Raw genomic sequence first — 69,227 nt, 5'->3', positions numbered from 1 at the left:
CCAGCAGGTGGGATGGAGGCCTACTCGACACCCAAGTGTTCCAGGGGACCCCGTCTACCCGCACTCGCCTGCGTCTTCACCCGACGCACAGTCCCCGGAGGGCAGCGAGTCGAGGCCGGCGTCCTCCTCCTCCTCGTCGTCCTCGTCGTCGTCGTCGTCGTCCTCGGCGCTGGTGAAGCTGAGGGTGCCGCTGAGGCGGGAGGACAGGCCCTCGGCGTCGTCGTCCTCCAGCTCCGAACTCTCCGGGAACTGCTCGGCCTCGGGGTCGGCCGCTGCCTCCCCGCGGCCGTCGCCGGCCAGGGCGTGCCGCAGCCGGTGCAGGAACCGGGAGGCCATGGCACCCTGGGGGGAGCGCCGGGCGCAGGGTCCTTGGCCTGGGCGGCGAGCAGGACCCATCCCCCCCACCCCGCTCCCGGCGAGCGGCAGAGGAGCGGAGCCCAGCCCGGAGGAGGGAGGGGCGCAATAGAGGCCCCGCCCCGCCCGCTGGGGGTCTTGAGTACCTCGGGACTCCTACCGGCCTCGTCCTCCCCGGACCCAAGCAGCCTGGGGCGCTGCGCCCTTCCTCAGGGGCCGGGACTCTCCCCGCTTCTGTCTCCCCGCCTAGCGCCTCTACCTCCGGGGCCCTGCAGTGCACTCAAGGGCGCGCCGCTCCCCGGGAGTCCCGGCACCCCTCCACCGCGGCTCACCGAGGCCGGCCGGGCTCCTCCGGGCTCCGCCGGGCCCAGGCCGCTCCGAGCGCCGCTTCCTGCCGCCGCCCCGCCTCCAGCCCCGCCCGCTCCCCAGAGCCGCCCGGGAATCCCGGGCCCTGAGCTCCAGGAGAGATTTGGGAATCCTGGGTCGGCGTGGGCGGTCCTTAAACCGCGGACGGATTATCCCGAATCTGGACGGGAGCGCACCCTCCTTGTTCCTCCCACCCCTCCCGGCGGCTCAGTCCATCCAGATCTATCCACTTGGTTTCCACCCAGAGCTCTTTAACTTTCCGAAGTCATTATGCCACACGAGGAAGCCCATTTCTCCAGTGAGGAAACCGGCCTGGAGAGGATGCGTGATCTGGGTTAGCATCTGACCTGGCTGAACTTCGGTTTCTTCAAATGTAAAAACAGGAACAATAATAGTAATTTTGCAGCGATTACTGTCGGCTCAAGCAAGGACCCCAGGACCTGGCACACAGCAGGGGCTGACGAAATGATCAGTTACATAATGATTATTGTTTCCACAGGCTTTCACAATCTCATCTGAGCCTCACCCATAGGAAGGAGGCAAACGGGGAAACTGAGACCCAGAAAGGCTACGTCATTTGCCCAAAGTTCCACAGCTTGCTAGAGGTTTCTGGGGTTGGGGGCTTGGAGCCCAGGTCTCCTGAGTTCCGCATCCTGTTCTTTTCCTGCGCAAGCAGGTCTGGTAATCTCAGCAGCAACTCTGGGGTGACGGTTTCATCTTTTATGTGGAGGGCAACAGTGGGTGGAGAATTGTATGAGGCTTCCTGTTAGAAGGCCTAGATAGCAGACCTTAGCACGGCAGATATTGCTAGTTATACAATTAAACAAAATATCTCTGACAGTAGCTCCAGCCCTGTGGGAGGGGCACAGGGGGAGGGGTGGGAAGGATACCTTTGAATGAAGAGGGCACTCCCGGCCCTCCATAATGAGCAGAAGGGCCAAGCTCTCACTTCTTGAGGATCTGCTGTGTCCGAAGTCCTGTTCTAGGCACTTTACATGTTGTCACAGTTCACCCTCACAACATCCTGGAGTCTATTACTGGACAATAATGATCCATTTTCAAGATGAAGAAATCAAGGCAACTTGACTCTCCCAAGATCCAGAGCTAGGAAATAGGGGAGCTAGGATTGAAGCCCAAGTCCATCTAATTTCAAAGCTCTTACTGCTCTTCATTCTGTGTATAGGCAGGGTGTTGGGGCAAGAAAGACACAGCTCATTCATTCATTCTACACTCACTTGTTCACCATACATTGGCTGAATATTACCTTGTACTTTGGTATATGTCTCACAAGATTAGGTACATAAAACCATGGCTTTCAGAGCAAGAGGATCCCTCAAAAAATCTGGTCTACTGCTTCCATTTTATAAATTATCCTGGGTCATATGAAACAGGTGTCCTGATGTCCTGTCTGTATTCTCCACGACTCTTAGACTCTGTATGCCATCTCCGTACAACCTCCCTGAGAGATGGTCATCTAAGTGCTGCTTGCATACATCCAGTGACAGGGAACTCATTTTCTCCTGAGGCTGCTAGTTCCCATTATTGTTCGACTGTGACTGTTAGTTCCTCCTTATATTGAACTGGATGCCATTCAGTTCAGTTATTCTTACATAGAACACAGTATGTATTGAACCCAGCTAAGTGGCAAGTGCTGGGTCCTGAGGGATACTGTGGTGAACAGGAAACAGTATCTGGTCAGGGTGCTGCAAAATAGGTCATGATCATACAGCATGCTCAGTGTTATGATTGAGGAATCTACTGGAGTCCTCTCTGGACTCCACTGGCCTGAGAATAGGGGAGGAGGGATCCTGGAGCAGGTGATATTAAAGCAGAGAAAGATGGCAAGGAAGTAACAGGCAGGCAAAGAGAGGGAATATGGGGGTTCCTGGCAGAAAAACCAGCATGTACAAAAGCCTGGAGGCTCTAAAGGGTGATGTTTGGGGGGGGAGTATTTAAGTCTTATCACAGCAGAGCAGCATGCAAGGTGGGGAGAGGAGGAAGGAGTGAGATCAGAGTGTTGGGTGAGACTTTGCTTCCCACAGTGAGGAGTTTGATTTTATTTCCCTGAATAAATGAAAGAACAAATGAATGAATAAATGATCTCTGCAGGTTCCACAACCTCTGTTCCAAAGCATTTGTGTCCAAATTGGAATCCCCTGGGTGTTGCTCCTTGGCCATTTGCCTGGCGAGGAGAGGCCTTTTTTAGCCTGAACTGGCTCTGCTGAGCTTTCCTTGGGAATGTTTATATATAGGGGAAGGAGGCAGCCCAGTTGCCACTGTCCATCTGCCTTCCCTGCTGTCCAGCCCCGCTTCCCTGGCCCCAGAACCTATGCTCTGTCAGCTCAGTGCTCTTTCTATTGACTTAGCCACTGTCCATGAGCCTTGCCTACCCCTCCCCCTCAATGCCCAGCCTGGACCCTGAGGATTCTTGGGTGGTCTCTGTACTAGAGCTGTCCACCACTTCACTGTCCAGATGGCCAGCTGAGCTCTTCCAGATATCTTCATGGAGCTCCAGGAGGGGGCCAGCTGCCCCTCCACCTATAGAGAACCTTTCCCTGGGAACCATGCCCCCCCCCCCCCCCAAAAAAAAAGTGTATCTCAAAACCCTTTTCCTGGAGGAGGTAGGCTTTAGAGAAGAATCTCTGCTCTCCATGCATATCTTTTGTGCAGCCCCCTTAGTGACCCTTCCAAATGCACCCCTCCCTGTTTCCTCCCCCCCCCCCCAGGCCAGGACCATCTGTCCCAGCTTCTCCCAATCAGGGTTAATAGAAAGAATCACCAATATCAGTATGGACCCTTATGGTTTCCGAAGCACTTCAGTAAAATGGGGATAATAATAGTTGCCAGCTCATAGGATGAGTACTAGCTGAAATCATGTCGTTTAAATGCTTAGCAAAAGGTGTGGCAAGTCATAGAGGTTCAGCAAACACTGGCCATAGCTACCCCCATCCCTTACCGTGGTTTAAAGACAGGAAATTCCACTTGGCCTGGTATGTACCCGGCACAAGCTAGGTGACATACCTGGCACCTATTTACAGCGGTCTATCTGTTAGGGAGGTTATAACTATCCCCAACTCACAGATGAGGAGACTGAGGCTCAGAGAGGCATCACCACCTGCACAACATCACACAGCTCACAGAGACACGACTTGGATCTTGGGTTTTGGACTGCAAGGCTGTGCTCTGCCCACTATCTACCATGCTGCCCCACTTTCCTCTGTTCTGATTGTCATTACCCATCTTGGCGCAAGTGTGCTTCCTGAGCAGGGGCTCTCTGAGGCGGGGAGCAGGGCAAGTCCTTCTCACAAGAATCTAGGACGTCAAGGCCTGCCACCTGCTCCGAGGCTTAAATTTCTCTGCAAGGGCCCTTGGCTAAATTAGGCAATGGGCTAGGTTTCTGGGAGGGGTGGGGCTCGCTGACCCCAGAATCTGATTGGCCAGACTATCCAGTCCTGGGGAGCAGGAAGGTGGGAGGAGAGGGTGCCCCTACAAATCCCGGGGGCTGGAGTGGGCCAGGGCATCTTTGGGTGGTGGTGTGCAGAGGAAGTGACCTGCAGGCGACGAGTCCCAGTCACCAGCAGCCATGGTAAGGATAAGGAGGGACTTGTTTTTCCCTCCCTCACTGGAGCACTTCTGGGCCCCTCTCAGGCCAGACTGGGGTGCCCAGGGTGCGGATCAGTAAGACGGATATTTGCAGATGAAGTGTGGAGTTTGCTGGAACCCAGGTGTCTTGGAGGAAGCCTGGGAAGAAGACCTTGAACTTCTCTGGGAAGGGGAGGGCTGGGATGTTCCAGGATTGATGCTCAAAGCTTGCCGATTCCCTCCAGGCCTTGGGATGTCCGGCAGTGTCAGTCATAGAGCTGTCAGGGGGTCTTCGCTTGTCTCCCCCATGGCACAGATGGAGACTCTGTGATCCAGAGCGAGTTGACCAATGTCCCAGTGAGAGAGTGGCAGGGATGGGCTTGAAGCCCAGCCAAACCCTCCCACTGTCAGTGGCAGGAGAAAGTCTTCTCCAGAAGATGGATAGTTGGCAGCACCTGCAGCCAGCTCAGGTGCAGGGCCCCAGAGCTCCGAGGGTGACAGGAAAAGGGAGAAGACATCAGGCGAGAATTGGGGAGACCTCAGCCTTGCAAAGAGAGGCTCTGATTTGGGGCTACCATTCCCTCTGAGAACCCCACCCCCACCCCATTTCACTTCAAGGAGTAACTAGATCCCAAAGACCAGCTGCTATTGCCCTTGCCTAACTAAAAATAGCCTGTCCTCCTGGCATGGGGAAAGAAGAAGGGAGGGGGACAAGGTGAGGGCCAGTGGCTGAAGAACTCCTTGGACGTGTCGGCTCCTCCTCACTGCCAAGGATCAGGTCAATGGCCCCTCCTTCCATGAAGCCTCCCCAGATGGCCTGGCTTGGATATGACCTGAAACCCCCACAGCAGTCTTATTCTCACCCTCTCAAGGCCACCATCACATTCTGCCCAGTATGACTGAATCCTAAGAACCTTAAAAATTGGAGCCTGGTCAACCACTTCTGCAAGTTCTCTGAGGGAGGGCTGATGAGTCCAGCTCTTCTTGGTCCTGGTGTGTGGCCTATGGCCTGACAGTAGATGCCCAATAGCTTTGTGTTGCATTATCATCTATTGAGCACCTGCTAAAGTACGACGCATCACTAGGAGCTAGGAAGAATCGTGTTGGAATGGTGCCAGTGCTTTATGAAGCCCTTTCACACGCGTGATTTCATCTCGTCCTTGAGAAAAAATGAGGGTACAATAAGTGACTTTGCCCAAGGCACCCGGGAAGTGGGGGGTGGGAGGGTGAGGTGGGGTTCCTGACTTGCCTTCGGATGGAGGAGTGAGGAGATCTTGGACATAACCTGTGTCTGCCCTCGAGCTCTTCCACACTGGGGTCAGGTGCCGTGGGGCCAGGCAGAAGGTCTGGTAAGTTTGGACCTGGTCTTTGGGAGGACCCAGGGCATTCAAGAAATGGGGGGTGGGGAGAAGAGGGAAAAGGCAAGAATCCGCTCTAGGGCTGCCCCCTCTGCACTCTGACTCCCTGTGTCTTCTGCAGACGGACCAGCAGGCTGAGGCCCGGTCCTACCTCAGCGAGGAGATGATTGCTGGTGAGTGAGAGTGGGAGCACTGGGTGTCAGGTGGAGGTGGGCAGGGTGGGTGCAGGGCTGGCAGTTCAGCCAGCTCACCTCAGCCCTGGACACCCATTATCCTTGCAGAGTTCAAGGCCGCCTTTGACATGTTCGATGCTGATGGTGGTGGGGACATCAGCGTCAAGGAGTTGGGCACGGTGATGAGGATGCTGGGCCAGACACCCACCAAGGAGGAGCTGGATGCCATCATTGAGGAGGTGGATGAGGACGGTGAGCCCGAGGCCCCCAGCGGCTGGGGTTCGGTCCTGGAGGGGAGGGGCGGGCTTCCAGGGTTCAGGCTCACTCGGCCACCCCCGCCCCTCAGGCAGCGGCACCATCGACTTCGAGGAGTTCTTGGTCATGATGGTGCGCCAGATGAAAGAGGATGCGAAGGGGAAGAGCGAGGAGGAGCTGGCTGAGTGTTTCCGCATCTTCGACAGGTGCGTTGGGGGCCTGGGAGCCAGGGTAGGTGCTGAGGGGATCCCCCGGGTGCGGACAGGGGAGGGGGCTGTGGTGCGTGGCCAGAACAACCGCCTCTGCCCCTCTGCCCCGAAGGAACGCGGACGGCTACATCGACCCCGAGGAGCTGGCTGAGATTTTCAGGGCCTCCGGAGAGCATGTGACAGACGAGGAGATCGAATCCCTGATGAAAGACGGGGACAAGAACAACGACGGCCGCATCGATTTCGACGGTGAGGGCCGTGGGAGCGCGGGGCGTGGGGAGGGGGCGCCGGGCAAGCGTCGGGGCGCGGCGCGCATGCGGATGGCCTTGTGCGCGGGGCTGGGCGGAGCCTGGCCAAGTCCCCTCCACCGGTTGCGGGCGGGTAGGGGGCTCTGGGACCCTTTGTGCCATTTATCAGTTAGTGCCAGGATGCCCCCTCCGCGTGGCCAGAGCCCTGGCCAGACCTCACTCGCCCCTGACACTGCAGCCCCTGGTGCAGGCCTCCGCGTCCCGAGTGGGACCCCTGACCCTCTCTCCCTCTCCTTCCCGGCAGAGTTCCTGAAGATGATGGAGGGCGTGCAGTAAGGAGTCGTCCCTTGCCGCCGCGGAGACCGCGCGTCCCTGGGGCGTGGGCGGCTCGGCCCCGGCCTCGCCCATTTCCCGACCCTGGGAGCGAGGCGCGGTTCCTTCTGGTTCTGCGTATAGAAGGAATAAAAGCAAACATTGCAAAGCGCGTGGCCTGAGTGAGGGGGGACCGGGGCATCGGGTCTCAGGGGAGAGGCGGCGGGATGCGGAAGAGCGAGGGGCCGCTCGACCTGCTCTGCAGGTTCGCGGCCGGCTACCAGCCCCTGGAGCTGGGCGCGGGCAGCTCGGTGGGAGGGCGGCGGTTGCGCCTGTCGCTGGAGGAGGGAGGCGCAGGGGCCTCTGGCTGATTCAGGGCGAGCCGGCAGCCCGCGGAGGGTGACCGCGGCGGGGGGTGGGGAGTAGCGTGAGGTCGCGACCAGTGCCTGGAACCCGGGGTGGGGGTGGTCGCCTGAAGCGCCCTCACTTTTCCACCGTCCTTCCTTTCTGGGGTCTTGGGGTATTGAGTGCCACACTTGTCACACACCTGCAGGCTATGGGACACGGGGGCGGAGAGGGGAGAAGGAGGAAGGGAGGGGCATGGGGGTCCGTCCAGCCCACACATTATTCCTGCTTGACCCTCTGCTTCTTCTGAGCGATCACTAGGTGCTAAGTACTGGCCACGAAAGGGGTCAGGGTGGAAGCACACAGCCATGAAGGGGGTCCTGTCCTCATTATCTGGCCCACGGGTCCCTGCCCCCTTGGCCTCCCCTCAGCCCCCTCCACTGCGCTCAACAGAACGTTACCAGAATGACCTTGCCAAAATGAAGTCTGACCTGGTCACTCCCCTGTTGGCAGTCCTTCAAAGCTTCTAGAATCAAATCCAAATTCCTCTCATGCCCTTTGCATGCCCACCCTTGCAGGCCTCCAGCCACACTGGGCAATTTATCATTTTTGATGTGGACATGAGGTGCACTTTCAAGCCCTTGGGCCTTTGCACATGCTGTTCTCCCTCCCTGGAATTCTCTTCTTTCTCCTGTGAGCTTGGCCAGTTCTTCAGCCTAAAAGACCCAGCTCAGGTACCATCTTTTCCCTTGATCCTTGTCTCCACTGGCTGCAGGCTCCAGCTCCCATGACTCCCTGTACACAACTCAGTTACAGCAAGCATCAAGTCATTGCTAATTAAGTGTAGTGGTTTAGCTTTAGGGGCAGGCTGCCTGAGTTTAAATTCTAATTGACTGTGACAACATAAACCACTCTATGCTTCAGTTTCCACCTCTGTAATGGGGATATTGTGACTACCTACTTCACAGGATTGTGAAAATGAATTAAGTGTACAAAGTGCCTGGAACACAGTAAGCATTTATTAAATGCTAATTTAATAGATTAGTATTAATGAATAAATTTAATAAATGCTAACCCTAATGATAATATGGTTATCATCATCATTCTGAAAACCCTGAATTTTCTTAGTCCTCCCTCCCCATCTCTCTCATGCTTTCTTTTTCCTTTCTGTCCCATTCATGTCTCCAGTTTGTAACTCCAGCTGGGATCAGTGCTGGGGTTTAATAATCATCACTATTTATCGAGTGCCTACTGTGTGCCTTACATGCATTGTCTCATTTACCACAGAGCAACCCTGGAGGCAGATGCTGTTATTATCCCCATTTTGCAGATGAGGAAACTAAGGCACAGAGAGGTGAGGTACACAGGCACATTGATAATAAAATAATCAGGATAACATCATCCCTGTCAAGGCTCTTCAGTGTGATCCCAACTCTCTGCTGACAACTCTACCTGGCTATTCTGGGCACCTCAAAGTGGCCCTGACCCAAACTGATGAAATCCACCCCCATCCCGTTCTCTTTCTGGGTTCCCCATCTCAGGGATGGTACCACCCGTCCATCCCCAGGAACCCAAGTCAAGAATCCTGGCACTCATCCTCCACCTCTCATCAGTCACTATATCTGCTACTTTCTGTCTCCTTACCAGTTCACTCCTCTCCATGCCCACTCAGTGTCAGAACCCAGGCCACCACCATTGCTTGCCTGGCTGCTGATAATGGTAGTTAATCTCCCAGCCATCCACTCCCCAGAGTGTAGCCAGAAGGATCTTTCTAAAACCAAAACTGATCATGTGCCTGCCCTGCTCAAGGCTTCCTTTAGCTTCTGATTGCTCTCCAGGTGAAGCCCAAGCATTTTAATATGGCTTTGCAAAGCTGATTTCATCACTGCGGCCCCACCAGCCTGTTTTCCTCACTTTCTCCCCACACCGCAGAAGAAAACACTATCTAAGAATGTGTTTTCCTATAGCTCCTTCATGGATCAATCCCCTTCTCTGGAGAGGTTTCCCTGACTCTATTCTGCATTAGGTGCCCCACCTTTGTGCTCTCATAGCAGCATGTGAGCCTGGTAGCCAATATTTATTGAGTGCTTGCTGGGTGCTGGGCAGGTTCTAAGGCCCTTATGACAATCCTACGAGGTTAGGTACTAATATTAATTATATTAATATAAATGGCTACACATGCAACATGGGTTGGAGCCGGGATACTAAGTCATTCTGCCTACATGGTCAGGCTCACCACCAGTCTGTAAATCACTTTCTTGGTAGACCTGCCTCTTGAACTTTTCCCCTGCTTTATCCGTAGTCCCAAGCACAGGCCTTTTTACCTTGTAGGCACTCAATAATTGTGTTGAGTGAATGGGAGTAACAATCATACCTTCTAATACTTACTGTACTAGGCTTCTTTCTGTTGCAAGGGACAGAACCCTAAATCAAATTGGCTTAAACCAAAATGGCTCATGAAACACATGTCAAAGCGCTGGAGGCCACAGTCTCAAATGTCATCTCTCAGTTCTTTGTCCGTTTGGCTTTCTTTTGCCTGTGGTTCTCTCTACCAGCAGCCCAGACTCCCTCTGCTTTTAGCAACTCCATTAGCAAAAGAATTGCCATCCAGTGATTCATTCCAACCAGGGCTCTGAACTGCACTTTAGAGTTGAAATCCTGTGATTGAACAGGAGATGGGTCATGCGGTCACCTGGGGGTGACACCCCAATCAAGGACCACATGGAGAGGTTTCCCCAAGGCAAGACAGAATACGTCCCCTGGGCCACCACTGTACAACCAGTTTATTGCCAGGCACTGAGCTCTGCTCTTTTCACAGTCCCCAACTCTTCCCAAAGTGAGCATCAGGAACACCTGGAGTGCTTGTACACAGATTGGGATTCTGCATTTCTAACGAGTTCCCAAGGACATCACCTAAGAACTGATTAGAAATGCGGGTCTCAGGTCTCCTCCAGAGCAACTCAATCAAAAGTTGCGTTTTAACAAATCCCTAGGTGGAGTTACAAACTCATTAGATTGCCAAGTGCTGCTCCAAGCCTCAAGAGAGCTGAGAGCACAGTTTTTGAGATGAGGCAGCTGAGCAGAGGCCACCCAGTTTCATTCCCAGACCTGATACTCTAGTTCTCTTCGCATGTGGCTGCCCAGTGGATGGGTGGGTGGGGGTGGGGACAGGGCAGAGGAGAGGGCCTGGGTCAGCAGGAGTTAAGAGGAAGGGGTGGGGGAGAACCTTCCTTGCAGGCTCAGTCCCCCCACCTCCACCAAGTCCTGCTCAACTGGTTTCTGGCAGAGCTGAGCTGTAGATGAGCCTGAGACCCAGGCGATGTTGCTGCATACCTGCTGCTGCTTGTCCACCTTGGAGCTCTTCCCCCTGCTTTCCCCTGGCCCTGTGGGGACCCAGCTGGGCAGGGTCCTAAAAGGTCAGTGTGCGGTAGGCCAATGGGAAGGTGGTATAAGGGGCTGGGGCCTGGACCGTGAGTGAAGCGGCTGGAGATGCTGGCAGAGATGAAGCAGGAGGTGAATGTGCACCCCTTGGAGTATAGAGGCATCCACTGGGGGACTTGGGGCTAGGGGCGAGCCAGATCCGCATCCTGAGGGTTCCCATGGGGAAGGGGCTTCCTCTCAACCCAGACCCTGGGCCTGCTGTAGGGTGGCCTGAGCCTTCTCTCCTTTTTCAACGTCTGCACATCATCTGTTGTCCCTGCCTCCCTTCCTCTTTTTACATCTGCTGTTTTTGGCCCATCTGCTGCCCATGTGAGGCAGCTCCACTGTTCACTGAAATTCCTGGTGTGTGCCATGACACCACAGTCAAAGGCATTACTGTGACACCATTTCACAGATGGGAAAACAGACGCAGAGCTGTAAAGTAACTAAGGTCACAGGGAAACAAACCTAGTCACCTCACTGCTTGGCCACCAGCCTAGCAGCTGCTTCTACTCCCTGGAGAGGGGCAGGGCCCGATCCGAGACCCTAAGCCTGACTGTCACTGTCTCTTGAGTGTGCACTTCCAAACCTAGGGGAACTGCAAGGCAACAGCTTGTAAAAAAAAAAAAAAAAAAACAAAATCCATTTATTTAATTAATATATCCATTACAAGGGCACAGAGACTTAATTTAAAATACAAACAAAACATAAATGACACCACCTATACAGAAGATAAAGACAGACCATCTAAGGAAAATAGAAAATAAAAAGACAACACAGAGAGGCTGGACAGTCTGGGTCAGGGCTCTTGGCTGGAGACTTGCTTTGAGTAGGTCTCTTGCAGATACTTCTTAAAAGCTGGAAGAGAGCAGGCCTCAGTGAGTGGTGGGTACAGGTGGGCAAGAGGGCAGTTTGACCAGATAAGCAATGGGTGGAAGAGGTTGGGGAAGGGCTCGATTCCCAACAGTAGTCTTTCCCCCTGCTGCCTACCCAGTCAGGGATCCAGGATGGGTTTTCCTTCCAGTGGGCCTGGGGGCTACGGGGCTATTAGTGAGCAAGTCATCTGCACAAGACTTTGCCTTTTATGAGAAAACCCCTCAGGCCTACATTCATGGATGCTTTTTACAACCCAGTCCTCAGGACACAGTCCTGGGTCACTGAGATCTTCCTATGTGAAGGGGCTGTGTGAAGATTGGGGAGGAATCACCCTGTGCCTGAGGAAGGATGGAGGACCCACCTGTGGGGTTTTTCCAGAGCTCAGCAGCATGTGTGTTCAAAGGGCTATCGATGTTGGGTTCTGCGGGTGGAAAGATAAAGGATGGTTAAGGGAAGAGGCTCAGTCAGGGGAGCCCCAGGCAGGTTCCCGGGTTGCAGGGAAGGGGCTGGTCTCAGAAGTCACCTCCCAGCAGGCTCTGGATGGACAGGAGGATGGTCCTGACGTCATACAAGGCAGACCACTTGTCCTTCAGGATGTCCAGGCAGATGTTACCCTGGGTGTCCACGTTGGGGTGGTAGCAGGGCGTAAGGAACTTCACCGTGGGTGCATTGTAGGGGTAGCCACTGGGGAACTCCAGGGAGAGCTTATACCTCAGGTCTTCATATACCTGGAGTTTAAAGAAATGGGTGAGTGGTGAGCTTGCCCACTCTGAGCCTCATATCCCAATCCATGCCCCACATAAGTGGTTGCTGGGACCTTCGAGTTTCTTAATGGACCACTAGACTCTAGATCTGATTCCGGTGCTTTCTCTCCTCTCTGGTGGCTGTGGTTACCCAACTGTGAGGTGCCCTGTCTACTGCACAGGGCTAGCACATGCTGTCAGCAGGGAATCAAGAACTGGAGGGGACTTTAGGGATCCTTTATCCAGGGACTGTAAATTGGTAAACTGTGGGCCACCGCAGCAGTGCTTTGGTCCAACTAGAACTAGTTGCTATTATATTAGAACTAGGAGATTTTGACACGAATCTGGATTTCTGACTATCTCAAATCAGATCTGCAGGAATGGGAAGTTGCCCTTTTGAGACTTGTCCTTCATACATTTACCTTGCTGTCTGGCCCGCTTTTAGCAATCTGAGATGGAGAGTCTTGCTTTAAACCCACCATCCATCTTATTACTTTACCCATTGGAGAGAACAAGGCCTCAAGTCTCAGAGCACCTGAGAAGACATGGGGGAGTATTTTGCCCAGTAATGGCTTGAAGCAGATCCGGCATTTGGATCTCTTTTCTCCCCAACACCCCCCAGACCTAACAAAGTCCCACTCATCCACCCCAACCCTACACTTACTGTGCCAGCTGCTCCATGAATGGTCCCTATCCACTTGAAAAGGTTGTCTGATTCAGGGAAGGCGGAAATTCCTTTGTCACCAGACATCTGGAGAAGAAACCAATCCTTGCTAGATGGCTGGGTGTATGTTTTGGGCATAGGAAAGAGGGTCAGTGGGTGAGCCCCTTATCCTTAATCTCATCACACTTTGATCCAAAATAAAGCAACGAAACCAGGTTGAGAGGGCCTTTCTGGGGAAGTGATTAGAGTCTTGGGGCTGAACACGTCCCTCTGGGGAGGGAGGATTGGGATCACATAAATCCATCACCAGGCTAAGGAGGGAGGGGTTATGTAGGAAGCAGCCCTGTGCTCACAAGTTATGTTGGTTGTTGGGAGTTCAGTTCAACAAGCTATTGCGTGCCTGATGCATATAAAGCCCAGAGACTAGTACAGAAAAAGCTTCCGAGACTAGGGAGATAAACGATGTAGGCACTGAAGGATTTGAGTTGAGTATTCAGGAGTAATGTAGGAAAAGCCATCTAGAAAGAGCAGAAAGTTGGGTGTGGGTAAATCTTCGGGCAGAGACGTAGAAACAGGCCATGCAGGCGAAGGTTTGCCTGTGAGGAACTGGAAATTAGTAACCGGGTGGGAGGTGGGGTGGACCAACTAGCTGGGAATATGGGCAGCTTAATAACTCACCATGAGGGTCATCAACTCCTGCTGTAGCCTGCAAAAAGAGCATATGGGGTCACCTGGGGGCCTGGATGAGTCAGGGCTCCGGGTGGTGCGTCTCCTCTCACCCCAGTCCCTCTGGAGGGGCAGTCATGAAAGCTTCCGCCGCCCCTAAGGTCAGACTCAGCTTTGGGCGCACTCACCCCCATCTCCACAGGAGGGTCCTAGTGAGTCCTCTCCCTCCCTCTTCCCAGGCTCTGGTGTGTTCTTATCCCACTGCTCTTCTGGCTTCTCTCCCCGTCTCAATTACTCCCTTCCTCCGCCCCCGCCGCCTTCGGAACGGTTTCGAAAAGCAGCCTGAGGTCCCGGCGAACCTCCCCGATCCCCCCTCCCGGTCCATTTCTCACCCGCTCCAGATGCTAGGGGACCCGGAAGTCTACGCTCTTGGGCCTAATGCCCAGGGCATGCCAGGCCCAGACGAGGGTTTAAACTTCGCACCACTTACCTCTTGCCCACGGAGCCCCGGGCGGCGCTCCCGCTGGGCTCGGCCCCCTTGCGAGCGGCGGCGACGCTGGCAGCGGCTGGGTCGCGGTTCTGGGAGGCCATCCGGTAGCGCTGGCAGAGAAACAGGAACTAGGAGGGCACGACTGCAACTGCAGGGCTGCGGGCGCGTCCGCCCGCGTTTGAATTGTAACCCTCCGGCCGCATCAGCCAATCAGCGGCTCGTTTGGGTTTGATCCAGCCAATGGAGCGCGCCGGAGCGTTCCGTCACTGCGCAACTGCTAGACCCACCCACTGGCACAACACTATGGGCGACGGGAATCTTGCTTCTGAGGGCCGATTGGTAGGAGAGGCTGCCATTAACTAACGCGTTTGTAGCGGATTGGCCGCCTTTGGAAAACGCTGACCATTAAAGGGCCGAGAAAAAGCCCATATGGGATGAACCTCCTCAGTGAGGTTTCCCCTTCAGTGGAAACGCCTTGCGGTGCTTATCATATACGCCTGGCACGCCCGGCCTTGATCCCTTCTCCCAGGGGAAGGGGGTGCCTTCTATCTTGTGACACTGGCATCCTTCTCCCAAAACAGAACCCCCTGCTCCTCCCCCCAGTGTATAACCTGGGTACCTTTGTTGGGTCCCCAGTGTATGAAAATCCCTGCAAGGGAGTGAATTAGAGACTGATGGCCAAAGCAGAAGACTCCCTATCAGAATCATGGGTTCATGGGTTCTACTTCTCCAATTGGTTTGCCCGTGTGGCCTTGGGCAAGGTAGTTAATGTTCTAAACTGTAAAATGGGGGTAGTAAATGCCTCTGCATTTTTCATTCATATGGTCTCATCAACCCCTATGGGACTAGCTATCACATTCTGCTATGTGCATACTATAGTTCGGTGAAAAAATAAGAAAGAGAGGGACAGGGAATGTTGGCAAGGCACATGGTTTTCCCAGCCTGGTCTCATAAAGAAGATAGGCATGGAGCAGTGGGACCTTCCTGGGTCTAACCTGGGATAGGAGAAGGGGTATCTGGTCTTTTCTTCCTATACCACTTCCATCTAGAGCTCTTATATGTTTTCTCAGCCCCCACATAGCAGACTGCACAGCAGGCTCACCATCTGTGTTTATTAAAAACTGTTTAATTGCTTCTTATCCCAACAACTTTACAAATATAGAACCACTGGCCAGTCTGGGGGGCTTGCAGTGAGTCACTACAAACCAGCCCAGGCACAGCTTAACACCACTGAGATCCATCCAGGAGCAGTCCCAGTGGTGGCCTCAGCCATGTGAGAACAAAGGCTTTGGAGGAGGGCTGTCAAGTAGCCAGGGGACCCAGCCTCAGGTCTGTGGAGGTGCTTCAACAGCACGATGCTCATTCTCTGTCCGTAGTGTCTCCATGTATTTTCGCATCTTCTCAACCATCCAGGACGGTAGTGCAAAGGATTTCAGCTCCTCCAACTTCAGGTCGAGGCATCCCCTGTAAGAGACATTGAGGAGGGAAGTTACAGCAGGGAAGCCTGGAGATAGGGTAGGGGACAGAAGACCCACTGATTTTACCTGTAGTCATCGCTGGCAGCGAGGTCCCGGATGTCCTCCTCGATGAGGAGGTAGGCCTGGCAGCAAAGAGAGTAGTTAATGCTTCTGATTATTTTCACTCCTACTCAGTAACCCTTTATTAAACACCTGCTTAATGTAAGGCCTGCTACTAGAGGGTGTGTATGTGTGTAGTTTACAATTTAGTGGGAGACAGTAAGTAGGGAGAGACTGTCTGAGGAATGTTCCTTAGGACAATCTTTCATTCAAACATAAACTTTGCTGGGGGAGTGGAACTGGTGTCTGGTTATTTATTTATAGCCTTGTCCTCTTTTAAAAAAGGACCTGAGTGGCTTACAACAACATGGCAAGAGAGCTAGAAAAGATACATGGAAACAGGAAATCAGAGGGAGGAAGACATGCTAACTCTGGGGACTAAGATAATTGAGCTTTGTGGCAAAGGGAACCCATGTCAGGGGAGGGGAGCTTGGTCTGCGGCATGGGTGGGGTTCAGGCATGCCAGGGTCGGGGGGGAGGGGTGGGGCTGTGAAGGTCCAGGCTCAGTTGCTGGGGATAGGGGTAGGGGTTTGGCGGGTGGGTTGGACCTATGCAGTGTGGTCCAGGCCTGCAGAACTGCTCTGGCACCATGTCATCGCCTGCACAGGGAGCAAGCCCTCCTGGGAGTCTATCACATGTAGGAGATGTTGTTCATCACATTGGAAATTCTTCTGTGGGAGACTTTCTTTCTAGTCTTAGGATCAAGAATAACTGTATCCCCTGAGTAATTTGATTGTCTTCATCTTATGGGTACTGTGAACTATGTGACAGATCAGGTGTCTTGGAGCCTAGAACCTAATTTGCTAACACCCACAGAAGTGCACAGGTATCTGAGTACAACAATCTAAATAAAAAAACATTTTTAAACTAGTCTTGCTCTTGGCATAATTTTAGGTCCTGCCTTTCCTTTTTATTCCATCTATTTCTTATTTATGTTCTATTTTATGTATCCCTGCTAAGTACCCTGAAATCTTTTTTTGGATTAGGTGTAGGCATATATAGAGTAGTAAAATAAAAGACAGCTTTCATTACCAGAAAGGAGATAGCATGCTGGTTTGCGAGGAAGCCACTACATTCTAATAAGAAAGTCCTAAGTGAGTCCTCAGGTGGGGGACATTGCGTGTGATGGACAAAGCCCTCCACCATAGTTTTAGAACACATACAACGATTCCCCCAGGGCTGTTGCTCTATTTGAGCTGTGTTTAAGAAAAGTTGCTTCTGAAAGGGGCTGCCAGGTGTGGCAAGAAAATTTCATTTCACATGCTAACTCCTACTGGCAAGTGGTACTGCCTGGAGTACTGTTCTGAGAAAGGATTCCATAGCTGTGTCTGGTGGAAGTGTGTTGTGACTGATGTGTGAAATCTGTCAATGGGCATGTGTTGAAAAAGTAGTAGTGTGGCTTGCATCTGCTGTTTCTATGCTCAGCTAATATGATCCAAATATGTGGACTTGGGAGGATGGGCTGGGAGGGTGAGGGACAGGTGTAGGAGACCTAGGGACAGGGAAGGGAATCCAGGAATTCGAGTTCTGTCCACAAGCCTCCCTTCCCACATTCACCAGGCTTTGGTGTCTCCCATATTTGGAGGGAAGCTGCCACCGCCAGAACCCTGGTCCCTGGCCTGGGTCGGTCTTTGACAGTGTCACATGAATAATGCTTACCATCTTCCCCCCTGTTGCCCGCATGTGATGCTGCTCCGCCAGCCAGTGCTTGTCCTGGGGGTCAGCTGCATACTGTGAGGGATGAAGTCACAGGGGAGACGTTAGCCTGGTGCGAGCGGCCCTCTTCTCTTTGGTCCAGAAGCATACTCTTGGCTCCCAACAAGGTCTTGTTCTAGTCTGGTGGATGTGGAGGGCTCATCAATCTTTTCAGAGCAAGCCCAGCCAGTTCCCAGGAGGCCAGGGCATGGAACCCAGTTCCTGGAGATTTACGGCACTTCTAATCCCAACCCTTGCCTTTCTGAAAACACTGCATCTCTGGCATGGGAGGGACTGGTGATTATTTATTTGGGGCCTCCTCTTTTGAAAAAATGATCTCAGGTGGCTTATTATGGTGACCATATTTTCTAAAACAGAAATCAGAACACTTCATGCACTGAGGGAAGCAGAACAGCATCACGGTCAGGATCTTGTTTTTGGAGTTAGACAAACAAGGTTTAAATATTGGTTTCTGCCACTAATTACATGGTGTAAACCAGGGTAATAATTTCTTTGAGTCTCAGTTCTCTCATTTGTAAAATGGAGAATATTAACACTTCTCTCAAAGGGTTGTTGTTAAGAATAAGAGAGAAAGCTCTCCAAAGAAGATGTACGAATGGCCAAAAAGCACACACAAAGATGCTGAACATCATTAGCCATTATGGAAATGCAAATTTAAACCACAGAGAAATACCACTTCACACCCACTGGAATGGCTTATATTAAAGAAATGGAAAATACAAGCAACTTTTGGTGAGGTTGTGGAGGAATAGAAACCCTTGTGCATTGTTGGTGGGAATTTAAAATGGTGCAGCTGCTGTGGAAAACAGTTTGGAGGGTCCTCAGAAAGTTAAGTATGGAATTACCATATGACCTGGCAATCTCACTTCTAGGTATAAACCCAAAATAAATGAAAGCAGGGACTTGGACAGATATCTGCACAGCAGTGTTCATAGCAGCATTATTCACAAAAGCCAAAAGGTGGAAGCAACCCAAGTGTCTATGAACAGAAGAATGGATAAACAAAATGTGGTATATTCATACAATGGAATATTATTCAGTCATAAAAAGGAATGAAGTTCTGATACAAGCTACAACATGGATAAACCTTGAAGACACCATGTTGAGTGAAATAAGCCAGACACCCAAGGACAAATATTATATGATCTCACTTATATGAAATAATTAGAGCATGCAACTTCACAGAGACAGAAAGAACATTAGAAGTTACCAGGAACAGAGGTAGGGGATTCGGAGTTATTGCTTAATAGGTACAGAGTTTCTGTTTGGGGTAATAGAAAAGTTTTGGTAATAGATGGTGGTTGATGGTGGCACAACATTGTGAATTAATTAACACCATTGATTGTAGACTTGAAAGTGGTTAAAATGGGAAATGTGATGTATATATGTTACCATACACACACACACACACACACACACACACACATACACACAGTGGAAGGAGTGCAGGAAAGAGAAAAAACAACTATAGCAACAGTCTAACAATGAGCATCACATGTACATAAATTTAGGATTAAGACCAAAACAAATTGTGAGGATTATGGCTACAGAACAGAATGTAAATGAAGCAGACATGATATCATTAACAATTGGGAGAGAAAATGGAAAGAAGGTGGGAGATAATGTAAGTATTTATTTTCTTATCCTTAATAGTTGGGGTCAAACTGACAAATCTGGCAACAGGGGTATAAGCATATTGAACGGCACACACACAAAAAACCCCCACTAAGAAGGATACTTTAATCAACTAAAATTGGGTGGATGAAAAGATAGAGGGGACAGGGGAAGAAAAAAAAAATATATAAAAATTACTGAAGCATTGTTTGCAATACAAGAAAAATGGGGAAAAAACCCCTTTATATCTACAAATAGGGACTGACTAAATGAACTATGACATATTCATGCAATGAAATACTATTCAGCTATAAAATAAAAAGGAAGTTTCTTTAGGTAGTGATATTAAAGGATCAATAAAATTATGAGTAAGAAGAAAAATAATTTCAGGTAAAGTACCATTTGCATTATAAATAAGGGAAATGAACAGGCACACCTATTTGTATTTATATATTTAAACCATCTCTTAAAAGGTGTCCAAGAAACTGATAACACCGCCTCTGGGTGAGGGAGAACTGGGTGTTTGGAGAGGGATGAAAAGGAGATTTTTAATGTATACCCTGTGTTACCTTTTGAAATGTGAACCAGTAGAATGTTACCAATTCTTAAAAATAAATACAATTTAAGTTAAAGAAAAAAGAATAAGTGAGATAGTATATAGAAAGGGTAAATACAGCATCTGACACATAGTTAAGAGCTCAATAAAGGCAGGTTTTATAAAATAGGCCAAATATTTGAAATAGAGACAAAGCTGGAAAGTCTGGTTTGCATGATCTCCACCCTTTGGGTTTAAATAATTATTTTACTTCCTAGGTATTATAAGTATTAATAAAAATTTTTAAAGAGTGCAGTCTCGTATGACTGCATGGTATGTGAATATATCTCAATAAAATGAAGATTAAAAAAAAAAAAAAAAAAAAAGAGTGCAGTCTCTGACCCAGCAATTCCAGTTCCAGAAATTTACCCTTCAGAATCACCTACACATGTATACAAGGTCAATGGAACAAAGATTTTTGGTGCAGCATCATTTATAATAAAACATTGGAAAAAATTTAAATATCCATCAAAAGGGGAATGATTAAATAAATTATGGGATATCTGTTCTATAAAATCTATACAGTTCTTAAAATAAAATGAGGGAGACAATTAAATAACATGGAAAAATCTCTAAGATATTATCCACTAGGTTTACAGTGGTTGGCAAACTTTTCTGTGAAGGGCCAAAGTAAATATTTTGTCAGGCACATATATCTCTTTGCATTTCTTTCTTTCTTTCTTTCTTTTTTCTTTTTTAACACAACTCTTTAAAAATGTAAAAACTCTGAGTTGCACAAAAACAGGTGACAGGCTGGATTTGGCTCACAGGCCATAGTTTGCCCTGCACTAGAATGTAAGTTCTAAGAGAGCAAGGAGTGTTGACTGTTTTGTTCACTGATTTATTTCCAGCACCTTAAGAGTACCCAATATATAATAGGTAGTCAGTAAATATTTATTCAAAGAATGAATGAATTTTGGGGTGGAATAATAAAGTCAGAGAACAATATAGTATGATCTCACCAAGCAAAAAACCACTAAAGGTTAATAGTACAATTATAAAAAGGTGTTTTCATCAATTGTAACAAATGTACCACAGCAATGCAAGTTGTTAATAACAGGGTGGTATATGGAAATCCTGTATTTTATGCACGATTGTGCTGTAAACCCACAACTTCTCTAATTACAAAAAAGAAAAAAAGAAGAGGGAAAAAAACCCAGTAAAGAGCATATACACTCACAGGTATGCACATGCATGGGCGGTGCCAAAGGCTGCATACCATTGTCTTGGGCTCACTTTGCTGCTAATCACGATTACTGTTTGTTGAGCTTTCAGTATATGCCAGGCACTGTCCTGGGTGCTTTACTGCACTCTCTCTTAATTCTTTTCACCCTGAGATGTCGATTTATCATCATTTCCATTTTACAGATGATGAAACGGGCTCAGGAATGTGCAGCCACTTGCCAAGGTCACACAGCTAGTGAGTAATGGAACCAGGACTGAAGCCACATGCTTAACCGTTGTGCAACAGGAATGCGAACAAGGTCCAAGAGCATATTCATTTAGATGATGATGCAAGCAAAGCTCTTGGAGGAGGTGGATCTTAAAGAATAGACAAGCAGTGATAGGGGAGGAAGGCATTCAAGTGAAGGGAAGAGCAGGCACGAAGACACAAAGAAAGGAAAATGAAAAAGTAGCAAGTAGGCTAAATTGTCTAGGTATTGGGAATCCTATAATGTAATGTAGAAAAGACAGGAAGTGGTCTGCTCTTCAAAGAACTTGCAAACCAAATAATGTGCACAGAACGTGGCAGATAAAGTCCATGACTCTGGGACCCTAAAGGATCTGGCAAGGGATACCCAGCCTTATGTAGAAATACAAAAAACATGTTTTGAACATACATGTCCTACTATCTTTCTACCATATTTTGTGACTAATAAAATACAGATTAATTCCAGATGGTAAATGAATTCATGATTTTCTCAACAGTGGAGACTACAGCACAGCTGCCCCCAGGAGAGGAGACCCCTATTTGAAAAGAGTTACTACTGTCTAAACCAGTGGTTAAAAGCTAGGATCTGGTGAAGACAGACAGGATTTGAATCCTGATTCACCACTTACTAGCTGACTGACTTTGGGCAAAGTCACTTAGCCTTTCTCAACTGCTGTTTGTTTTTTTTTTCTTTTTTCTTTAAGATAGCAATACCTATCTTAAAGGACAATTCCATGCAATAATCTTAAAGGACAATTCCATGCAATAACGTAAGTACAGCACTTAAAACAGTGCTTGGCACACAATAAAAAGGCAAGGAAACTAGCAGTTATTATTGGGCACAGAGTATTGAGTAAATCACAAAGGGTAAAAGTTAACAGCAGAGGGGCAACTAGAACCCAGATGTCCTGATTCCCAGAGCAGTGCCTGGTTCATGTCTCTCTGTACCATCTACAATTTTCAATGCCTTCTACTCCCAGTGCAATGGCCTGGCTAATTCCCAGCACTCACCTACCTTAAAGAGGTGGGGGTGCTTGATGTAGATTCTCCCTCTGGTGCCTCCCATTCCCAGAGCCCTGGAAGGGAACAGATGAGAGGTTAGTATTCTAGCACTGCAGTCCTAGTGGTGAACCCCTGAGGTTCCCCCTCCCTCAGCACCAAACTCTTACACTTACTTGTTAGCTCGAGATCCCAGCACAAAGGTAGTAGATTCATTCAGCCGAGCTGGGTCCCACTATATAAAAAAAAAATAGAGAGGCTGGTTAGGGTGAGGTTTAATCTGGTGCACAGGACAGAAACACACCTCCTTCTGCCTTCTCCTACCACCACCCTTGCCCTTTATTCAACAGTTCATTGAGGAAACTATTTGCTAGGCCCTGGGCTAGATACTGGTGTAGAGAGATGAATAAGATAAAGGCTCCAGGAGTCCACAGACATATGTTTAGATAATGATACCATCATGCAATGTGGCAATGATACAGATGAGTACAGGGCATTATATGAGGGGTATCAAGGGGGAGGGTTTAGCCAGGAAGGCCTCCTTAGAGAAGTAATTCCCAAGTTAATTCTGAAAGAGGGAGCAGGAGTCAGGCAGGTAGAGGGGAGGAAGGAGGGAATTCCAGGTAGCATGGATAAAACCAGGTGAGAGTTGGCTTGGTATGTTGGAGGAACTACCAGCATTTCTGTGTTCTAAAGGAGAGAGCAAAATTAGGGAGTGGCAACTGATGAAGCTGAAGAAGGAAACAGGGAAAGACTGGAGGCCCTAGTATGCTATGTGTAGGGGTTTGCATTTTATTTGTCCTGTAGGCAACAGGGCATTGTTGAAAGCCTCTCAACAGGAAGTGACAGAGTCAGGTATGTTTTAAAGATAACTCACCCTTCCAGCAATGTGGACAATGGATTAGAGACAGCAAAACCATAAGCCGAGAGGCCAGTTTAGACGCTGTTATAATAAAGCCGTTTTGAAAGAAGATGAGGGCCTGAATTAGGACAGTAGTAGGGATGAAGAGGGGAATAGGAAGTCTGATATATTTAGGAGGCAGAATCACCCAGGACTTGAGTGGATACAGGGAGGTGAAGGAAAGGAAGAAGCACAGATGACTAAAGTAGAGTGTCTTAACAGAGGATCTGTGATGAACAATTCTGAGTTCAATTTTGGATATACTGAGTCTGAGGTTCTGAGGGAACCTCCAGGCAGAGAGGTTATATCCTTCAGCAGGCAGAAGGATATAAAAGTCAAACTGCAAAGAAAGATCTGGGACAAAGAGTTCTGGGAGCTTTACCACACGGGTGATTCCTAAAACATGAGAGTAGATGGTTCTTCCAGAAAGAAACTTTAGGTGGCGAAGACAAGTGGGCCAAGGAGGTAAGTCTGGGGAACACTAACATATATGGGTCATGTTGAGGAAGAACTCACAAAAAAGAGAGAAGGAATGTATGGAGAGGAACAGAAAGGTCTAGGAGAATGCAGTATCACCAGCTCTAAGGGAGTAAAGAGTTATAGAAGAAAGAGGGGATTACCAGAGTGAAAGCAGAAAGGGCTTGTCAGACAAGAGGTGGACAATGTCTACTAGACACAGTCTCAACCACAGCAGCAGCATTTTATCTACTTTACTGAAGAAAGGAGTCTTCAGTGTATACTCAAGTATATTAAGAATATAAGATAATTAGATAAAATAAGATAATTTCTTGCTCACAGGGGAGCTGGCAGGAAAGGAGACTCCTTAACTAGAGAATGGTAACAATCTATCTTATAAGGTGGTTGAAAAGATTAAATGAGATAATCCATAGAAAAGGTTTAGGATGGTGCCTGTCACATATTAAGCACTGAATAAATATTAGTGGTCACAAGCTTTTACAAGGAGAAGGCTTCTCCAGCAAAGATTCAAGTCCTTTCCTTTTCTTTTCTTTGCTCCTAATTCCAGTCCCTACTTGGGATCCTTCCTGAAGGCTGGTGTCAGTGGGGGCAGGGAATATGGCTCTGGAGTGTGCACTTCATTTCCTACTCGTAGCCCTTTTCCCTCATGGTGAGCCCCAAAGCCTTGGTTGAGTCTCCCTGGGATAGTGGTCACTGCCATGCTCAGAAAAACTTACCTTGGGGCCCTCCCGGCGAATTGGTTCACAGGATTTTGGTTTCCATCTGATTGGAAGGAAAGAAGAAAGGTGAATTCTCCAAGGTGAGACTTAGGATTAGAGAAAGTTTGCTGCTGGTGGTAAGGGTTCCTCACACCCTCTCCCTTTAACACTGGGTGTATTTCTTCCAGGTAAACCATCAGAGGAGGTTCAAAGGAAACAAAGCACTGCACTAGAAGCCATCTGAGTACGTGCTCTGGTATCACTTAGCCATGGGCAAGGCCAGGAGCCTCTCTGAGGTGCAGTTTTCTCATCTGTCAAAAGGTAATAACAACAGCAAGTACCTTCTCTATCTCATGCTAGTGAGGAACAAAACTGCTTCAGGTAGGAGATAAATGCACTTGGCCATTAGTACCATTCTGTCCCCTTGGCCCGTGATTTCTTACTGTCTCCATCCTCCTTCAACCAGACCAGCTCTGGCTTCTTCTGCTTTACATATTGGGCATCCATGTAAGATTTGATTTGGAGGAGAGATTGTGCTACTTCAAAAATGTTTCAAAACTACCATCCTGGAGGCAATGTAGTATAGTTTCCCCCTTATTAGCTGTCTGACCTTGGGAAAGTAATCTTTCTGAGTCTGTTTCCTTATTTGCATAATCAATTATACCTTCTTTAGAGAGTGGCTGTAAGTATTAAATGTTAAAATATGTAGGGTGCTCAGACCAGTTACTGGCATATTATGAGCATGCAATATAAGCTAATAACAATTACAAAACTCTGGTGTTCAATTAAGCGGGGGCAAAACCAAGATAAAACAGGTATCTCCTTACCCCTCAAACTAGGGTAACCCTCTTTAATGGTTACCTGGTGATCTAATTTTGCCAGGCACAGAACTCTGGCCCCCTTCCCTCCAAGCCCCTTCCTCCCTCTCTCCCTTCAGCCCTCACCACATCACCACACCGTTGGCCCCTACTCACACCATGCCTGCAGCTGCCCGGTCATTGGACAGGATGTGTCCTGGAGGCCTTCCCTTTCTCTGCCACAAAGAAGAGCTGTCAGAGGCCTGACCCCATGGGAAATCTCACCCTACCAAATGGTGGGTCCAGGGTCAGTTGGTAGAGATGGTTTTCCGAAAAGAACAAATGATGCTTGAGAGTAAAGAGGGAGAGTAACTATTTCTAAGGTCCTGTCTCGCATGCCTAAAAGGACCCCATGGTGCATTTAGGAAGATCAGCACCTTCTTCTAAAGCTGAAGGGCCCTTCCCAGCTTGAAAAACTCTACCTTTTTGGGGATGGGGCTTCCTCGATGGGTACACTCCTCTTCTGCCTGCCGGCCACGCTGGAAGAAAAGGGAAGGGAATCAGTGGAGACCACTGCCTGGGAGCTTTTGCAGAAGAGGGAGCTCCCTGGCCCAGGCCTCAGAACCCTCCCAGCATGACACAGTTTGAACCTGGTTCTACAAATAGTGGCACATGAAACCTCCCTGGGGTCACATATTTCACCAGCCTCCCAGCCTGATTGGTCCCCTGTGGGGATGCAGTGACTCTGACCTTTATCCCTGGAAGCTCATGGGTCAGTCGGGGTATTACTTTTTCTCCATCTGAAAACAGGAGCTTAGCCTGAAAGGAAAAGACCAAGTTTTAACAATCACTTTTATTTGGTAAACACCTCTTGCTTCCATTTTTATATACATTATTAATTCCAAACTGGGTTAAAATTTTTTTATGGCCCAATACAATGGCACTCCTAGATATGAATATAAATAGATATTTAAAAACATAATTATTGGTCATTGTTGAAAATTTAGAAAATGTAAATAAGCAAAATAAAAAACCCCATCAAAGTGAAATCTCATTATTCACAGAAAATTATTATTAACATTAAACAAAACAAAACAAAACAAAACCTGTAATTTATTGACTCAATAACTGAAATCTAGGATTATCATGCAGGGCTGGACCCAGGTGTTCAGATGATATCACCAGAGTTCAGTGTCTTTTCCTCTTTATCTCTTCTATCCTGGTGTTGCTTCATTTCCAGGCCCTCTCTCTTTTCATGGTGGCCCTAGAAACTCCAGACCCACAGGCTACCACCAGCTTTCAGTCCAGGAGAAAAAGAGCTTCTCTTTCCCAATAGCTTCAGAGAAAGTCCAAGGTTTGAGGTTCATTAGCTCACTGAACCACAATGAATCCATTTGGGTCACGTACCTACCTTAGGAACTAGAGAGGACTGGGAGGAAGTAGACAGAAACAAGAGGGGTGGTATACCAAAGAAAGATTGCCATGCTATCAGCAAAAGAATAAAGCAAAATCAACAGAGGTCCATAATTCTTGAGCCTGTATGATCCTTTAAAAAGTGGGATGATTTGATGGCTTATTTTGACTTCCTGCCATATAAGATGAATTTCTCTTAATCCCTCTAATTCAGGGGTTCTCACCCTTGACTGCACATTGGTCTTGAAAATCCTGATGCTCAGGCCACAACCCAGAAAATCAGAATCAGAATCTCTGGGGGTGGTGTCTAGCATCAGAATTTTTTAAAACTCACCAGGTGACTACAATATGCCAGGGTTGCAAGTCAGTGCTCCAATTTCTCTGGTTGTTTATAAATACACTGATTATACCAAATTCCGAGAGTTGTTGTGAGCTGTTCATCCGAGAAGTGTGCCTGAGTTCCTTCTCTCCCAAATGCTGAACAAGAGCAGGCCAGATGGGCCCCCAAGGGAAGTCTGTAGACATTCACAGTTCTCAGTGTCCAGAACCAGGCTTGTTTACTCAAGGGTAGGGCATAATGCTACCAGGACTCACAGGCCAGAAACCTGGTCACTGCCCTCCAGTGTGACCGGGGTTCTGTGTGGGCCCAGGAGGCCTGATGCTGGGAACCACTGGCTGACCCAGGTTGAGCCTGGCAGAATGCCAAGTGGAAGGAAAAGGTGGTGCCCCTGAGAGAGAGGGAGAAATTTTATCCAGAGCAGGATTTACCTGAGGAAGTTCTTACCCTATTGGCAGAAAAGTCTCTTGGCAGAAAGGGTCCTAAGCTGGCAAACTCAGTTTGTCCTTCAGAATCCACATTGGTAGGTAAGCTCCAGAAAAACAGCAGGGGGGCTCATTGTTTTCATGGTGCTTTGCTTGGCTGAGTCTGTCTGCTGTTAAAACACTGGGATGGGTGGCAGGAGCTAAAGACTCCTTTGTGATCTTTGGTAAGTCCCTTCCTCTCTCTGGGCTTCAGTTTCCCCATCTGTATAACAAAGGGGTTGGGCCAACTCACCCCTAAGGTCCTTTGCTGGAGGCTGTTCCAGGGGCCCGCTACCATAAATGATGAATGTTCCCCTTCCAGAGACTGCACATGTGTTGCTCTGCCCTACTATCTGTCCTGAAGGACAGAGTCTCAAGGCGTCCCATGGACCTGGCCCTTTCCAATTCATTTGCTCTCAGCTGAGTCCCCTCTGGTCTTCAGAAGGTTCGGTTTCATCCCAGAGCCTGCAGGATTTCTTTTTTCTTTTTCTTAAATTTTAACTTTTTATTTAAAAGTACTTTCAAACTTGTAGGACAGTTATAAAAATAATGCAAACCCAATAAAGAGAACTACAATACAGGCTTATCACCCCAGATACCCAATCCACCAATTTTAACATTTTATTACATTTGCCGTATCATCGTATCTATCCATCTATCTATCTATTCATCAATCCATTTTCTTAACCCTTGAGTGTAGGTCATATACATCATTCTCCTTCAACACTTAATACTGCCATGTATATTACCTAAGAACAAGGATATTCACTTATGTGAAGAAGTACAGTTATTAGGTTCAAGAAATTTAACATTGATATAAAGCTTATACTCTATATTCCAATTTTTTCTTATGTCTCAATAATTCCTTTGAGCCTTTTCTCTTCCCTTGCTAGATTCCATCCAGGATTATGTATTGCATTTAACTGTCATTGTCTCTTTAATTGCTCTTTCTTTCTTTTTTATTTTTGTGGGAACATATATACAACATAAACTTGCCCATGTCAGCCACTCCTAAGCATACCACTCAGTGAGATCAATCACATTCACAATGTTGTAGCACCCTCGCCACCTTACATTGCTAAAGCTTTCCCATCTCCCCAAACAGAAACCTTACATCCATTACGCATCAACTCCCCATTCCCCCAGCCCCTGGCAATCTGTAATCTAAATTTCTGTCTCTATGAGCTTGCGTATTCTCCAATATTTTCTTTACAGTTACCATAGAGCTTAAATTTAACATACTAAATCTATACCAAACAATCTTGTTTGCTTTGATAACCACCCTAACTTCAATAGTATATATAAGCTATGTTCCTATACACCTCTGTTCCCCTACCTTTATGTAGTTCTTGTCACAAATTACATTGTTTATACATTGAGTCCCAAAACCAATGATTTACCATTTCATTTACTCATTTGCCTTATAGATCCTGTAGGAAGTAAAAAGTGGAGTTGCAAACCAAAAATACAGTAGAACTGGCATTTAAATTTACCTATGTCATTATCCTCACCAGAGATCTTTATTTGTTTATGCTGCTTCAATCTACTCTCTATTGTCCTTTCCTTTCAACCTGCAGAACTCTCTTTAGCATCTCTTGTAGGGCCAATCCAGTACTGATTAACTCCATCAGCTTTCGTTTATCTGGGAATGTCTTAATCCCAGCCTCATTTTTTTGAAAGACAGTTTTGCTGGATATAGAATTCTTGGTTGGCAATTTTTTCCTTTCAGCACTTTAATTATGTCATCCCACTGCCTTCTTCACACTTAATCTTATCAAGGCTCCAGTTAATGTGACATGGTGATTCTCTCTTGTGGCTTTCAAACTCTCTATCTTTGGCATTCAAAAGTTTGATTATAATATGCCATGACATGGGTCTAATTGATTTTATCCTGTTTGGAGTTTGCTGAGAGTCTTGGAAGTGAATATTTACGTTTTTCATTAAATTCGGGAAGTTTTCAGCCATCATCTCTTTGATTATTCTCTTTGCCCCTTTCTCTCTTTCTTCTTCTTCTGGGACCCCCATGGTGTGTTTACTGACATATTGATGGTGTCTGTTTTAGTTTTATAGGTTGCTCAAGCAAATACCATGAAATGGTTTGGCTTAAACAATGGGATTTTACTGACTCATGGTTTTGAGGCAAATCAAAGCTTCATCAAGGCAATGCTTTTTCCCCTGAAGACTCTGGCATTCTGGGGTTGGCTGCCAATGATCCTTGGTTCCTTTGTTACATAGCCAGGCACATAGCGGCATCTCCTGGTCTCTTCCTTCTCTTCCAGGTTCTGTTTCAGCTTCTTGTTCCCTGTGGCTTTCTGTCTGAATTTCATTCTGCTTAAAAGGATTAAGACCCATCCTGATTGATGTGGGTCACACCTAAACTAAGTAGCCTCATGGAAAGTCCTACTTACAGGAAGTTCACACCCAAATGAATGGATTAAATTCAAGGACATGTTTTTTCTGGGTTACTTACGGCTCCAAACCACCACAATGTCCCTCCCACGGGCTCCTCACCCAGTTTCTATGCTTGACTGTGAGATTGTTAGCTGTCAAAGATGGAAATTTCTTCATAACCAGAGCCACAAGCATTAGTTTGAGTTTAGTCCTAAGAGGATAAGTATAGTGAGAGGAGAGAGAAGTATCTTCTGGGAGGTTGGCTGTCTAGCTACACAAGTACAGCCTCAGAAAGGAGCAAGACTAGGGCCTGGACCTCAGCTTTGAAAGGGCAGAATTCCTTCTTGTCATTGCAGTGAAAGCTGATCTGGTTTTCATAGACTATTAAACTTAAGCTAAACAAATTCTTAAGAGGCCAATTAACTAATTCACTCTAGGACTGCAATATATTATGGTTATTTATAACATTTGCTGGCAAACAAAAGTTTGCTAATGAAATTCTTACATGTTTGACCTGAATCAAGATAAAATTTATAAAACCTTCACACTTACTTGCATCCCAGAATACTTTCTTGAATTTAATTCTTTAACCAATATTTACTGAGTGCATATGATATAGAACTGTGCCAAGTTCTGTGCCAGGCCCCAACAGTGGTATGCAAAATGGACCTAGTCCTTGCCCCAGACCCTTGACATTACTTACATAATCATACAGTATATCTGTAATCAGAAAGGATCAGGGTGGCCCCTGTGCTTTGCCCTGGAGCTACTCTCTAAATTCACTGTATGGGTAAGCCCTAAAGGAGAGCACCCACACAGGTCAATTGGCAAAGACTGAGAAAGGTGTTTTCTTTATTTTCCTTATTTTTTTTGTTTGTCTGGTTGTTTGTTAGCTCTGTCATAAAACTAGCTAGATACAACTTAAGGAACAGGTGCCTCAGAGTCTAAACTTAAGTAATAACACATTAAAATATCAAAATATCTAGGTTTCAACAAAAGGTTACAAAACATACAAAGAAACAGGAAGCAATGCCCCAGGCAAAGGAGAAGATTAAAGCTTTAAAAAACTTCAGTGTGAAGGACAAGACCTGGGACATACTAGACAGAGACTTTTTTTAAATGGTCCTAATTATACTCAGAGAGGTGAAGGAAAACATGGACAAAGAACTAAAAGGAAATCAGGAAAACAATAGATGAACACGAAGAGAATGTCAATAGAGAGATGGAAGTTATGAAAAGGAGCCAAACAGAGTTGAAATCCATAACAGTAAAAATTCCCTAGAGGGGTTCAACAGCAGACTGAAAGTGGCAGAAGAAAGAATCAGAGAACTTGAAGATAAGACAATTGAAATTATTCAGTTTGAGGAGCAGAAAGAAGAAAGAATGAAGAAAAGTGAACAGAACCGTGGCTGACAATTCCTAATAATAACAGCAGCTGACACATGTAAACAAGTTCACTACTATCTTGGGAACACAGCCGTTTATAGATTTGATGTCATGTCTCCTGACCACACCATGAGAAGCAGAGAGGTGGAAAGGGTGATAGTCTCCATGATATAAAAAGGGGCTGTGACTACTTGAAGGTGATCCAACAAGCACTTGCAGAGGTGAGACAGACCTTAGCTATTCTAACTCTTGCTTGTTCTAAGTCACAATTTCCTCAACTGCAAAGTAAGGATTAAAAAATACCTCTGTAGAGGGTTTCTTCTGAGATGTAAATGGAATAATGCATGTACCTGGCATATAGTAACTACTTGATAAACGTTAGCTTCTTCTTCCCTTCCCTTTTCTGTTGGCAACAGCTCCAAGCCCGATTGGGATGTAAGGGGCTTCTTGGGCATTCCCCAAAATACCACTGATGAGGGGATCGCACTTCTTAGTAGAGCCCTTAGGTAGCAGAGTACCTACGTCTCTTGTCTCCTTTGGTCTCACCTGCTCCAGGCAGCTCCGACAGGCCTCCTGGATCAGTTGCTCTGCATCCACTTCTTCCCCAATGTTATCTCGCACATTCATTGCTGCCTTTTGGAAGAACTAGGGTGAAGCACAACAGAGGACAAGGTCAGAAATTCTGGCATATTTGTATCAATCTGAGGAGAAATGAATATAAAACAAAAGTTTTTATCCTACTTTCCTGTAGAAGGGAAATGTGGTTATGAGCATGGCTTTGGGATCAAACTGATTCATATCCCAGGCTGTAGCAGGTCCCACTCAATTCCCTCTCTTTAGGATGTAATCATGGAGGTATTCAAAGGATGGTCTCTACAGCATTAACAAGTTAAAAGTACAAAACTGAAAAATAACCTAAATGTTCATCTACAGGATAATTATGGCATATCCAGACAATAACTTGCAACTGTTAAAAATGACAGTAAGGGTGATAAAAGAGAATATTTTTTTCTGACATGAAAAGGTATTCATGATATACTGCAAGTAAAGGAAACAGTTTATCAAAATAGTTTGGTACAGTATGAGTCTATTTATGTAAAACAGCAAAAAGCAAATACACCAGACAAGAGAGCTGCCAAGATAAATACTATAATAACAGCAGTGAGACTATGGATGATTGTTTTCTTCTTTTTGCTTATCCATATTCTCTACATTTTTATAATGCATATATATAACTTCTGTAGTTAGAAAAAAAGAATGCCAGTGCTGGGAGTGAAAAAGCCAGGGTAGGCCAGGAAAGATCCGGATAGCAGAAAGTCCTACTGAATTTTAATTTTGCTCAATCTGAAAGATACATTTATGGAATAGGGAGGAGTGAGACTTGGCATGGTTCCCAGGACACCAGTGGCCCCAACTGGCCAGGGAAAGGAAGACAGATGCTTCTTCTGGGTAAGAGGGAGAGCTTGAGCCTGAAACCCCAGGAACAAGGTAATGTGAGACCCAAACTGAGGCACCTGGGAAACATTCATAAAAAGAATCCAAGTTGTATTTCCAAAAGAAAGCTTTGCTTGGGTATAGGAAAATTCTAGAACCTGTAAACAATGCTCCTACTATAAGAGACAACCATGGAAATGTACTGTCATTTTATATTTAGCAAAGTCAAATCTCTCTATTGTTAACATCAAACTAAGGAAAGAGGGTGAAAGGATTGGATTTCAGACCTAAGGAGCAAAATTCTTCAGATAAAATTAATCTGATCAAATTCAGATCACATGCAACTTTAAAACAAAAAAATTAAAAATTGGAGATTAATGCTGGTGCTCAATATTGATTACTGGTTAAGTGAAAGCCAGTTAAAATATTTTGAATACTTTACAACTAGCTTGTGAAGTGGGAGTGTGATGAATACATGGGGTGAGTGTATGCTACCTCTGGACCAAGAATGAAATCAGGTCATGAACGAGGCATTTTCAAACACTGTTGGTAGAAATGCAAAATGGCACAATCTTTCTGGAGGGAAAAATGTATTTTCCCTTTTATCTACTGGGCCAGTTTGTATATATTATGTCCTCCAGAAAAAGCCATATTCTTTAATGCAATCTTGTGGGGGCAGATTGATTAATCTTTTTGATTAGTGTGTGACCTCTTGATTGAATGTTTCTGTGGAGATTTGATCCTGCCAATTCACGGTAGGTATTGATTAGTTTACTGTGTCCTTTAAAGAGAGCTCACACGGAGAGAAGAGAGATGAAAATGCTCTGGGATATGCTAAGCCAAGGCCCAGATGCTTGCTGACGCTTTGAAATGGCAGCCCAGAGTTTGCTCCAGATATGCTAAGAGAGGACAAAATGCCCCAACTGCAGCTGAGGGAAACTTTTGGATAGATGCTTGGGAGCTGACAGAGACGCTCAGAGATGCTTGGAATTGTGGACAGAAGGACACCTGGAGATGCTAAGCTAAGGATGCACAGGAGCTGAGAGAGGGGCTAAAACACAAACTGGGACCAGCAGATGCCGGCCACGTGCCTTCTTAGTTGACAGAGGTGTTCTGCATGCCACTGGCTATTCTTCAGTGAAGGCACCTTCTTGTTGATGCATTAGTTTGGACACTTTTATAGCCTTAGGACTGTAAATTTGTAACCTAATAAACCCCCTTTATAAAAGCCAATCCATTTCTGGTATTTTGCATAATGGCAGCATTAGCAAACTGGAACATCTACCAATTCCATCTATAGGAATTTATCCCCCAGAAATACTCTCACAAGTGAACAAAGATGTCCATTCAAGGTATGCATTATAGCACTGTTCGTAATAAAGAAAAACTGGAAACAACCCAAATGTTCTAGGGATTGGTTAGTTAAATTGTGGTACATCTGTACAATAGATTTCTCTGTAATTATTACAAAAGAAACAGGGTAAGTTTATGTACTGACCTAGAAACATGATTAAAATATATTGTTGAGTGAAAAAAGCAAGTTGCAGAACAATATGTGTAAAACAATCCTAATTTTTTTAAAAAAACATGCACAAGCAAACATATACACAAATATATCTGGGAGAATAGGTACTCTTAACAGTTGGTATCTCTGAGAGGTGAGTTTTAATGACTTTCAGTTTTTTTTTTTTTTTTAAATATCTGTATTATTTTTCCCAAAAGTTTCTTATAAAAATTTTCATACATACAGAAAAACTACAAGAATTATTCAATGAACATCCAACACCCACCACTTAGTCCATAATTAACATTTTGCTATATTTGCTTTATCACAATATCTATTTATCCATCCCTCTATCCACACATCAATCCATTTTATAATCTATATTATTATAATAAAAACATGCATTTAATAATTAGAAAATAAATCAATAAACAGTAGCAATGTCTTGGATGAGATCAGCAATATCTAGAAATGACCTATCAAAAAAAATTTTAGAGAGTCAGTAGGTGAGATTTAGTAACATAATCAAATTGATCAGATGAGGTCGCTCAAGAGTATAAACTTACAGGAAGCAGTGATATAATTTGTACCCTGTCTGAAAACAAATATAATAAGGAGGTTTCTTCACAGCCTATGTAAGAAAGGAGCCCAGAGCCACAAATTGTGTTTATCTAGCACTTGTCTAGGAGAGAAAGTTCCTCAGTTATGTTATCCACTATTGAGAAGCAATAAGGAAAGGGCTTTGGAGGCTAACAATCCTGGAGTGAATCCTAGCCTATCCTCTTCATAGTGGCTTAATTTTTTTATTTCTGCATTATGTAAAGGTGTGGAGGTGTGAGAAAGCATGGTGCATTCTGGGACAAGCTAAAATTAGGGACAGAAAAAAATAAACTTACGACAGGGCATACATGGAGGGGGAGGTGGCTGAGGTCTGATCACAGTATACCATATGTGCCATGTTAAGGAATTTGGATTTTGGCCCAGAAGACAATGGAAGTCACTCAGGGATATAAACAGGGAGTGACACCACTGGATTTACACACTTTAGAGATTACTCTGGCCGCTCTTTGGACGGTGGGTTGAAAGAGGGCAAAAATAGAGGAAGTTAGGGATTATAGCAGGAGTCCAGGTGAGAAATAATGAAGGATGAACCAAGAAAGAGGCATGGGAGAAGAGGGGGCATGTGTAACAGGTCGTGAAGTGGAATGTATAGGACTTAACAACTGGATAAGGAAGATGAAAGGGAAGGCAGAATGATGATACCATTCTAGGTGAATGATGGTACCATTCAAATTTAACATGTCTAAAACTGAGCTCCTGATTGCCTCTGCTTGTTCCTGTCTTCCTTGTTTCAAGTAAGTGGCAATTTCCATTTTTATAGTTGCTCAGGACAAATAACTCAGGAGTCATTTCTCTTTATATTTCATCCTGCACACCCAAATCATCAACAAATCTTGTTGCTACCTTTCAAATATATACAGTCTTTCCCAACATCTTTACTGCTAACACCCAAGCCCACCATCATCTTTTGTCAGAACTATTTCAATAAGCCGCCTACATGGTCATCCTACAGACAATTCTCCATGCAACAGAGCGCTCCTTTTAAAATGCTCAGATCATGTGTTCTGCTCAACTCTCCAAGGGCCTCTATTTTACTCAGAATAAAATCCAAAGTTCTTACCATGGCTTACAAGGTCCTTCACGAGTTGGACCCTGGTGACCTCTCTGCCCATCTCTCCTTCTACCTTCCTGCTCAGTCTACTCAGCCACACTGGCCAATGTGTTGCTTGGACATGCCAAACACATTCTTGCCTCAGGGCCTTTGCCCTTGTTCCCTCTGGGGGCACTACTTTACCCCTCAGATCTTTCCTCACTTCATTCAGGTCTCTGCTCAAATGTCCCCTTATGAGAGGGTTTTCCTAGCTACAACATATAAAATAGCACTCTTGCGTCCCACTGGTCACTCTCTCCCCATCCTCCTCTGTCATTCCCTAATATAGTACTTATTTGTTTAAAGAGAACAAGGATGTTATTGTTTTGTTTAATGCTGCATCCCCAGTGCCTTGAAGAGTGCCTGGCACTATAGTAGGCAGTAGATAAATACTTTTGGAATGAATGAATGAACACAAGAGGAAGGAGTTAAGGAAGAAAAACAAAAAGTTCAGTTCTGAACATGTTGTGATTGAAGCATCTATGGAACATTTAAGTAGAGGCATGTAGAAGTTTTTTAGGGGCCCAGAAAAAACTTTTAAATAACAATAATGGTGATATTATTAAAGAAGTAATAAAAACACTTGTTGGATGCTTATTATGTTTCTGGAACAGTGTTACGCACATTATACTTAATTCATTTCATGCGTACAATAGCTGGCAGAAGGGGTATTCAAATTATCCTCAAAAAGAGAAAAAAAATTGATTGGATTTCAGAATTAGAAAATTTAGATATCTGTGTGTACTAGATAGAGGCAGGAAAAGGGCTAATGCAGGAAGGAGTGGGCTGCCCACGAGTCTTTCTCCCTGTTAATCTTTTATCCTTGTGTTCCTCTCACCTTCATATACTTGTTAAAGACAGTCTGGATTTCCTCATTGATGCTAGGCTGCAGGACAGCACGGAGGAGGTCCATGGAGATGGCAGGATCTGTGAAACTGCATTCAGGGGAGAGACACAGTCAGAAGACATGGCCCAAACATATCCTTTCCCAGTCTGTCGAGCTACTTACTGATATAGGATCCTTTAACAGCAATAACAAATAGCTTTTATTGAGAACTAGCTATGTGCAAACCACATTAGATGCATGACTTTATTTCATTCTCATAAAACTCCATGAAATGAGAATTATTTTAAAAGTGTTTTAGGAAAATACAATATTCATGCAGAAAAATCCACTTACTTTGACAAATAATTATAAATACTACCCAGGTCAAGAAATACAACCATCATCCCAAGGGCTCATCTGTGCTCTCTCCCTTCCCTGAGAAGGACATTACTATTAGCCCTGTTTTACTCTTGAGGAAACAGGCTCAGAAAGGTTAAGTTGCTTGTCAGAGCCTGCATTAAAACTCAGTTGTCTGACTCCAGAGCCTGTGTTCTTAACCCCTATGCCACATTGCCTCTTTAGAGGCCTCAACCACAGAGCCAGTGAATCTAAGGGATCTTAGGAAGAGTTCAATCTACCCTCCCCATTTTGCATGAATTTAGAGAAGGAAGTGACTTGCTCAAGGTCACAAACAGTTACAGAATCTGGGTCTCCTCTTTCCCAGTATACTGCTCTTTCTACTGGCTGTAGATCTCTTCTCAGCCTTGTGTAGTAGAGATCCCAAAGCTGCCATTCAAGCTGGTGCTTGGAAGGTAAGTCCAATCAGGGACAGCCCTACCTTGTTGTCATCTGTGAGCGGCGGCCCCTTCGCTGCACCTGTCGGTGCTTTATCATGATGTTCCAAGGATTCTGTGGGGACCAAGGAAGCAGATGTCATCGAGGCCTGTGACATAGGGTGGGGTGGGGTTCCGAGGTGGGTGTAGAGTTAAACCTAGACATCATTGCTTCTCAGATCCCTTCACCACCTCTCCGACCTTGGGGTGGGGAGAAGGGCAGTAGTCGGAAGACTCTGACAGGGAAGAAGACTCAAAAGTCCCAAATCCACTTTTTCTGGAACGGCAGGAGGAAGGGACCCAGCATTTGCCGAGGGCCTACTCTGTGGCAGGTGACGTACCCGCATTTATCATCCCCCCATCCCCACAAGTCTATAAGGCAGCTACTAATCATCTCTATTTTATATTAGAGCAAACTGGAGCTCAGGGGGTTGACTGGACTGGTCCACGTCGCCTAGCTAAGAGAGAGGCACCAGAATTTGAATCCAGGTCGTCGGGCTGCGAAAATGCCAACAACCTGGCAGCACCAGTCTCCGCGTTCTCTCGCCCGCGGACCAGGGTCCCGGGAGCCCGAGGCCCTGTCCGGCCCGAGCCCACGTCCGGCCCTGGCCCACCGGGGGCGCCCTCACCGTGAGAACTAGCTGCCCTGCTGCGCCCGCGTCCCCATGCTCGGGGACACCTCGCTCTGCCCCGCCGGGTCCCCGCGGCTGCTCAGCGTCGCCAGTGGCTCCCATGGCGTCCCAGGTCCCCACAGCTTCTGTCCGACTCTACCACCGGCCGGAAGGTGGCCTCGTGACGTCATTAGAGCGCGCCGCTCGCCTGCCCGTAAGGGCGCCTGGGCGAGCCGCCGAGTTGCCATGGGAAACGAACTGCCGCTTCTTGCCCAGGTGCCGGGTACAAAGAGGCCTTGTGTATGTGGAGAGCTGCAGTTTTCCCCAGCGAGGGCGCTGCACCCTGGGAGTGGACAGTGGGTCGGTAGCGAGCTTATAGGGAGCGTTGAGTCAAGGGCCGTTCTCCGAATGGGCGGAAGCCGGTGGATAAGTGCGGGGTAGGAGGAAAGGACCGAGGTTTGGGAGCGGAGAGGAGTAACAGCGGTATCTGCAGTTCAGTTTAAGAAAACTGTGGATTTGAAAATGCCCCGCACTCAGCTCCGGGAATTAGAGTGCGACCTAAAGCGGGGTGGTGGGTGGGTGCGGGTGCGGGTGGCGGGGCAAAAACTCAACAAGATGAGTCTGGCCCATGCCATCCCAAACACCCAACCACTGGATCTCTCTAGCCTTGAGAGATCTGATGGCATCAGAATGAAATTTGGGTCTTGGCTGGTGGGGTCCCCTCACTCCAAGGAGCTGGCCTTCACTCCACTGAGTCTGATGATTCTGGTATGCGCTGGTGATGTAGAAATTTAATTGCTGTAGTGTTCTGTCTGTTACAGCTCAAAAGTGAGTCCTTGTGGTATGCACGCAGTCTATCAGTAGACACTGGAATTTTGAGATGAGGAAGAGTTTATTGCTAAGCACAAAGCATGGGGATCTGAAGGCCTATGGCCCATAAATCTGTCTCTCTACACTGGAGAAACTTTCAATGTTTTATACCATTCAAACAAAGGCAGGCTGGCTTAGGAAAATGAGCAAGGTGGTCAGTTGTAGGCTGACTTTTGCTACTTCATTAATAATCATTAAGGGAGCAGCAGACTTCAGGGGGCTATGTGCAAGGACACCTGACTTCAAGGTTGCAAAACAAGATAAGGGGATACAAGTGGGGCCAGTCACAAGTTGTCTTGTTATTGTCCAGTTACAGGGTAAAGATTATATAGTTTCAAAACTTAGTTTAGTCATCTGGATTATAGTATTTGTTCTGTCTACATTACAATATATCAGAAAGTTAGAAAGCATTTAGATAATGATTCAGTAATTATAATTATATTTCTTGGTACTCTGTTACACATCTACCCCAGAGCTAAGAAGTCCCTGAATAGAATTGGATTGATTCATAGGTGATAGAGAAAGTTCCTCTTACCAGGGCACAATAGGGCATAGCAGAAAGTGCATGAGTTTTGCAATTAGAAAGATCTGGGTTCAAATCCAGTATGCTATGGTATTTAAGAACATTGGCTATGGAATCAGAATGCCTGCTTTTGTTCTACCATTTACTAACTGTGACCTTCCTTTCTTAATCTTTCTGTACCTCAGTTTCCCCATGTTTAGAATGGGAATAATAGTATCTAGCTCGCAGGGATGCAGTGAGGACTTTATGAATTCATTCATATAAAGTGCTTGAAACTGTGGCACAAATAAACGCTGAAACAAAGCTATCTTGTTACTTTTATTCAATACCAGCACGACTACTTACTAGCTATATGACTTTGGCAGTTTTTTTCAACCTCTTTGAACTAGTTTTCTTAGCTCTAGGATTACTGTGAGGGTTAAAGTAAATAATGTACATAAAGCACACATTAGGTCATCAACAAAAGTTAATTATCTTCATGCTCCAACATCAGCCTTATAACAATAAGGAAACTTCCCGGCCCCAAATCCTTTGGTCCTATTAAGGAGATTTTAACCTAGTGCCTTAAATGTCCTCTGCCCTTCAATGCCAACAGGGCTCAGCAGTGCCAATGGACACCATTGGGTATCATGGCTGACCAAAGTCGTAGGACTGAAAAAAAATTAAAAAGAAATAGAGGAAGAAGAGAACCAGAAAGGGGGGTATATGTAGTTACGAATGTTCAAGTGATGGCAGCTGTTCTTTTGGGTTCTGCCATTTAGCCTTCGTACAGTTCAAGAATGGTCTGTGTGGGCTAGAGGGACCGAGATGTAGGTTTTTGGTGCATTTGCATTAATTCGGGATAAACTCAAATGCTGCTTTTCTATAATTTTTGAGAGTTTGTAAGTACCCTGTTCCATTCTCTATTTGCCAGGTTGCTAAGATGAATAGAAGTCACAATGAATTTTACTTGCTTTTGGTTCTTATTAAGTTGCATTTCTGGTGTTTTCCTTTGTCTTTTCTGCTGCAGACATGTCCTTCCAAAACCCTTTAGGCTCTTTTTGATTCTTTATCTGATGGCCATGCTTCCATTTCTCCAGCCACCCACTAGGTTCTGCGTCATTGTCCAGGGGTGTTATGTGTATTGCATTGCAGCATTTGATCACCCCCATCACATCTGCCCTTTGGTAGTGCCAGGAAATTTCCCACATACCAGCAACCAGTCTCTTTTCTTCTTGCCAGGAGAAAACATCCTTGGGGGAATATTGCAAAAGGGAGGACTGGGGCTGAGTTGCGGACAGTCCCTAGTCCTTTCCCTCCCTTAGTTGATCCTCTGGGCAAGGTATATAGTTCTGGTCTGAACTGAGCTCTCATCTCAACTCTCAATATCATCACGATGTTGAACTGCCTCTTCCTCCTGAAGGCACTTCTTGCTCTGTGGTCCTTGGCATACTGGCTAACTTCAGGAGAGCATGGTGAGCTGTAATTTGGGATCTCTGGCTAACAGTAACAGAAAATGACTAGGGGAGAGTCATCCCCTGCTTCCCCCCTGGAATGAGGTTCCTCATTTGTAGAGATGGTTATCTCTGTAGTTCAGGACTGCATGAGTAGATTCTTGGGACAGCCAGTGGAAATATTCCTGGCTTTCTTTACTCTCTCTGGACAAGGAGATAGGACTTCCAACTGGGGTTTCTAGCAGTTCCAGCTTTCCCCACAGCTCTCTAAGAACAGGATCACCCCAACTTCTCACTCTCTCTTTATTTTCAGAGGGGTTGGTCCTTTAGAGTTGCAGAGGTATTTTGGAGAATGTTTGGAGAGGCTGAAAGTCCTTGAAGTATTCCCCATTTCTTGAGGCCTGGCCAGTTACGCTGCTCTTATATGATGTCTTTTGCAGTGAAAGAAGGAGAATGCCCTCTGGATAAGAACCCATGCAAAGAGCTGTGCCAAGGGGATGAATTGTGTCCGGCTGGGCAGAAGTGCTGTAGCACAGGCTGTGGTCGGGTCTGCCGAGGAGATATTCCTAAGGGTATGTTGGCATGAGGGGCAAAATCCCAGGGTGCTCTCTGGGATGGATGGAATCAGAGAGCTTTCTATCTCCTTGATTGGCTCTTGAAATCTAGCTTGCCTAGATCAGCTTTCTTCCCTTTTGTAATCCCTTCTTTAATCAGTGTCCCCAGTTCTTTACCTCAGCGAAGAATGCCCCACTGATTATCTCTTCTACTTTGGACTCAGGGTTCCTATGAAGGCTGGAGGGCACAGTTGAGAAGGAACGCCTGCTTGAGATAATGATGAAGAGCATAGGCCCTAGAGCTAGCAGACCTTTTCAAGACTTGAATAGCATTTTTAAGCTTTCAATTTTTAAGCCTCTATTTCCTTATCTGTAAAGTGGGTATAGTTGTTTCGACCTCACAGGATTGTTGTGAGGATCAAATTAGATAACTCCTGGCACATGGTAAATGTCAGTAAATGTTAGCTATTATTTATTGTCCTTATTGTTATCGTCCCTTTGCTGTAGCACCACGGTCCAGAGAGGATTAAATGAAGCTCAGGGCTTCCTTCCTCTGACTTTCCCTTCTGCTCTGCCTGTGGGTGTGACTGGGTACCATTATCTCCTTTCTGTGGCTCTTTCTCCCTTTTTCTCTTCAGGGAGGAAAGGAAATTGTCCCAGGGTTGTTTTGAAACAACCTTGTTTTAAAAGGTGCATCACTGATGAGACATGTCCAGGAGTAAAGAAATGCTGCACATTTGGCTGCAACAAGAGATGTGTAGCTCCAATCCTTAAGCAGAAGCTGGGTAAGAAACCCCATCCTCATACTGTGTAGTCTGTGTGGCCTGTTGGTTTCTTTCTCAAATATGCACACACTATCTTGGTTGGATTTATTTTACTTTGAGAAATAATAAGTGCCTGCTATATTCTGAGCACTTTTAGAAAAATTGGTGTACAGAGAGTACCGGAGCCATGGCAATTTGTGGCATGCATGTGTTCTAGCAAGTTACCCAAAAGTGTAACCTCGGCATATCTTATTTACAGGCAGGCTTGAAAGCTTGTTGGGCAATTCCTGATTCCTGCTGTCAGTTGCAATGATCTCTATTAAAATCTTAGAGAATTTGCAAAGAGATAGCAGAATAGAATCTTGGTAGCTTTGCAAGGCAAAACACACATATCCCCATTCTCTTGCCTTTGACACTCTATGCCTCTGTGCACACATAGGATGTCCATTTCCCTGTTGGAAACTGGTTCTATAGAGAGGCTTTGAAAGGAATTTCTTCTCCTATGACCCAGTTTGCCATTTATTCATTCATTTGTCCAACAAATGTTTATTCATTCCTCCAACAAATCTGTTTGTCAGGTTCAATGCTGGATTCTGGGTGTATTGTGGGGGGCAAAATGGATCCTGTCTGTCCTTGACTTCATGGAGTCATAGTCTAGTGGGGGAGAAAGATGTTTAATAAGTAAGCATGCAAATAAATATGTAATTTCAAATTGTGATAATGACAACAAAGGAAAATTAAAAGATGCCAAGAGACAATAGTGGGGAAACTCACTTTAGATTGGGTGGTCAAGGATGGCCTGTTTAGGGTACTAACAATTTAAGCTGCAACCTGGAGGAAAAGTTAAAGTTATCCAGGGGAAGGGTGTGATGAAGAACATCCCAGGAAGAGAGAAAAGCATGTGCAAAGGTCTTAAGATGAGAAGGAGCTCTCCACATTTGGAAAATTGAAAGATAGCCAGTGTTAAAATAGAGATAGAGAGGGAAAGATGGTTCCAAGTGAGCGAATTTGCAGGTAGAAATGACAGAACTTTCTGTTCTATTCCTCATGTGCCCCCCTCCTCCTGACCATTCCCTTGAGGGGCTGCCAAAGGTACTGGAAATTGACCCTGTGTCTTCCTTGGGTAGCCCCTTCTTATTTCTCTCTTATTTTGGGATTTTAATGACTACTTTTGCTTCTTTGTGATTCCAGATATATTTTATAATCATATTGCCTGTTTATTCCACCAAACACTGAAAGTAGTTTTTTTGGAATGGTGTTAGGTTTATAAATTATCCTAGGGAGAATGACATTTTTGTAACATTGAATCTTTCTGTATTCTCATTGTTCAAGTGTATTTGGTATAGTTCAGGGAGTTTTATAGTTTTAAAATATTTCTTGATAAACTTCTCTAGGTATTTTATTTTTTTCTTTGCTTTATTATATGGAGGCTTACATTATGTCTTCCATTACATTTTCTAAGGAACTGGACCCATTCTCTCCCCTGAGACCATGTGGTAGCATGTTACAGTGGGAAAGCTTGTATTGTGGTTGTCAGAGATCTTGGTTCAAACTGAACATTTGCCAGGTACTGGCCAGGGGTCCTTGGACGTGTCTCTTCTGCTTCTTTGAGCCTCAGTACCCTCCTCTGTAACACTGACCAGTTGTAATGGCTACCTCAGTGGGTTGTTGTAATGATTCAAAGTGTATAAGATGTTTGGCCCTCGATATTCATTAGGTACCTTCCCCTTGGGATAGGTCAGGGGTATAATTTCTAAGTGTCTACTTTTATCTAGAACCGGGATTGCTTTCTCCTTCCCTGATCAGTTCCTCTCTGAGACCCTGAAATGCCATAACATGTGACAATCCCTTTCCTTCCAGCCAAACCTCCCCAAGTAGTAGGCCCTGTACCTGCTGGGACTGTCTGTGCATGGCTTAGGCAGCTCTCTTGGGAGCAGCCTACCCATAAGAGAAGAAAGAGAGTTGTTCTCTTTGCCAGGACTCTTGAGGCCCAGCTCTGGAAGCAAGGCCTGGGAACCTCTCAGGTCAGTCACTCACTGCCAGTTTGTTGGGTTTGCTGCAATCTTCCCAGCGTTTGACGCCAGTGGCTCATTACAGAGGCTGAGGGAGAGGCTAGCATGTGGCACAGCACATTTGTGAGCTGATCTGGGCCCCTGGCTAGCCCAGATGGAGCTTGCTTTTTTCTTTGGAGCCTGGCAGGCAGGCTAGAATAGTGAATCTCCCTGCAGATATGCTGGAGCTCACTAACTGAGCAGGGTTCCTAGCCCAGCGGGAGGCAATATTGGCCACTTTGTTAGTAATTAACTACTTTTCTACCACCCCAGTCCTAGGGGAGTAGTGGGCCACTCACCAAACGGGACTGGTTGCTACACCCAGTTCCAAAGGAAGCACTCCTTCCTGGGCTATGAGCAATTCCTACTTCCTTTAAGCTCTGACGTTGCTGGAGGTTTACCGTAGTGATGGTCTGTTTGGCAAGCTGGAAGGGCAGTCAGGCTGCCTAAGGGCCCTGGTCAGAAACTGGGACCTGCTCTCATGAGACTGTTCTAGCCTAGATAAGGGTCTGGACTCTGGTTCCTCTGCTTGCTGTGTGGCCTCGGACTAGTTCCTTCATTTCTCTGAGTCTTTCTTTTATCATTGTCAAATGGGGATTGTATTGGTTAAGTTCATGCGTCAACTTGTGGGTTATGGTTGTGGTTGTCCACTTGTCTGGTCAAGCAAGCACTGCTGTTGTTGTTGTTGCTATTGTTCTGTTTCCCTAGAGAGCCCTGACTAATACAGATTTGCTGCTAGGTGTGGTTCTTGAGAAACAGAATCTTAAGGATGAGATTTCTGAGTTAGTTCTGGGGTTTTTGGAATTGGTTCTCTAATCTGATTGGATTCAAAAACACTAATGACTCTATTTCCAACTATCAAGATGGCAAACTACATGAATTAAGACTTTTTTCAGGGCACCCATAGAAACTTTCATGTCCTTCATATGGCACTTAAGTTGGGAATTTGAAGCCTTGCACTCATCCATTTCAGCAAACTGGTGAAATCTAGGAATTAGGATGTTCTGAGTCTAGTTTCTGGGTTATACAATATAATGCCATGGGAAGTTTATGTCACTGGGTTTTTTCCACCAGGGAGATGTTGTATACCCAACCTTCTCAACTGTGGAATAAAAGAATTTGTTCTTTGTTAACTGGATTTCAGTTAACAAGCAGATGGGGAGGTGTGGGAAAGTGCATCTAGTGGTTATGGTGACCAAGTTTTCTGAATCAAAGATCAGGACACCTTGTTTTGAGACAATCTTACAATGGCATAGAATATTTGAAATAGAGGCTATTCAGGAAAATCCCAGGATGTGTAGGGATATACCTTGGTTGTTTAGCTGAGTGTTCTTAAAGTCCAGCACTTGCTTTTTCCATCATGGCAAGACTTCCTGGAGCCAGCCATATGCAATTGTATTTACCTGTTCCTACTCAGAGGCACCTGGCCAGTCCCGTTTTGCTGTTCTACAAAACCTTTAATTGCCTGATTTTTTTTCCATTTTAATAACTTGAAATAAACACTGAGACAAATGAGTCATGGTGAGTTCGTTTGGTTTGGATGTGGCCTTCTTTGGGTGTGTCTGTTCCTCACGATCTGGACAGTTGCCTACACATTTTAAGCATGATGTAGTAGGAAGACTATTTCGTTGCAAATCAGGAGGTTGAGTTTCGTTCTGTTTTGCCACTGACTCATTCTGTAGTTCTGGGCAAGCCCCTTCTCTTCTCTGAGCCTCATTATCTTTGTAGGGATGATGGAGGGGCACATCAGGAATGTGCTTGGCTGCATACAACAGATAGTTAGCCAAATAGGGCATTGTTTTTCTCAGAGCTGATGTGGTGGCTCTATGATGCACTCGAGGATGCAACTATTTCTCTTTCTCCTTGGCAGTCCTTCTGTTCTACCTCTCCATGGTATGTCTGTCTTCTGAACTGGAAGAAGAAAGAAGGGAAGAGCCCGTTAGTAGGGGGGTTCCCTGTATCAGGAATGTAAAAGCTTTCTCAGTTTGTCTCAGTTTATGGTCACTCCTAGTTGCAAGAGAATCTGGGGAAGTGAATAATTTCAGCGGGGTTCATTGCCTTTTAGAACAAACCTGGGGGTCTACTAATAGGTGTTTCAGTTACCCATTGCTGTATTACAAAGCACCCCAAAACTTAGAGGCTTAAAACGACAACAGTTTCTTCTTTCTCAGAGTTGTGTGGGTTGACTGGGATCAGTGGGTAGTTCTTATACCCACTTGGTGTGGCCTAGGTTACTTATGTAGCCACTTTCTGCAGGGAGGTTTGTGGGGAGTGTGGCTGGGGCAAGAGTGTCCAGGATGGCTTCTTGTCCTCCAGGGTTTCTCTCCATGGGCTTCTCATCATTATGCTTTACAGCATGGCAGCCGGTTTCTGAGAGGGAAAGCTCTAAGAGGACAAGCCCCAATATGCATCATACATGCTAATATCCCACTGGTGAAAGCAAATCACATGGCCAAGCCTAGCATCAGTGTGGGAGGGGACCACTCAGGGAACGAATCCCAGGGGACTTGGTCCATTGGGAGCCAACAGGGTATGGCCTACCACAGTAAGAAAGAAGGGAGAATGAATATTGAGTTGGAACTAGCAACTAGTGTATTTGCCGCAATGGGCTAGACCCGAATAGTGTTTTTCAAACTGTGAGTCCTGAAATCGATTTAGTAGTTTATGGCCGGCATTAAATAAAGAAGAAGAAGAAACAGAAAGAATATAAAATAGCAGGGTGCATTGCATATACATATATACATACAAATCTGGACATTTCAAACAAATATATGTATTAACATATACATGGGACACAATGAAAAATGCATTTTGTACTCTGAGTCACAAAGATGCTAGAGCATCTTTGGGCTCTAATGCTCTGATTTTATGGCAGAGTTTGGTGGTAAATGTCCTGCTGATCCCCTTCCATGTGAGGAGCTGTGTGATGGGGATGCGTCCTGTCCCCAGGGGCATAAGTGCTGCAGCACCGGCTGTGGCCACGCCTGCCGCGGAGACATCAAGGAAGGTATGTGGGCTCTTTGGGGAAGAAATCCTTGTGTGTTCCCTGGGCCCTAGAATGGGCTTGGGAAGGAGCCATCTGTGGCCTTCTTCCCTTTTCCTTCCTGGGAGGAGCCAGCGTTCTCATCTTTCCTGTCCCTCCTCAGCCCCTAGCCCAGAGAAACTCCTCTTTCTAGGGCCAAGGAGCTCATGTTGTCATTAAAAGAACTAGGAAAGGCAGCATGGGTTAGTAGGAAAAAAAACCCCAAGGCTGAAAATAGGTGGTCTGGCTTCTGGTCTTGGTTCTGATGCTGATTTTCTCTGTGACCTTCTTCTTGGGCCCCAGTTTATCTGTAAAATTGGTAAATTGGCCACGATCACTGGTTTTCAGATCTAATTTTTTAGCACAAAACTTTTTTCCCCCTCCAAATGAAATCTTTAGGTGGAAGCAACATGCATACAACAGGTAAAAACATTCCGGATCTGATTCCTCCATTTCCTCAATTAAAAACAAACAAACATTTTTGTGTTGTTTGAATTTATTTTAAAATTTTTATTGTGGTAACATAGATACAACCTTAAATTTCCCATTTTAATCACTTTCAAGTATAAAATTCAGTGGTGTTAATTACATTCACAATGTTATGCTACCATCCCCACCATCCATTATCAAAACTTTTCCTTCACCCAAACAGGAACTCTGTACCTGATAAGCATTAACTCCCTAGCACCCACCCTCACCCCCACCCCTGGTAACCTGTAATCTACTTTCTGTCTCAAATTTGCATATTATAGTTATCTCATGTAAGTGAAATCATATAATATTTGTCCTTTTGTGCCTGGCTTATTTCACCCAACATGATGTCTTCATGTTTTTTTAAACAAATATACATTTTTGAGCACTCCTTTTATGCCAAGCACTGTGGAACCCCATTTCAAAGTCTGATGAAAGGAGATGTACCAGGTGTTAGGGGAGCACAAATTTTTGCAGGGGCACCTGATCTCATCTAGCTTGACAGAGGAGACCTCGCTGAGGAAGTGCCACCTAAACTGAAGCCCAGGCAAAAGAGGAGTGGTTGGTGATCTGGAAACCTTGCCCCTTCTGCACCCCTACCAGCCCCACATGCGATCCTACAGAGATATCAAACCCTGAGGACCTTTAGAAATGCCCTGTGGAACATCATTTGAAAACCTTTCACCCAGATCCTCTCAGTGAGAGTGTATTCTGAGAATTTCATATACTTAGATCCCCTAGCTTCAAAGTTTTCTGGCCAGTTTGGTTAAGATCTGTTGGGGTCAGGGATTGATTTACTTGGAGCTTCTGATTATAAGTTCCAGATGGGAACTTGCAGTCGGTTGAGCCAACCATGTGGTCCCCCCACCCTTTTTTTTTTGGCCTGTTTTTCCTACAGGGAGGGGCGGTGATTGTCCTAACATTTTGGTGGGCCTGTGCATCATAGGCTGCTTGATAGATGAGAACTGCCCGGTGGGGGAAAAGTGCTGCAAGTCAGGCTGTGGCCGGTTCTGTGCCCCACCAGTCCTGCCACCCAAACTGACCATGAACTCCAACTGGACGATCAAGTCTGATTCTGAATTGGTGAGTACAGTCCATCAGCAACAATAGAGTTAATGCTATGTGCAGAGCTCTGGCTTTGGTGCTGGGGAGGAGGGCTCCAGATGATCAAGACAGGGTTTTTCACCGTGCAAAATCTAGCTGGAGAGAAAGAACATGTTAGAGATCAGAGCCCTCATTTAGACAGTATGGGCTTGCAAGCATTCAGCATAGGTGTGGCTCCTTGGGAAGGTCTTTCCAGTCCCTAAAGGCTGTGACAAAGGGAGGATAGGACAGAGAACATGCTGGGCAGGTGATCTGGTGATTGTTAGCAAAGGGCAGAGGATTGGAATGTATGTGACACATTGGGGTGGGAATGTGGGTAGGGTGAGGGTGGTTAAGTGAATAGAGCCACTGTTTTTATAATAGATAAATGTTTGACATCTGAATGATGAGAGTCTTCAATGCCAGTTGGGACTGGATTGTCTAGGAAGCAGGGAGCTGTTTAAGGCTTTTGGGGGCAAGGTATGCCCAGCTTCTCTAGAGCGGAGGGGGACACGTTGGGGAGGTAGCTGGGGCCTGGAGGGGCACAGTTGTGACTTGTTATTTTTTCTGCTTGCAGAGATCCCCGTGCCCTAACTGTTCTGATTTGTCCTGAGCTTCTTTGGTGACTCCAGGGGTCCTGTCCTGGTAGACAGTGGAGGATGACGCCCTGGGGCTTGTGATACTTCAGGGGACACTCACTGCCCTCTCTCCTCTGCTTCTCTTCCCATTGCTGCCCTGAGCACAGGAAACAGCCCTGGGGTTGGGCAGTGGAATTGGTGCTTCTCCCCAATAAAGGCTGGTGCTGACCCTCTTGTCGTGCTATTTGGGGCAAAGATGAGGAGAGAGAGCTAGGAGGTCTGAACATGGCTGGTGGGATTATGAGACTTACATGTTTAAGAAGGATGGGTAATCTCGTCTTTCTGAGAACTCTGCAAGTGGGTGGGTGTGGCTAGAGAGAGATTGGTGGGAGTTAAACCCAGGGTGACTTGACTTGCATTGATGTCTCCCTCAAGCCCTAGGGATGGGCCAGCCAATCTCTCTTTTTGGGCCTGCTATCCTTCTTCCTTTGTTCTTTTATCAGAGAACGTGGTTAGGGTTGGAACCAGAGTGGGTGGCTATAGTTTGTTCTTCTTTCTGACTGCTGAAATCAGCAATTCTCTCTTTAAGGCCTTCAAGTGGTTTGATGAGACTTCTCTCATCACTGAGGGCAGTATCCTTTGTTGATTGTAAATGTAATCAGCCAGACATGCAATCAACTAATGATTTAAATCCATGAAACATCCTCATATCAATCAGGCCAGTGCTTGCTTGACTAAACAACTGGATACCATAACTAGCAAAGTGAACGCATGAACTTAACCATCACAGCCCCTTCTACTTTTTTGCTTGTCAATTTATTATTTATTAAAAAATAGAAATAATGCATGCACATGGTTTAAAATCAGCATGGAAAAGCTTTCAGTGAAAAACAATAGCCTGGGAATCTTAAAGGACTGTAGGATGATTTTCTGCAGGGACCAGGGTGGGACTGGAGAGGAGTGTGAACTCCAGGCACAGCTCAGACTAAGCCCTGGGAGAGCAGCCCCTTCTAGGCCTTCTCTTCTCTAGGACAGCCCACTCTGTGCAGGTGGGAGCTGCTGACCTGTGGTGGCACTGTCACATGAGGCTTTGTGTACATGTGTGTAAGCTGAGTTGAATTTGAACTTGGGGTTGTGTTGGAGCTGGGGGTTAAGGGCTGAGAATGGACCAAATTCTAGGTCTTTGATCCCAGAACCTTTCTGGAAGACTTTGTCTACTGTTGTACCCTAAACCAAAGTAGCTGTCAGAAACTTTTTTTTTTTTTTTATTAAATTCAGTTTTATTGAAATACATTCACACACCATACAATCATCCATGATATACAATCCACTGTCCACAGTATGATAACATAGTTATGCATTCATCACCACAATCTATCTCTGAACATTTTCCTTACATCAGAAAGAACCAGAACAAGAATAAAAAATAAAAGTGAAAAAAGAACACCCAAATCATCCCCCCATCCCACCCCATTTGTCCTTTAGTTTTTATCCCCATTCCTCCACTCATCCATACACTAGATAAAGGGGGTGTGATCCACAAGGTCTTCACAATCACACTGTCACCCCTTGTAATCTACATTATTATATAATTGTCTTGTCAGAAACTTTTAAAGCCCATTTTGACCTCAGTTCTAGTGGAGCAGGTCTCAGTGAACCCTGACCCTATTCCCTAATGTTGTACCTTGAATTTAGTTTCTAACCAGGTGCCACACTCCTCTCCTGCCCTGATCCATAGCTTTCTCCCTGTGGGCAAGAATTTCTGGGGCTCTGACACTTGCCAGTCCTCAAGGGTGGGTTCACCATGAGTCTCACACACCTCCCTTCCCCATCCCTTTCCTTGACCACCTGGAGGTGTAAATCCCTGGCTCCACATATACTCTCAGCCCCAGCAGCTCCTTGTGCCCTTGCAGCTTCTCCCTGCTGCTCTTCTGCATCTCACTGCTCTCTCTGGTGGAGTGTAATGTCACTGGTAAGTGGGGTGTGTGGGGTGGGGGAGTGGGAGGCTCAACACATGCCTACTAGAGGGGGAAGTTTCTTTTGAAGGCTCTCTTCCCTTTCCCTGTCAAGTTGTCTAGGGGATTGATGCATAGAAGGGCCAGCTTCATATAGATTAACAAGTATAAGCGAAGGATGAAGAAGCCCCCAGTAAGAATGATCAGCTAACACTTACTGAATGCTAACTATGTACCAGGCAGGCAGTGAGTTAAGAACTTGACATCCAATATCTCATTTAATCCTCATCATAGCCCCATGAAGTTTCTGTGTTTTTCAGATAAGGAAATTGAGAGAAAGTTTAAATAACTTACCCTAATCCCATACAAGTTGCCAGGCTAGATTTCCACCCTTGCTTTTTTTCACTCAAAAATTCTTATAATTTTGATATTCTACTTTCACTATAAATTATTTCAAGACTGGTGGAGCCACTGTGATAGTTTGGGAAGTAAGGAAAAGGAAAAGGGGTACAGTTAGGGCTAACTCTGGGTTGTAGTCCAGATTGGCTGCATGATCTAGGGCAGGTCATTCCCCCTCTCCTAGGCCACTGAGTCTCATTAAAAAAAAATGAGAACATTGAACTCCCTGAGACTTATGGTCCCTTTCAGTGCTAAGATTTTCTCTTCCCAGCAGAGCAGGTCTCAGTGGTACGGTTCCTGGCCCTTGGCATCTCTGATCCATTTGTGATGTCCCTGTCACACTCTCTAATTCACACTCTGACCACTGTGCCACCCTGCTCTTAACGTTCTGACCGTCAGATCATAGCCCTTCAATTGTTTTCTTCCCGCAGTGACCTGGGCCCCATTTCCAGCCTGGATCAGGATGCCCAGGTCAAGGAAATGAAATGGGGTTTGTGAGGGTAGGGCCAGAGACCAGACACTGAAGATCGGATGTGGGTATCCAGTTTGGGATAAAGACTTAGTGAGAGTGACAGGGCTCAGATGCTGTCCTCCCCTTGCATCCTAGGCTCTGCCATGCTTTGGAAGCGAGTGTCAACTGGCGGGAATTGTGGGTGGAAAGAATTCTTGCTGGGTGCTTGATTCTCAGTGCCACCAGAGGGCAGCTGAAGCCCAAGTCATAGACCATTTCCAGGCAAGAGAAACAAAATGAACAGTTCAGAAGCCTAATTAAAGGAAAACTTTATCATTTATTGTCTGAGTGTCTCACAGCATTTTAAGCCACTTTGAGAAAAAGTCACATAGCTAGGTTGATCCTCTGGGTCCCTACAGAATTGCACTTTATAAATTAAGAGCTACCATTGTGCCCTCTCTTTTCACAAGAATGCGAATGCTTCTGCATTTTTGGTAAAATTTTTCCTGGGGATGTTGTCCATCTTCTTGTGTCAGCATTTCTTATATTAAGGGTTAGATTCCTGTGGGGTTTTGCTCAAGGCCAGGAAAAAGTTTCTCTCTTCCAAGGTGCTAATATGACAGATGGGCAGGGAAATAACTTACTGGGCACCCTGTGTTGCTATCCCTGTCGTAGGTGCATTTTAGAGCAGATATTTTGTCTTTGCCTTGGCTACCAGGAAGCTGAGAGCTAAGTTTTGCTCTTAATTCAAGTGAATAGAATACTTTGGAGATAAGGAGCTTGGATTCTGGAAGTCAGTCCTGAGTTTGAATCTAGACTTTTCTGCTGCCAATTAGCTTGCGCAAAATAAGGATAATAACATTACCTATTGTACTGAATGACTGTGGAGATGCACGACGCAATACTCTCAGCACAGAGCCTGGCACACAGTGTGTGCCCAATCAATGTGAGCTGTTGTTTTTAGTTTCTCTGACAAAATTAATGTCTCCCGTCACGCTCTTTTATTCCTTGTCTCTGCTCCTTTTCACTCTCAGTTTAAAGATTTTCAGTTTCACGTATTCTGTTTTAGAGTAGTAAGTTCCTCAAATCCTATTTGGAAGAAGGTGGGGGTATACATATGTGAGAAGTTAGTCCCAGGAGAGTTTTTGGGCAGAAAGAAACATCTAGAGCAGTGCTCTCCAATAGAAATATACTGGGAGCCATGCATGTACTTTCATCATTTCTAATAGCCACATTAAAAAAGTAAAAAGGTGAAATTAATTTAAATAATTAATTTTGTTTAACCCAATATTTCCAAAATGTAATCATTTCAGTGGGTAATCAATATAAAAATTATTACTGTTTTATAATCTTTTTTTCATAGCAAGTCTTTGCAATCTGGTGTGTATATTATAGCATGTCTCATCTTGGTGAGTCCAAGTGCTCAGTAATCACATGTGGTTAGTGTTATGATATTGGACGGCACAAATCTAGAGGGTAATATCTAGTCTCCTACCTCCAGCAAGAGTGACTTTATTCGAAGCAGTTGGGTCAGTTTTGCTGACTCGGCTATGGCTGGTAGACCCAGGCCCTGGGGGTCCATCTGCGGTCACCAGAGGCTTAAATAATTGTCTTTCTTTAAAAGGTTTCTCTTGAAGTTTTCTCTGGTTTCCGAGTCTGAGGCCAGAATGGACTTGGGGGCGTTTAGAGGGAGCAGATTTGTGGATTGTCTAATGTCCTCCCACAGCGTGTTAGAGTCTCAACCAAAGGTCTGGCTCCCTGGACCTAGGGCCGGTTTCCTCACCCTCCGGAGCTTTGGCCTCCCAGTCCTGCCCTCCTTCCTCAGAGGCTTTCCCATTAGGACTTGCTCCCTTCCCCTCCAGTCTCTTTATTTTATGGCTGAAGTTGTCCATGAGAAAATAATATGTATTTGTACAGTGGGAACTCCACCCTCCATTGTTGTTCAACCCAGAGAAGTAACTTTAATGCTGAAGATGCCAGGCTTGGTGGGAGCCCTCAAGATAATAGGTTCCCTCCCAAGGAGCCCTGCTTCCTTCCTAGAGGCTGAGTCTAGGATTCAAGGAAGTGCCAGAGCCCTTTCCGTGTTGCAGAGGAGCCAGGCCCGTGTCCTGTGCTGCCCCACCCGTTCCAAGGTCCTTGCTTGAGTGAGTGGTTGTAGCAGTGACTTCGACTGTCAGGGGAAAAGCAAGTGCTGCAGTAAAGGCTGTGGCTTCCAGCCGCCTGGGCTGTGTGGGGTGAGCAGGGGCGGGGGCTGCTTTGCTGGGGCAACTGATGTCAGGGCCCTTTCACCCTCTTGTCTGGAAGAGGGTTGCCACAATTTGCTGAGGCTTTGGTGGCTGTGGAGTGTTATCCTTGCCTAATGTCTTGCCGGGAGCAATCCTGCCTCTCCTGCCTCAAAGTCACCATTGCCTGGGCAGTCACCTGCTGCTTCCCCTTCCCCTTGGGTGTACAGTTGAGTTGCTTTGTTCCCCCGGGTTTTGTTTTCCCAAGGCTGCCGTAACAAATTTGCACAAACTCAGTGGCTTGAATCAAGCGAATTTTATTCTCTCAGGGTTCTGGAGGTCAGAAGTCCAAAGTCAAGGTGCTGCCGGGGCTGTGCTCCCTCCGAAGTCTCCGGGGGAGGGTCCTTCTTCACCTCTTCTAGGGTTGGGGGGCTCCAGGCGCTTCTGGGCTTCTGGCAGCGTCACTAATCTCTGCCTGTGTCTTCACACGGCCTTCTGCTCTTCTTCTTTGTCTGTGTCTTCTCTTTTGTCTCTTATAAGGACACCTGTTATTGGATTTAGGCCTCACCTGGGTAATCTGGGATCATCTTTGTTCTAGTTTGCTAATGCTGTCGGAATGCAAAACACCAGAGATGGATTGGCTTTTATAAAGGGGGTTTATTTGGTTACACAGTTACAGTCTTAAGGCCATAAAGTGTCCAAGGTAACACATCAACAATCGGGTACCTTCACCGGAGGATGGCCAACGGCGTCCGGAAAACCTGTTAGCTGGGAAGGCACGTGGCTGGTGTCTGCTTTTTCCCAGGTTGTGTTTCAAAATGGCATTCTCCAAAATGTCTACATCAGCTTCCAACGGCCATCTTCAAAATGTCTGTCACAGCTACAGCTAGCTCTCACCTGCTGTGCGTTCTTCAAAGTGTCCCTCTTGGCTGTAGCAAGCTTGCTCCTTCTGTCCAAGCCTATATAGTGTTCTAGTAACCAATCAAGGCCCATGCTGAATGGGTGGGGTGACATCTCCATGGATGTCCAACCAGAGTTATCACCCACAGTTGGGTGGGGCGCGTCTCCATGGAAACAACCCAATCCAAATGTTCCAACCTGATCAACACCAATACGCCTGCCCCCACGAGACTGCGCCAAAGAACATGGCTTTTTTCTGGGGGACACAATACATACAAACTGGCACAATCTCATCTCAAGGTTCTTAATTATATCTGCCAAGATCCTTTTTCCAAATAAGGTCATATTTACAGAATCTGGGTTAAGACTCAGACATATCTTTTGGGAGCCACCATTCACCCCTCTACACTCTGTCTCACTCCAGGTGCTGCAGAGCTGCTCTTATCTCTCCTCACAGACAGCAAGGTGGGACCTCCCCCCGGGATCCCCTTTGACCCCCAGATGTGCTGGTCCCATCCTGACTGCCCCCCCAGCCCCCCAAAGCAGGTGGCAAGATGCCTTTATCACTGGTCTTGGTCTGTCATACCACTAGGGTAACCAGCCACCCCAGTTTGTCCAGCACTAGGGGATGGGGGTGGGTTACTGGGGTGCAAGATTTTGAGTTTTCACACTGGAAAGGTTGATCCCTTTACCACCTGCCTTGTCTCTTTGTCAAGTCTGTTCTGACTTCTCCACTCCCCTTTCAGGACCACTGCCGTAATCTTCTAATTCCTTCTAAGGTGGACTAGCCTCCTTCTGTGCATGGCTTATCTGTTTTCCATTTTCAAGGTAGCTCTACCCAGGAAATGTACTCATAAATTCCCATGTGGCTGGAAAGGTGGGGGAAGGAACTGGGGGCCTCTCTGCTATGAGGTGGGATTTGGGGGTCCCGGGTAGCCAGAGACCTAGGTGGCCAGGGCCTGGGTGGCTCAGGAAGGACTTGGGGGGTGACTTCTTCCTCCTCTGACCTTCTCCCACTCTATTCTCTCTACCTGGACCTCCACCCCCCGGGGTGCGGCAGTAGCCCAGGCATCCCAGGCTGCAAGGCGCTTGTCTTGCAGTTCTTCTATAACCCCAGCACCTAACGCTGGGAGCACTTTGTCTTTGGTGGCTGTGGCAGGAATGGCAACAACTCCCAGAGCCAGGAGGACTGCTTGTGGGAGGGTGGGGACCTTGGAGAGGACAGCTGGCCCAGGCCGTGTGTATGTGGGAGCAAGGAGGAGGGCAGCCTCATTGGAGCTTCTTGATGAGGGGTGGGCTTAAATTAGGGGCATCGGGAGGGACTGAGAGACCCAGGCAGGGTTGGGAGACCCCTGGGGGCTCTGGGAGGGTTGCAACTGGAACTGCTCTGGGACTCAGGCAGATGGAGTGTCTGGGGACATGCAAGGGTGAGGGACATGGGAAAGAAAGGGGGCTTGGGTAGATGAAGAGGCTGTTGGACCCCAGAGAATATAAAAAGTAGTAACGATAATGACACTAATCCTTACATTTACTTGTTTCTTCTCAAAGTGCTTTCCTAAACTTCTCCTCATTAGTTCCTCCCAGATTTGGATTTGGAAAGGTATCCTACATTTATGTTTCCCCTCACAGCCTTCAACAAGTATTAACAAGCTCCACTAGTATCAATTTCAAAACTGGCTATGTGGACATTCCTTTCTGCCTGTGGGCCTCAGGTCCTCTATTTGTAAAAGAAGTAGGTTTTAGAACTGAATTGCTTGAAAGGGCTTGTCAGTGTGCAGATTCCTAAATCCCATCCTGGAGATTTTGATTCAGTAGATTTAAGGAAAGGAGGGCCAAGGTTGCTGATTGTTTATATGTTTATTTATTTGGAACTATCTTGTTAAAAAGCTCCTCAGGGGATTTTAAAGAGATGATCTGGTTTAGGTGTCTCTGTATAAGAAGTTCAAGAAAACACCTCCAAGTTTAAGGATCTGTGATCCTAATTTAGTAGTTAAATGTTCTTTCTTCCTTCCCTTTCCTCTTGTTTTTCTTTCCTCTTTAGCTTTCCTGTATTTTTAGAGCTTTTTATATGCTTAGGGTCATGAATCTTTTTTGTTATTCCTTTCCACTGCTTCCTCCTCACCTTCCTCCTCCTTTTCCCCCTCCTCCTTCTTTTCAGTTTCTTTTGTTTTGAGAAAGGATGAATAATCACTGTTGAGAAAAGTTCAGAGAGGAAGATCTCATCACCTGTGGGTAGTCACTGTTAACACCTTGGTGAACATCCTTCTAGATTTGCTTTATAAATATATGTGTGATGGTTTGAAGCTGTCTGTACACCAGAAAAGATCATGTTATTTTAATCCGTCCCTGTGGGTGTAGACCTCTTGTAGGTGGGAACATTTTTTTTTTAAATTCAGCTTTATTGAGATATATTCACATACCATACAGTCATCCATGGTGTACAATCAACTGTTCACACTACCATCATATAGCTGTGCATTCATCACTTGAATCTGTTTTTGAACATTTTCCTTACACCAGAAAGAAGCAGAATAAGAATAAAAAATAAAAAGAAAAAAGAACACCCAAATCACACCCCCATCCCACCCTATTTTTCATTTAGGTTTTGTCCCCATTTTTCTACTCATCCATCCATACACTGGATAAAGGGAGTGCGATCCACAGGGTTTTCACAATCACACTGTCACCCCTTGTAAGCTACATTGTTATACAGTCATCTTCAACAATCAAGGCTACTGGGTTGGAGTTTGGTAGTTTCAGGTATTTACTTCTACCTATTCCAATATATTAAAACCTAAAAAATGTTATCTATAGAGTGCGTAAGAATGTCCACCAGAGTGACTTCTCAACTCCATTTGAAATCTCTCAGCCACTGAAGCTTTATTGTGTTTCATTTTGCATCCCCCTTTTGGTCAAGAAGATGTTCTCAATCCCTCGATGCCGGGTCCAGATTCAACCCCGGAGTCATATCCTGTGTTGCCAGGGAGATTTACACCCCTGGGAGTCAGATCCCACATAGGGGGGAGGGTAGCGAGGTCACCTGCCAAGGTGGCTTAGAGAGAGAGGGCCACATCTGAGCAACAAAGGCACTCAGGAGGAGACTCTTAGGCACAAGTATAAACAGGTTTAGCCTCTCCTTGCAGCAACAAGCTTCACAGGGGCCAGCCCCAAGACAAAGGGCTCAACACATCAGGCTATCAGTCCACGATGTTTGTGAGAACATCACTAATAAGCCAGGTGAGGAAGTCCAACACCTCTGCATCCTCCCCCAGCTCTTCAGGGGGCCCCGAATATATATTTTTATTCTCCCCCCAGATTACTTTAGGATGTGTTTTGCTATTTCATTCTAATCTATATAGACCTATCATAGCTCACTTCCTATTCAGAGTTCCATGTAATTGTAGTGTTTGAACAAACTGACTGTAGAAGAGTTATATTGCTTAGAAAATATAGATCCTACTCCAAATAAGCAGCTCTTCAGGTGGGACCTTTTGATTAGGCTATTTCAGTTGAGATGTGATCCTCTTAATCCTCTTACTGGAAAAAAGCCCCAGAGAAGCTAAGAGAGACTGAAGCTAAAAGAGAGGACACACAGAAAACAGGAAGCCACTGAAGCCAGAAGCTGGAAGCAACGACACCCAGGAGAGAAGGGAGAGACCAGCAGATGTCGCTATGTGCCTGGCCGTGTGACAGAGGAGCTGAGCGTCACCAGTAACCGGCAGGGAGGTATCTTATTGATGCCTTAATTTGGATGTTTTCACGACCTTAGAACTCTAAACCTGTAAGCTAAGAAATCCCCATTGTTAAGAACCAGTCCATTTCTGGCATATTGCATTTCAACAACTTTAGATAAGTAAAACAATATGCAAGTATAGATATGGAGAGCAGTCAGGGGACACATTCTATTCCTGTTGCTTTGTAACAGGCTTTTGTCATTTGACATGTCATAGAAAATCATTTTTAGTTGTTAAAGTATTCCATTTCCTTAAATATTTATTTATTTTGTATACTTACAAGGCTCCAGAACTCTGCATTTCTTACTTGCCCTGTTTCTCTTGATCTTTGCCAAATGGCTTCAAAGGTGTTTACTTTCAATCTTATTTCAGTTAAACCAAGAAGTATATTAAACACCAAAGCCTCTATTCTTCCTGGAACATCTCTTGGTATGCAGACTATAGAGTGCTATTGATATTTCTGGATGCTCTTGGTTTTAATTTTTAGATTCTTCTACCCTGCTGTGATCCATTTTATAGGTTATGTCTTCCCATTTTTACTATTCTTCCCAGTTTTAATATCTTCTCCTTTAAACACAGGCTTCCCTTTTTAGCCGTCTCTCACTTGAGGCCAGATAAAATAAACAACTTGGCTTCTTCTTTCTTCCTTTTTTTCTTCTGCTTTCTTGGCATTGAAACTCAATGCCAAAGCAAACCCACCTCAACACCCATCTAGTGGCCCAGATCTTCAGGGTCCCCAGTAATGAACAGTTTAAGGTACTTACTTCATGCAAGACTGACTTAGAGATTGGAATTAAAATAGTTTCTTTCTAAATTTCCTGATTGCAAATTCTGGTTAAGTTAAGCAAAGCTGAACTTTTCAAATTATTTTGCTGTTGCCCTAAGTGTTGGCCTAGGAGCTAGGTAAGTCAGCCATGCCCTGGAATGGCACCCTCATCTAATGGGTAGTTTTACCAACTGGGTTCTTGATTACGAGCAACAGAAAGAGACTGGCTAACTTAAGGAAACGGGAGTTTGCTGGAAGGATACTGGAGCTCCCATGACTTTTGGAAAGCTGGAGCTCCAGGCTTGGGAGAGGGTGGCACTCTGGAAGGTTGAGAGGAAGGAGGCATATCACCTGACAGGAACAGTTGGGTTGTGATGGCACTGCTGTGACGGCGAAGTTCCCTTTGTCTTTGCTCCTTCTTTTGAGATTCAAATTTTCTTAGAGAGGGTGATTATGGTTATTAATTGAGGGTTTCACAACCTCCCTGCTAGTAACATTGTGGGCTGAATAATTCTTTGCCCTGGGTGGCTGTGCATTGTGGGATGCATAGCAGCATCCTTGGCTTCTACCCATTAGATGCCTGACTTTATGCCCCAGCCATTTGTGAAGACCAAAAATTTTCCTAGAAATTGCCAAACGTCCCCTGGGGGCAAAATCGGCCCTGGTTGAGATCCTAGTTCTTAACTCATGTGCTGCCCCCTTGTGGTTAGAAAAAGATCTGGTTCCTGGACCTCTGTTGTGGGAAGCAGTCACCTGAAATTAACCCTCACAAGAGAATTCCCCGAAGGAAATGGGCTTCTATGAGGAAGGAGAAAGAGATGCTTAGCAGTCCCCTATGAGTTCTTAGGGTCATGTAGATTCCTGTTAAGATTATTTCACATCTTATATATGGAAGCCATATATATCTGGAGAGGATGGACAGGGGCTGGACATGGTTGCTGACAGTGTCCCCTGATTTTCTGTCTCTATGTCAGGTTAACCACAACCTTGATGGACCATGGATTTATTTCCTGGGCCGAGCTTTGGGTTGTGGGTGGTTTAAGAGTTTCCTGAGAGCCAATAAAATCTTCCCTGCAGCTTGTCTGGCCTTCTCTTTTTTCTCTTCCCATAAGAGTTATCTCAGGGCTAGGTAGGTCATTGGACCCAGTTTCAGAGTGGGCAAAGCATTTCCTGCCTGCCTCTGCTGAATGGAAAGACTGGGAGGCTCAAGTGAGAACACAGATAACCTCTGAGAGAAGACAGGAAGAAAGCCAGGGTCTGTCCCTTTAAATGACTGTGGAGCTGATACACCAGGCCTCCCTTTTTGTGACATTGCCATTTCATAATACTTTCTTGGCCCAGCTGGAGGGTGCTCCTCTCCTCTCCCTCTCATCATTCCTTATTTCCACAAAAGAATATATTATCAGTCATTTCACCTACATTTGACTACAAGTTACTATCTTATAGCTCCTAAACACTTTCTCATTTCTTATTTATTTTGACACATTATTGGATATTAGTAATACTTCACTTTGTTAACTACCCAGCTGACCAGCTTTTATCAAGCTCTGTTTATAGCCTGTTCTAGGAGCTAGGGAGAGAGTGGGGAGCAATATGCTAAGGCCTCTGCTCCAGGAGATCATAGTCTAGTGATGTTACTTGTCTAGCCGCCTGGTCTACCTGAACTCTGCTTTGGTTCTCACCTACCTGTCTTGTCTGAAAAGTCTCAAGGTGGTTCATGCGTGGAAGCATAAGCAAGGCAGAGAAACTCTTTGTGATTACCTGGGGCCTTGGTCTAAACCTCATTTTAAACTCTAACGAGATGTGTTGGGCCATGTGGATGACTTATTTTACTGAGCTCAGGTCAGCCTAAGGGGTCAGTCCAACACTGATTAAAAACCTGCCCTCCATAGCTTGCAAAGCCCAGCTCCACCATGGACTGGTTCATTCTCCCAGACAAACTTTCCTCCTTTGTAAAATAATAATATTATGCCTACCTTATGGGGTTACATCAGGATTTAATGTCTTTAAGGCATTTAGAACAGTGTGAGGCACATACTTAGAGCTTAACTACCTGTGAGGTAACATTATTCTTATTTTGTTTTGTATCTTACCAGATGTGAGGTAAGTAACATGTGTGAGAACTATAGAAGGAAGGGCAAGTTACAGAGAGCACGGTCCCTGTGATTTTATGAAATTAAATTGCAGATATGACATTTTACCCCCCAAAACATCAGTATGCATCTCTTAAGAATCAAGCCATTTTCTCTATATAACCACAACATCATTATCACAATTAGGAAAATTAATAATAATTCCTCATCATCTAACATTCAGTCATATTCAAATTTTCCTGATTATCACCAAGATGTCTCTTATAGCTATTTTTCTTTTGGAATCAGTATCCAATCAAGGTTCACAAATAGTTTTTGGTTATTTTGACCGTTTTAATCACCTTTTTTTTTTTTAAGAGTCCAGACCTGTTGTTTTGTAGAATGTATCACATTCTGGATTTTCCTTTTTCCTTGTGGTGTCTTTTTTTTTTTAATAACAGAAGTTCTTATTCATTATTAAATGCTTAGAAAATAAGAGTAAAATTTAAATCACATATAATACCACTATTCAGAGAAAACAAATGCTAACATTTTGCTGTATTTGCTTCCAGATACACACATTTTTTTAATATTCATTTTATTGAGATATATTCACATACCACGCAGTCATACAAAACAAATCGTACATTCGATTGTTCACAGTACCATTACATAGTTGTACATTCATCACTAAAATCAATCCCCTGACACCCTCATTACCACACACACAAAAATAACCAGAATAATAATTAAAGTGAAAAAGAGCAACTAAAGTAAAAAAGAACACTGGGCACCCTTGTCTGTCTGTTTGTTTGTTTGTTTCCTTCTCCCACCTTTCCACTCATCCATCCACAAACTAGACAAAGGGGGAGTGTAATCCCCATGGCCCCCCCAATCCCGCTGTCCTCCCTCATAAGCCACATTTTTATACAATTGTCTTCAAGATTCATGGGTTCTAGGTTGTAGTTTGATAGTTTCAGGTATCCACCACCAGCTACCCCAATTCATTAGAACCTAAAAAGGGTCATCTATATTGTGCATAAGAGTGCCCACCAGAGTGACCTCTCGGCTCCTTTTGGAATCTCTCTGCCACTGAAGCTTATTTCATTTCCTTTCACATCCCCCTTTTGGTCAAGAAGATGTTCTCCATCCCACGATGCTGGATCTACATTCCTCCCCGGGAGTCATATTCCACGTTGCCAGGGAGATTCACTACCCTGGGTGTCCGATCCCACGTAGGGGGATTTCACCTTTCAAGTTGGCTTAACTAGAACACACATATTTTTAAAAATTGAGATTATACTATTTACTTTTTAAATAAAAGTAGTAATTTTATTTTGTATATTTACAAATTTTTACAAAGATTTAAATTTTCACATGTTTTCCAGTAAATATTTGTAGAAATATTCAGACAAAACAAAATTAAAATTTAGGAATTATAAAAAGGGAAATACTTGAATTCCACTCAAATGTGAGCTTCATTTCTTAGTGACAAGACAACAAATTTATGTAGTTCATTTTGGAAGGCACTTAAATTTTAACTTATTTTCTCCCTGAATAAAAGAAAAATAAGGTAAATTATTGGTTTTCCATTTTTCTAAAGATAGGAAGGAGAGTTAGGATCCTTCACCTGGCCTGGAGAGTACTACATGGGCTCTGCCCTATCTCTCCCCTCCCCAATCCCCATCTCAGTAATACATTCTGTTTTCTCACGTGTTTTAAATATCCATATGACTTTCTATTTATTCATCTTCCTTTCTGTGCTGGTTTGGATGTATTATGTCCCCCAAAATGCCATACTTTAATGCAATCTTATGGGGCAGACATATTAGTGTTGATTAGGTTGGAATCTTGGGATTAAGTTGTTTCCATGGAGATGTGACCCACCCAACTGTAGGTGATAACTCTGATTGAATTATTTCCATGGAGGTGTGGCCCCACCCACTTGATTGATTTACTGGAGTACTTTAAAAAGAGCCATGCAGGCCCAGATGCTTGCTACAGTCATTGAAAGCAGACTTTGGAAATGCTACCCCAGAGTTTGCTCCAGAGAAGCTAAGAGAGGAAAAAATGCCCCAAGAGCAACAATTTGAAGAATGCCTAGGAGCTGAGAGAGGGGCTGGAATGCAACCCAGGATGGGCAGACGCCAGCCACATGCCTTCCCAGCTAACAGAGGTTTTCCTGATGCCACTGGCCTTCCTTTGGTGAAGGTATACTTGTGCTGATACCTTGACTTGGACATTTTCGTGGACTTCAGACTGTAAATTGTAACCAAGTAAACCCCCTTTATAAAACCAATCCATTTCTGGTATTTTGCATAATGGCAGCATTAGCAAACTGCAACAGTAGCTTTTTCTTAAACTCTGGAATGCTTACAAAAAACTGCTCCTCAAGGAAGGTAAGAGGAAAAATTGAATGTCTGTTGAGAGTGAACAGTGCGTGTGGCTCTTCATATCACTCAGGGTGCATAGAATAGCAAGCTGTGGGGTGGAAAAGAAGTGCTAAGTCTTCTTCCCTGAGGACCTAACCTTGAATGGATAATTTGAATCACCTGGGGACTTTTGAAACTATTGCTATATGGGCTGCCCTCTAGACCAATTAAATCAGAATTGCTAGGGGTTGTTCCCAGGTCTCAGTAATTTTTTTAAATAACTTTTTTTTTTTTTATTAGAGACATTATAGGTTTACAGAAAAATCATGCAGAAAATACAGAATTTCCATACCTTCCCCTCTCGCCTGCCCCACCACATGCAGTTTTCCCTGTTCTTAACATTTTGCATTACTGTGGTAACTTTGTTACAAACAATGAAACAATACTATTATGATTATACTATTCATTAGAGTCTGTAATTTATATTAGAGTTTTAAACTATCCAGGTTATTCCAATATACAGCCCAGGTTGAGAACTGCTGAACTAAAGTGAGCCACTCGGTCTAAAAGGAAAAGGAACAAGTCACTTCTAGAGCAAGGAGAATTCAATCCCAACTGAAATCCCAATTGCTTCCGTTTAACATGAGGCAATATGTGGGGGAAAATTTTCTGTGTGCTAGGTCCTGTTACAACCAGCTTATGTGCATAGACACACAGGTATAAAAAATCCAGTTGATACTGAAATGCATGCTCATGCCTCCAAAGTCAGTGCCCTTCCCATTGCACCACAGATGCCCCTCCATTTGGGGAAGGGGCAGCTGAAGGGCCCGAGGCACAATAAACCTTGTGTGAGTTTGGGTCCTTTCAGAAGCAGACACTAAAACAAGATTATTGGGGAGGGGGGCAGATCCTGTGAGGGAAAAAGAGGAGGGAACCAGAGAAGGCAGGGAGAACTTTAATGCCTGTCTCTTTTCCAGATTGTCAATTCCATGATGATAGGGTCTTGCCTCTTTGCTCACTACCATATCACAGGGTTGACCCCTGCAAAGGAGAGGAGGAAGGAAGGAGAATTGGGTAGAAAGAGTATCAGACAGAAATAAAGTTCTAAAAAAGTTCAGCCAGGCTGATGGTTCGTCCTTAAGACAAAAACCACGTGTTACTGGAGTCCTGCATCTTGTGCGGATGAGTGTGAGTATCTGCTTTGCTCAGTCCAGGAACAGTCCTTCTGAAGCATGGCCTTGGCACAAATTTGGGATTGTGATTCTGGAAGGGCAGTAGCTGGGGCTGTCAGCTGTTTATCTGAGACTGAGTGGTGCATTTTTATGGCGGCCCCAAGCCCCGGTGCGTGAATGTTCTGGGGGCTATAGCCTGGGAGGAGAGGACAGATCATATCCATCTTCAGCAGATTACATGGTACCCCCAACTTGGCTGTGTTCAGATTGGTCTGGTCACAGTTAAAAGAAATGGAGCCCTCACGCCTTAAAACAGTTGCTTTTTACATTTTGTTAAGATATTTTTATCCATGGAAGAGTTAGTCTGGCATAAGCTATTCTTCTATTGTCAGAGCCAGAATGGTGCTTTAAAAACATTACTTTCCTTTCCGAAATCTTCCATTCTTATGCGTCACTGCTGGGATAAATTTCAAACTTCTTCCTCTGGCGTACAAAGCCTTCCATGACCTGGACCCTTCTACTTCCACATCCTCACTGTTCATTACTTCTCATCCTCCCAGCCCTAGGGGGCAACTCAGTTCTTCCAATGTGTCATGGTCTATCTGGCCTCAAGGTTTGCACATATTGTTCCCCCTACTGGGAATGCCTGCTTACAACCCTCTTTTGCTAAATTGTGCTTCAGATGTCAGCTCAACCATTGCTTCTTTTGGAAAGTATTCCCTGAATTTATGGACAGACTTTTTTTCCTGGCTCTACCTGCTAATAGTATCCTGTGTCAGATCAGGTATCACAGTTCATCATCAAATTCTTGCAATAATACAAATTATTAGATCAATGCCTGCTTCTTTTCCAGACTGTCAATTCCATGATGATAGGGTCTTGCCTCTTTTCTCACTACCAAATCCTGTGCCTCATATGGAGTCTGGCTCATAGGGAGTGCTCAGTAAATATGCGCTGAATGAATGAAGTAAGGGAAGTAGCATTGTGCATGGAAGAAAGTTCCCAACTGAAAGTCAAGTTACAACAAGATATAAATGACTCTAAGAGACACTATGAGACATACGTCAAGTCATCTCTCATTTCAGATCTTCAGTGCCAAGACATATAATAGGTCAGGGTAGGACTAGATCTTTTAGGTCACTTTCCCCTCTTAAAGTCCATGACACCCATAAAAATTACTGAAATTGAGATAAAAGCATGATATCAGAAACAGTAGTAATATAGAACAGACATGAGGGGACTTGAATATTGGGTGGAATTAAGATTTTAACCACAAATACTGTATGTCCTAGGTCAAAGTCCTGAAAAATAGAAATGGTGCTTGAGGACACTTATTCTGGCAACAGCAGATAGAATGTAAGGGAATGAAAGGGATTTGGAAGTGGTCATATCATGCGTGAGTCTGATGAGCAGACCCTGGCTGGCTAGGACTGGTGTCAGGGTGTCAGATGTGAAAATAGCAAGGAGGGAGTAATCCATCAGATGCAATAAAGGCCAGACTTGGAAAAGATTAGAGGTTTTCTTCTAATTTTCTTATTCCCCTCCAGGAGATGGAAGGGGAGGGTTAGAGGGGAAGGGATCAGAGTCTTTGCAAAGATCATGGGATTTCTCTACTTTATCTCCCTCTCAGGCCTTTGTTTGCCTGAGAGCAAAATAAATTGGATATCCCTTGTGTGATAGGCAAACTTTGTGCTACAGTCCAAGATTCACTACTCCACCAAACTTTTTCTTTTTTGGGGTCCTTGGAGCCATAAACCAGAGCCATTCTTAAATAACTTTAAATTTCCTAGTCACATATGATGAAACTTTTCTCTTTCAGTTTTTCTAGTGTGCAAATATGACTCGGGAAGAAATTAGAGGCAGGACTACAATGTATCTTTGGTGTGCACCCCAAGACCTTGCTTTCATTTTTGTTTCCCTTAATCAGCAATTGTTCCCTCCAAATACCTCACCTGAATTTAATGTGAAACCCTTCTCGGTTTCTTATAGATTTATGTCCTGTGCTACTTCTCAGGTATGTGGTTCTGTATTAAGGACTGAAAATCTTGATATGGCTCTGTGCCTTTTTACTGATCTTTGTAGGCACATGTGAAAATCTTCCTTCGCAGCACACACATAACTTTTGCCTTAGAGGCAAATTTAGGGTTGTGTGAGAAGGAAATTTAGGCAGCCACACAAGCACCAAGAAAAAATCTGGAAACCTGAGGCTAGAATGGACTTTGGGTAGTCATTGTCTCCAGTTCTTTGTCTTCAGAGAGTGGTTTACTTAAAGTACTTCTTTGGACTAGAATATAGCCCTGAAAGACTTTTCCAGGTGATTGCACTCGGGTCTTGTCTATGCAACACTATAATTCACAATAATCAGAGAGAGGAAAGGCTTCAGATTCCATGGGTGGGCAATGCGTAGGTTATACCCTATATAATGTCAGGCCTTGGAACACAATTTTATCTGGACTCAAAATGGTCTGGGTTCTTAGACTTTAACCCAGAGGCTGCCAGAATCTTTTTGTTTCCTTTGTCCTTTTTTTGCACAGAAATAATTCCTGAGAGAGGGATTCGAATAACCTATGTATCTGCCAGTCCCCAAGATTTCTCCAGCATACGGCCATAGAACAGAAGCAGGGGTTGCCACTGTGGAGCTAGAATGCCCACAGGTCTTTCCAGTCACAGCTTTATCCTGGGCCATGGTTCCCCTTTTAGTTATGGCTCTTAAAATCACTGGCTGGGCTGGTCATATCATGGGACTCATTTGGGAGGCTTGGTCCTTGATGAGACTGTGGATCAGGGAGCAGGGCGGAGCGGAGTGACCCTTCATGCTCTGACTTTGGAGATTCAGCTTGGTTCAAGACTTGCAGCTCCTATCTGTAAAGTCACAATATCTATATTGTCACCTGGTACACTGGAGACATTTTCCTAGAATATGAGCAATGTTGGAGGTTGAGTGCTCCCTGATTTGGGAAGATGAGACAGTTTAATAATGATTATTTTGGTGCCACTTACATGGCAATCCATTGAGGTCAGTGACAAAATACAGAAACAAACTCAGTAATATCAATAAAGATTGTCCTTTACAGACTAATCACTAGCTGTGTCAGGCTGGTGCCTTTAGGAAGGTCATTTATAGTTTACGTTTGTAGAATCTAAGGTGGGAAGAGATGAATAAATTCAGACCAGATATGACACATAGGAATCATTCCATTAAAATTTTATAGTTATCCATCAGGAAAGACAAACCCAGGCAAAGAAATTATGAAGAATTCTGAATTCAAAAAAACTTGCAGAAATATTCCAATTTATTTACTCTGAATAACTTTGGCATAATTTTTTCATAACCAATATTCCCTTTTTCCTTGTTTCCTCTCTCTGTCATATTAAGCCTCTGGTTTTCCTTGACCTCTGTCACTGTTAATAAATAAAGAGATTAAGTGATTATTATGTTCACTAGTAGAATCAATGGGTCATTTACCTCTCAGCAGAACACCATAGCTGTTCTTAATATTAATATCCCCCGGATCCATACATCTATCCGCAAAATATTATGAGCAAATATAGCACTAGACTCTTGGGATATACAAATAAACAAACTAAAGTCTCTGCTCTTGAGCTTAAGACCATTGTTTAACCATTCATCATAGATGCTGAATCATGATAATTGTTTTCCTCTGCTCTCCTGACACTCCCACACCCTCTCTTTTCCTTGTGCAACAATAAGGTGTTGGTAAGGGTTCAAAGACCTGAGGCTGTCATGGTAGTAGTGAGATGCAGGGTGGGGAGCAAGGGGGTCTGGAATTTTCTCTGAGTGAGGTTGGGTCAGAGCCTTCTCTGGATTTCAATTTTTACAATTTTAAAGGAGATTTGTTGGACTAAGTGATCTGAGAAATCACAATTTATGTCTATGATTGACTGTCCCCAACCCAACTATAAGTTCTTGTCCCCTTGCAAGTTTTCTCTTGCTACTCATAGCCTCTTGGTTGCTCTTTCCTGAAACCATGATCCTTGGTATTTGGTGTAATTGGGGGTGAGATGGGGTGTGGAGACACTTACACTTCAGGAATACA

At 45.3% G+C, this 69,227-nt stretch overlaps 5 protein-coding genes across 12 annotated transcripts in view; 2 read left to right on the top strand and 3 right to left on the bottom strand.

The window, feature by feature from the left end:
- The window catches only part of SNX21 (sorting nexin family member 21), a 6,383-nt gene extending 5,636 nt beyond the window's left edge, over positions 1-747 (bottom strand). The window contains exons 1-2 of one of the 7 annotated variants that reach the window (XM_037812300.1): positions 687-747; positions 69-342 (exon numbers count right to left, since the gene is read on the bottom strand). In XM_037812300.1, the coding sequence (XP_037668228.1) occupies positions 69-336 (268 nt within the window). In that variant the 5' untranslated portion in view covers positions 337-342; positions 687-747. Of the gene's footprint in view, positions 1-68; positions 452-500; positions 566-613; positions 631-686 lie in introns of those variants that run through there. The other 6 variants (XM_037812302.1, XM_037812301.1, XM_037812303.1 and 3 more) reach the window with 6 other exon arrangements.
- Positions 748-4,179: 3,432 nt separating this feature from the next.
- On the top strand, positions 4,180-7,016 carry TNNC2 (troponin C2, fast skeletal type). Its single transcript, XM_037811911.1, has 6 exons — positions 4,180-4,306; positions 5,782-5,833; positions 5,942-6,085; positions 6,180-6,294; positions 6,410-6,546; positions 6,850-7,016. The coding sequence occupies exons 1-6, from the start codon at positions 4,304-4,306 to the stop codon at positions 6,879-6,881; spliced, it is 483 nt and encodes a 160-aa protein (XP_037667839.1). The 5' UTR covers positions 4,180-4,303; the 3' UTR covers positions 6,882-7,016.
- A 4,235-nt stretch (positions 7,017-11,251) lies between these two features.
- UBE2C (ubiquitin conjugating enzyme E2 C) lies at positions 11,252-14,200 on the bottom strand. The gene is made up of 6 exons (XM_037811747.1): positions 14,062-14,200; positions 13,584-13,611; positions 12,906-12,992; positions 12,022-12,226; positions 11,860-11,919; positions 11,252-11,480 (listed from the first exon to the last, which is right to left on the bottom strand). Exons 1-6 carry the CDS (start codon positions 14,160-14,162, stop codon positions 11,422-11,424), a joined length of 540 nt encoding a protein of 179 aa, XP_037667675.1. The 5' UTR covers positions 14,163-14,200; the 3' UTR covers positions 11,252-11,421.
- Positions 14,201-15,169: 969 nt separating this feature from the next.
- On the bottom strand, positions 15,170-37,957 carry DNTTIP1 (deoxynucleotidyltransferase terminal interacting protein 1). The gene is made up of 13 exons (XM_037811568.1): positions 37,796-37,957; positions 37,172-37,242; positions 36,346-36,442; positions 31,405-31,503; positions 25,618-25,686; positions 25,350-25,406; positions 25,045-25,103; positions 24,089-24,134; positions 22,171-22,229; positions 22,011-22,071; positions 17,298-17,369; positions 15,606-15,661; positions 15,170-15,525 (listed from the first exon to the last, which is right to left on the bottom strand). Exons 1-13 carry the CDS (start codon positions 37,898-37,900, stop codon positions 15,387-15,389), a joined length of 990 nt encoding a protein of 329 aa, XP_037667496.1. The 5' UTR covers positions 37,901-37,957; the 3' UTR covers positions 15,170-15,386.
- Positions 37,958-40,413: 2,456 nt separating this feature from the next.
- Positions 40,414-49,339, top strand: WFDC3 (WAP four-disulfide core domain 3). Of its 2 annotated transcripts, none has more exons than XM_037811570.1 (6): positions 40,414-40,624; positions 41,044-41,175; positions 41,796-41,942; positions 46,848-46,979; positions 48,412-48,548; positions 49,126-49,339. In XM_037811570.1, exons 1-6 carry the CDS (start codon positions 40,546-40,548, stop codon positions 49,159-49,161), a joined length of 663 nt encoding a protein of 220 aa, XP_037667498.1. In that variant the 5' UTR covers positions 40,414-40,545; the 3' UTR covers positions 49,162-49,339. The 2 variants fall into 2 exon arrangements, with proteins under 2 accessions (XP_037667498.1, XP_037667497.1); XM_037811569.1 differs by having other exon boundaries at positions 48,364-48,548.
- Positions 49,340-69,227: the final 19,888 nt, after the last annotated feature.

Source organism: Choloepus didactylus, chromosome 19, assembly GCF_015220235.1.
Source record: "Choloepus didactylus isolate mChoDid1 chromosome 19, mChoDid1.pri, whole genome shotgun sequence".
Classification (NCBI taxonomy): domain Eukaryota; kingdom Metazoa; phylum Chordata; class Mammalia; order Pilosa; family Megalonychidae; genus Choloepus; species Choloepus didactylus.
The sequence above is the reverse complement of the archived record's forward strand: the minus strand, read 5'-3'. Positions and strand labels throughout refer to the sequence as shown.

What these genes read in the sequence shown, in the direction of transcription:
- TNNC2 (XM_037811911.1), top strand. An exon ending in TGTTTCCGCATCTTCGACAG is followed by an intron (nt 6,295 to 6,409) that starts GTGCGTTGGGGG and finishes TCTGCCCCGAAG; the next exon opens with GAACGCGGACGGCTACATCG. An exon ending in CGGCCGCATCGATTTCGACG is followed by an intron (nt 6,547 to 6,849) that starts GTGAGGGCCGTG and finishes CCTTCCCGGCAG; the next exon opens with AGTTCCTGAAGATGATGGAG.
- UBE2C (XM_037811747.1), bottom strand. Translation starts at nt 14,162, where the DNA reads ATGGCCTCCCAGAACCGCGACCCAGCCGCTGCCAGCGTCGCCGCCGCT. An exon ending in AGGAGTTGATGACCCTCATG is followed by an intron (nt 12,993 to 13,583) that starts GTGAGTTATTAA and finishes TTTCTTCTCCAG; the next exon opens with ATGTCTGGTGACAAAGGAAT. An exon ending in TTCATGGAGCAGCTGGCACA is followed by an intron (nt 12,227 to 12,905) that starts GTAAGTGTAGGG and finishes TTTAAACTCCAG; the next exon opens with GTATATGAAGACCTGAGGTA.
- WFDC3 (XM_037811569.1), top strand. Translation starts at nt 40,546, where the DNA reads ATGTTGAACTGCCTCTTCCTCCTGAAGGCACTTCTTGCTCTGTGGTCC. An exon ending in GCTAACTTCAGGAGAGCATG is followed by an intron (nt 40,625 to 41,043) that starts GTGAGCTGTAAT and finishes TGTCTTTTGCAG; the next exon opens with TGAAAGAAGGAGAATGCCCT. An exon ending in AATCCTTAAGCAGAAGCTGG is followed by an intron (nt 41,943 to 46,847) that starts GTAAGAAACCCC and finishes ATTTTATGGCAG; the next exon opens with AGTTTGGTGGTAAATGTCCT.
- DNTTIP1 (XM_037811568.1), bottom strand. Translation starts at nt 37,900, where the DNA reads ATGGGAGCCACTGGCGACGCTGAGCAGCCGCGGGGACCCGGCGGGGCA. An exon ending in TTCGCCGGGAGGGCCCCAAG is followed by an intron (nt 22,230 to 24,088) that starts GTAAGTTTTTCT and finishes TTTTTTATATAG; the next exon opens with TGGGACCCAGCTCGGCTGAA. An exon ending in GGGCAACAGGGGGGAAGATG is followed by an intron (nt 15,662 to 17,297) that starts GTAAGCATTATT and finishes CTTTGCTGCCAG; the next exon opens with GCCTACCTCCTCATCGAGGA.